Below are 71,454 nucleotides of genomic sequence, written 5' to 3' on the forward strand. Positions count from 1 at the left end.
AGACATAAGAACTAATAAACAAAAGAGAAAATGATTGAGAAATTTGAGAGGAAGAGAAGTGGTTTGCCCAAAAAAAAAGAAAGGAAGAGAAGTGAAGATAAGAAATGAAGACAAAATAAAACAATTATGCGGTTGGAGCGAGGGTTTTGGGTTTGTGGAGCTAAAACAGAGTCACAGATAATCTACAGACAACTTTCGTGGCTATAAGAGGTCACGAATAGTCACGTTTTTAAGACCGTGACTAGTTTTCAAATATATTCTCTGCTCCACTACGAAGTCTAAGACTGAGTAGACGATTCTTTTGGTGGAAATGTCACGGAAAGTGCTACAAAATATTTGTGGCTGAGATTTCTAATTATGTGATTTGACCATCCTTATAGTCACGAATATTATGTGGCTATATCGTGGCTCGTTAGTCACGGTTTATCCACGGTGTTTGTTCGCGATAAATCAGTCACGTATATGTCGTCAAAAAAATGTGGCAATTATTGTTACGTTTTAACTGTGGCAGAATAAGCCACGATTATTCCACGAAAATGTCACGTTTTTGAGATTTATTTTTTCTGTGGCATTTGATGATAATATCGTGACTTATTGGAAACTAGCCACGGAATGACTGTGACGGTGCCGTGGCTATAGAATAAATTTCAACTAGTTTAACTGAAATATTTGGAAGTATGTATCAGACAATTATTTTGTATATTTAGATATTCGTAGTTGCAAAATCGGTAATCAGAACGCTACAAATTTAGTCGTTTGTATAAATTAGATTTGGATCCGAAATACACCGAGAGATAAATTTTTATTTATATATATGCTAATGTTACATTTTTTTACAGTTTTTAGTTTAGTGTTAAAATTATATGATTTAATGTTTTTTGGTGTTTTTTAGATTTAACATGTGGTACATGTTTAATTTAGTAATTTAGTATTAGAATTACATATTTATTGGTGTCAAAAAGATTAACAATTCTATATAACTCATACTACATAAGACTATTGCCAATTCTAACTATTAATAATATTTTAAACTTTGTATAAAATTTTAAACTCATTACTATTTTAAACATATAAAGTTTAAAGATTTATAATATTTGAAACCTTGTAAAAGTTTATATATTTAAAATTGAAATTTAAACTATTTTGTATATTCGGTAAAATTATTCGTTCAAATAAAAAATCTAGATTTTTCCAAAACTATATACTTTCTATCAAATATGAGAATGATTCAATTTATAGGGGAAATAGGGATATTGGAGCTCACGCGGAACAGTTTTTCACTAATGTTTACAAAATATCTGGTCAACCTATCTCTATCATTGATTTTGCTGACTTTGTCCCTAAGGTAACTCATACTGTCAACAAGGACTTAACTCAAGACTTTACAAGCAAGGAAATCTATGATGCGGTCTGTCTAATTGGTGATGATAAAGCCCTATGACCTGATGGTTTAACGGCACGTTTCTATAAACAATGCTGGGATGTGGTTGGTGAAGACGTGATTCGGGAAGTCAAATCTTTTTTTGAGACATCTTTTATGAAAGCTGACATTAACCACACTAACATTTGTATGATTCCAAAAATTACTAATCCTACAACCCTTTCGGATTATAGATAATTGCATTATGCAATGTTCTTTATAAAATCATTTCCAAATGTTTGGTGATGCGGTTAAAGAGGCATTTAAACACAATTGTCTCTGATTCACAAGCGGCTTTCATTCATGGAAGATTAATAACATATAATGTTATGATCGCCCACAGGATTATATATGCACTCATTAAAAGCCAGAAACGAGTCTCGTAATCTTATATGACAGTGAAGACGGACGTTAGCAAAGCATATGACTGTATCGTATGGAACTTCTTAGAAACTACAATGCGGCTGTTTGGTTTTTCTGAAAAAGGGATTAGTTGGATTATGGCCATTGTTCGTACGGTCCATTATTCGGTACTCATTAATGGTTCTCCGTTTGGCTCAATCACACCAGAACGTGGAATTCGTCAAGGCGACCCCCTCTCACCATATCTCTTTATATTATGTACGGATATTTTGAGAAACTTAATAAGATGAAAGGCTACTTCCGGTGAACTAAAGGGTGTTCGTATTGGAAATGGTGTGCCTGCTATCACACATCTCCAGTTTGCCGACGACTCTTTATTTTTTTGCTTAGCAAACAAAAGGAACTACATTGCTTTGAAAGAGGCATTTGAAGTCTATAAGTACTACTCCGATAAAAAAATCAACACTTCGAAATCTATAATCACCTTTGGGTCGAGAGTTTATGGATATAAACAAGATTTCCTGAAAAGCATACTCGCAATTCCAAACCACGGAGGAGGAGGTAAGTACCTAGGTCTCCGGAGTAATTTGAGCGTAAAAAAAAAAGAAAAGAAATGTTTGAGTACATAATCGAGCGAGTGAAAAAAAGAACTGCTAGATGGAGTGCAAAATTTCTTTCTCTTGCGGGAAAAGAGATTATGATCAAGTCTGTGGCGTTAGCCATGGTGGTCTACGCGATGTCTTGTTTTAAAATACCACTAGGCGTGGTTTCGGAAATTGAATCACATCTAATGAGATTTTGGTGGGAGAAGAGCTCACAAAATAAAGGGATTTCTTGGATAGCTTACGAAAAATTACAGCATTCGAAGAAAGAGGGAGGTTTGGTTTTCGTAACCTTGCCAAATTCAATGATGCTTTGCTTGCAAAACAAGCTTGGCGAATCATTCAAAATCCGGACACACTTTTTGCTTGAATCATGAAAGTTCGTTATTTTAAAGATGTATCAATGCTGGAGGCGAAACCAAGAAGTAAACAATCTTATGGATGGTCTTCGATTTACATAGGACTAGAAATCATTAAAAGTGGAACACGTTTTCTAGTGGGAGATGGTAAATCAATAAATATTGTGAACGACAACATTGTTCCTACACATCCACCACGTTCTTTAAACTTAGTTTCCGCCCACCCAGCCACATCACTACATGATTATATTTCTGCTTCCGGAAACTATCGATTTTGGAATGTAAGAATGCTTCAACATATTGATCATGCAGATCGTGCTTTTTTATCAAAGATAAATCTTCCTGTACAGATTACTTATTTGGCATTACAATAAATTTGGAGAGTATACTGTCAGATCGGGATATTGGTTATCCACACATGACCCAACTCAACAAGGTTTTCAACCCACAATTCCTCATGGATTGATTGTCTTGAAAAACATCATATGTAAATTACCAACTATACCAAAAATAAAACATTTCCTATGGAGAGTTTTATCAAGAGCTTTGGGTACAATAATCAAGTTAAATACCAGAGGTATGAACTTTGATCCTACATGTCAACGTTGTTGTATGTGGGAGGAAACTATTAACCACTGCTTACTCACTTGTCCTTTCGCTACCATGATTTGGAGACTTTTAAATATTCCAGCCCTTCCCCTACAAACTCTATCGGAAAATGTTGAAGACAACATATCAAGTATTTTAAATCTTCAACAAACTCCAAATATCAATAGAGAACTAAAGCTTCTGCCCATTTGGTTAGTTTGACACATTTGGAAAGCAAGAAATAACCTAATATTCAATAAATTCAGAAGTAGCTCTACGAGAATCATGCTACAAGCAAAGGCTGACGTACGAAAATGGATTGAGGCAACACAAAATCAAATACGGAGTCCTTCGAGAGAGACTACTTCACAGAACCCAACGTTGGCATGGTCACGTCCTCCGATTTCATATATCAAATGTAATTTTGATGCAAAATTCGATATGCAAACAAACCAAACTCTTGGCGGATGGGTTATCCGAGATCACACTGGAACCACGAAAGCTTAGGGATCATCCGATTTATATACCAGCGGATCACCATTAGAAGCATAAGAAAAAGCGCCACTCTCATCAATGCAACAAACTTGGAGCCGGGGTTTCACGCAAGCTTACTTCGAAGGGGATTGCGAAATTTTGATTAACAATATCAATAACAGACTATCAGATGTATCTAGTGTAGGCCTCCTTCTTGACATCAAGTTCTGGGCAACAAAGTTTCATGGAATACGTTTCGATTGTATCAACCGCAGTTGTAATCAAGTAGCTCATAATTTAGCTCAATTTGGTAGTATAAGATCCAGTTTTTATTTTGATGGTACTAATCCTCCTTCTTGGATTGTTAATGAATTGTACAATGATCTTTTCAATTAATATAATTACTTTGACGAAAAAAAAAAGTCATATTATTTTGTATATTTGGACGCTTGATAAGTCATGCTTTATGTTCATTCGGATCTTGAATCATTTTGATCTTTTTTATAATAGACTCTCAACAATTGCCCTAAAGTTTGAACCGATGTGTGACTTTGGACACATTGTGTTTTTTTTTCATAGATTGAGTAATATATTTTCGATGTCAAAAAGTCAAATCGCAACATATACAAAACAAAATCTACATCTTTATTAATTATATGTATCTATATGATTTGAAAATGATATCAAACAAAGATGATAGAAGAATTATAAATTTAAATCTTAGCAAAATCTTCCAAATATGATAACTAAAAATTAATTTTTTTTTTGGAAATCACATTTATGGATTAAAAGGAATTTAGTTAATTTTCCGTTTTTGATTTAAATTCAAATATATTCTGGAAGATTTTCTGTTAAATTAAAAATAAGGTTTATATCATTTTCTAAAAATCAGAAATATTTTTTAAGACTTTTGGTTTTTGGTTGTTAAGTGAAAGTTTTAAGCTGGAATTGTCAATGTCTCGGAAATAAGTTAGAATTTTGGTTTTTTTTGTCAACAACTTCATTTGATTGACTCATAAAAGCCAATGCGGCGGGATATTGTTTACATAGGTGATAATTTGTGGTTGGGTACGAACATTTCGTGCCAAGTTATCTGCTTTTATATTCGCACTTCGAAGAACCAACGATAGAGATAAATAATCAAACTCATCTTTGTCGCTCTGAATCGGTTTCAGGCATATAGAGAAAGCTTGCCACTCTGTCAGAGAAGTCACCACCTTCACCAGGTCGGAGCAGTCTGTGATGATGGCTACTTCTCACTTGTTTTGGCCGATCATACATCTTAGTGCCAAAATGAGGGCTTCCGCTTTTGTGTGTAGTCATGTGAGACTTTTTCCGAAGGTTGAACTGGAATCCAGAGGTCATTCCATACTGAAATTGACTCTCCAGAACCAGCTTTTTTAATAAGCTCTTTGTTAACCAGATGTCCAGCAGATAAAATACTCCTCCATCCATAGGAGGGCATGTATGGTCTAATTGGATCCATGGGATCTAATTTCCGAAAATATGTTCCTTTGAAGACCTTAGCAAATAATGAATCTGGGACCGTAATTAAACGCCATAGTTGTTTTGCTATTAACACGGTATTAATGTCTTCTACATTCCCGAAACCTATTCCTCTTTCCGACATTATGCCATGCCATCCAATGAATACCTTTTGACTGTCCATTTGAACTCCACCAAAATTTCGCTAATGCGCTGGAAAGTTTTGATGTGACCGACTTTGGTAGTCTAAAACAAGACATCACATAAGTAGGTAGCGCAGCAGCTACCGATTTAATCGTCACCCATTTTCCACCTTTAGATAATAGTTTTGACGATCCATTAATTATGTCATTTAAACGCTCTATAACAAAGGAGAAAATCTTTGTCTTAAAGCCCCCTAAACTTTCCAGTAGACCCAGATAGGAACCCATGCCACCTTTATTTGCGATTCCCAAAATTGCCACAAGTTCATCTTTCATAGATTCTTCTACTTTATGTCATTGATGATTTTGAAAAATTAATTCGTTGACCAAATGCCGCTTCTTAGTTCTTTAAAATTTCCAATACAATGCCACATTTCTCTTTACTCGCTTTACCAAAAAATTAACTGTCATCCACATACAAAAGATGAGAGATCGATAGGCTTTCTTGTGCCAATATCATTCCCGTAAGTACCTTATCATGTTTTGCTTTCCGAATATTGGCGATTAATAATTTATAAAATAAAAAGATAGGGTGATAAAGGATCTCCCTGTCTTTGACCCCTTTGGGGATTATCAAACCTCTGGATTATCCATTAATTAGAACCTTATATCAAACTAATGGGACACACCACATCATCCATGAAACCCATTTCTCACAAATACCCATTTTTAGAAGTAACTGTTCAATAAAAGGCCGTTCTACTCGATCATAAGCTTTACTCATGTCCGTTTTAATAACCATAAATTTTCTTTTATTTGAAATCATTCTCAGCATAAAATTCATGACAAATAATAAAAACCTCATAACTAAAGACATATATGTTAGATATACACAACTGTTAGTAAAATACACAACCATTTAAATAAAGAGTTGTGATAGAAAAATGCAAACATAATTAATAAAAAATAATGGTCAAGAGACGTGATCTTCTTTAAAAAAAACGCAAAATCATACTAAGTAGATGCGACAATGTTCACCAAAAAAAAGCTTGTAGATATGTTACACAAAAAAAGATAGAGAGGATTGGCGCAGAGGTAGAATTGAAACAAATAATTAAGGGAGAGACAAAAATTTTTTATGTTGATAGAAGCCCAAATAAATGTTCATCAATGGCACTTGGACTTCGATAATATTACGAAAAATGTATGTTGCGCCTGAGTTGTTGTGTTGACTTACACAAAAATACATTAAACTTTGTGTCTTTAATGCAAGCGAGTTAACGTGTATTAAATTCAAGCAACTATCTATTTCATGTTTCTCAAATTTGAACCGTTGTTTATTAACGTTGTCTATATGTAACACATTTGTATATGCTACATACATGTATTACAGATATATAAGATATTATTAACATTTATATATATTGTAAATACATATACAATGTTATAAACATTTGTATATATGTAAATAAAAATATAAAGCTCTATTAACATATATATACATAAATAAATATATATATATATATAATGCGTTATTAGCATATGTATACTTGTAAATATATATAGAGCGTTATTAACACTTTTATACATACAAATACAAATGTATACACGATACAAACATATATTACAACCAAATTAGTGACATAGACATCCAATTATAGAATACATATCTATGTTACCACATTTTAACCAAAGATCGATATATAGAACCCATCATAATAAGCGGATTACCGCCATTAAACCACCACTCCAGATCCACCATTGAATCACCGCCGATTGTCACTAAAGTTTCGCAACAACACCCCTGCAAGCAAGTTTCCCTTGTTGAACCTCCACTCTACATCCATTGTTCATCCATCGCGGATTATCACCGGATTCTTTCAGATTCAGATCTTACATAAACATGCTTTTGACGAAAAAAACAAATGAAGAAAAAGAATCAACAACGATGAAGCTATCAACATAAAAAATAGACGAAGAAAGAGAGATGTGAATGGAGTTGAAAGAGAGAGATAGATGTGACTTATGGGGTGGAAGAGACAAAGTGGAGATATTTTTAGAAGAATCATGGGCAAATTATTTATGTTGTTTGGGTTCGAAAATTAATTTGGATTAAAAACTCTATTTTACACCCAATTCTCTCAAAAAGATACCAGATATAAAATATTTTTTTTAAAAAAGGTAATTCAACTAGTGTAGGTGATTTAATCTGGGGTGAATTGGCGCAGAGACAAAAACAGAACGTCAAATTGGGTAATCGACAAAAGGCATGCGCGTGTGAAGGCGCTTTAACTTTTAGAAGGGAGAAAGAACGAACTGACAGACATTAGATGCTCAGCACGTGAATTGACGCTTACCAAACTAACACTAATTGTTGTTTTTTCGAATTCGAGCAACTTTAACACGCTAAAAACATATATTCCACGATTTTAACATCTGTACACATGTAACTACATAAATAGAGCGTTAAAAGTAATTATAGTGTTAAATTATTAGATCTATGTATTCATGCAAATATGTACATATATATATATATAGCGTTATTAATATTTTTATACATATAAACATGTAGACATCTAAATACGTAGATAGAACGTCGTTAACATTTGTATACATCTATGCACGCTAGAAAACCTAAGCCGTCGAACCTACCAAGTGAGCAGTGCATCCCAATTGAAAACCGAAATATCATAAGTTTCGTCGGATTTTTGATTGATTTTCACCGGTTTTCGTTGAGTTGCCACCGGATCTATACCAAATTTTGTCGAATTGTTACTGACTTTCACCAGATTTCATCGAATTATCATTGGATCTTCATCACATTTTGTCAAATTGTCACCAAAACTTATATAGATTTACCATATTAAGTTTAAAGTATTGATTATCTCTATCCTTAACAGGTTTTTCTCTGTCCAAAAATAATCGAGAAGACAGCTTCAAATTACCCATGGCTTTACAAAATAAATATATTTTAATCGGATATTATAACAGAGGAGACAAATATATACATAAATCTACATAGTTTTTTGGATATCCAAAATCTATTGATGTGTTTGTTTTGATATTGAGACGTAAGTCGTTTGTCTGACGTAATGGACCATCTCTTGCAAAACACTTTAAGCACGTAGGGTTAGTTTTGGGTGAAAAATGGGCTAATGTTGTTTTTGTTATGGACTCCGATAAGAAAATATGAAAAACTAATTAGATCCAAAATCTTTGTCTCCCGGCTAATTATCTCTTTAATCTGTGATACTTATTTTGCTTTCTTGCGAGTACATCAAAAAACTGAGTTGACATTGTACCCTCTTTTATAGTAAATTTTTAACCTTTTGAATCAAATTCAAAATATTCTAAAACTAAAATTCATGAATACCAACAAAAAGTTGGTAGTTATCGATCAAGAGAAGTAAATAAATAGAGTTAAAAGAAATATCAATGTTAGACCGAAGCAATTGTTAGTAAAATATACAATTATTTACACATATTGTTATGATGAAAAAAATACGAACGCAATTAAAAGAAAAACAAATTATGGTGAACTAGAGGTGACCTTAAGTGAAAAGTTACGAACCAAAGGATTATAATGAATATACATGATCTTACAAAAAAATTTTATAATAAAAAAAAAAAATTTCACTCATAGAAAAACATTACTTATAAAAACATCACTACATAAGATACTTTTAGTATTTGGGCCCTTAGAATTTTTTTTTTTAGTATTTTTTTGCTAAAACTTTTTTTGTATGATAATTCTGTTAAAAATTAATTATTAAAACCAAAAACAATACATAAAAAAATATTTATGGGCCCTTCTAAATTTTATTTTTATGTTGTAATCTAATTTATTAATACTTTTAAATAATATTTTTAAAAATGAGCTCCTTAATTATTAGAATACGAGCTTGGGCCTCGGGCCGTCGTTCCGTCCGCCCTTATATGAGCCGACATTGCGTAAGATAATATAAATTCATAATTACTCACCGCACGAAAAATTCACCGTTGGTTCCAGAAAGTATCACAATACGTAGCTCAATATTAATATCCAGAATCGAGCCAATTCAACATGATATGTTTCCTATTACAAAGATAGAAAATACAAAGATGATATTAACATAACAAACAAAGATAAATTAAAATAGAAAATTAATTCACCTTGCTTGCACTTAAGAAAAGTACATATGTTTCACCAGATGTGTTTCCTATACTATTTTTGTGATTTGTTTTTGTTAAGAGGTTGACTATAATATTCTTTCCTTCTTTTGTATTTTTTGAGTCTTTTATAGATTTCTAGGCAATATGCTGGAAATGGACGTATTTGAATGTGTCAGTGTCGAAAAATATCAAGTTACACATCGTCAAATGCCTAAACACACAAAGGTCCAAAATATTATGAAACAAAGAAAAACAAATTTGTATCTACTGATCATTATTACACCGGTCATGAACACCGGGCTGACGAGCCTTCACTCACCTATTCTCAAATCCGGAAATATGAACCATGGTAAACCTTAAAGCCATTTACTCAATCAGTTCTTTTATTCGTATAGATGGATCTAGCAGGAAGATCGGACTAACGAGCCTTTCATGATATCTAATTTTATAAATTTACAATATCAAATTTTCTTTTATGTAATGTAATTAAGCTTTTTAATAATATTATTGAAAAAAACTAAAATATATTAAAATAATAATATTATATTGATAAGAGATATAATGGAGATAAAATTTATGGGTTAAGGTTTTCAAAATTATATTTAACTAAAATTATTAATATTATATAAATGATATACCGATAACTGGTTTAGAGTATCCCACCAACGAAAATGCTCTCATATCCTATCAAATGTCACAACTCGAAGGCAAATTAACACAAGTATAATCATTCAATAATTATGACTTATAAATGATAAATGATACATGGAGAATGTAGTTCAAACCTGCAACAAAAATGAAAAACCTTAGTGCTATGTGTTCCCAATTCTGACTACTAATTAACAAAACATAGTAATTACATAACCAATAATGTTAAAGTGAAATAAAATGCACTATATCGTATTCGTCGAAATTGAATGTAGTATACCGTATTATCAAAATTCCAACAAGACGCAATTAATAAAAAGTATAATACAAGAAAGAAGTTTCCAATATATATTTACGAAGAATTATGATAAGCGACTCTTGAAAGCATTATTAAGATTGTCATTATTTGTAGATTTCAAGAAACAAAATGTATTGACCATACTACAGTTCTTACCACTTTCCAAGTTTTTAATGCTTTATTTTCTGACTATCTATTTTTATACAATTTTTAGGATTGGTGAACACAATTAGTTCATGTTTAATCACCTTCCAATTTTGAAAGCAATCAAAGCTATAGACATTGCTATTTTCTATGATATGAAAATGTCCTAATACACTTGGTCCTTTTCATTGAATTAATATGTCCTTCCGAAACCCAATTCCGATTTGAAAACAAATTCTTGTAATATAAGCCACACATGCATTCAAAAGTAATATATAGTAAAACCTCTATAAACTGTACTCGATAAATTAATAACCTCAATAAATTAATAAAAAAATTTAATTCTGAATTGGGACCAGTGTAAGAAATGACACAAATCGATAAAATAATAAAATAATTACTTTTCTGAAAATCTTATGTACGCATATGGTCCCATCAATATCATAAATTAATAGTTGCATAAACTTATCAATATATATATATATATATATATGTATATATTATATGTAAAAAATTAGTGAAATATGATTTTAATATTGTTTGTTGTTCTTAAATTGTATTAATTCTTGGTTGAGGTCATTTCTAATATTTTTACTACATTGAAAATTTTTTGTGTTGTTTTCTAAACTTAATAATTGTTTTTCTACTTTTAACTGGTTTTAGAAAGATATTGATTATAAAGAAAAAAACTGCTTTTCAGATAGAAATTTTTTTAAAAAATTACAAAATTAGTAAAATCTCTCTATTAATTAATAATTATTAATTTATTAATGGCCAACTAAAAATTAATAGAATTAATACTTCTATAAATTAATAGAATTTTTCGGTCCCAACATTATTAATATATAGAGGTTTTGCCGTATGATATATGATCTTTTAACTCTCATATTTTTCAATAAAATGAGAGCCTTTTAAAATAATTACAATAATTTGTTTAACTAGCATTAGATGTTTTTGAAGTTTTTCCTAGCCAACTAAAAAAGAAGGGGTAAACATGCCAGCCATAGAGACATGAGGTCGAAGAAGCTTTTCATATGTATTTGAGAGAGGATCATGTCACGGATGGGGCGGTTGATTCTCCTAAAAACAACGTCTAGTCGTGTCAAAATCTAGTGATGAATCGGATATACTGCAGCCGCCAGTGGCGGATGCAAGGCATTGATAGGGGGTCAATTGACCCCATAAATTTTTAAAAATCTATTATATGTAATTAGCAATAATTCTAATGACCCCAACTTATAATAAATTTTGAGCCCAATACAAAATTAATGATGCAATATGAAAGAAAAAATAGTCCAATTACTTAAAAGTTGGATTCTCACTAAAATTTTAGACCCATAATTTACCTTAAATAAAATAAATATTCACCTAATATTATTTCAGTTTTTACAAAACACAAAATAAAAAAATATCAAATTTTTTAGTGTACTATTTAGTTCCGCCACTGGCAGCCGCTCCATCCGAATGGAATAGATTATCGCATATGCCACGAGCTTTTGAACTATTGTCGGCGCCACAATTAAGTATGTAGAGGCCTATGAAGTCATCAATGGCTAGGTCTAGAAAATTGATGGTGTGAATCCTAAGCTTGTTTGAACTTTGATCCATATCTCTTTGCTGATACTGAAGATAAGCGAAGTGGTTTCGCATTCACAGATATAAATAGCTAAATTAAGTTGACTCTAACAATTTATAAACAGACAAACAATCATTACACAACTGACTTGAGATCAAATAATGGAGGAAGTTCTAATACTTGGCCTCTTCTGGGTTTCTTTCAAATCTCTCATCCTTTACTAAGAAGTCTACCAATGGTGATAATGCATATTCAGGTCTTTGCAGTGCTTTTACAGATTCCGTGGACAAAACTCGCCCAGATAAGCAGCAAAGACGAAGATGAAGCTTGTACATTAGATGATGCTACTAGTTGCTCCAAATTAGAGCCTCCAACTATTTACATTTTGCTTCAGGCAAACTCGATCCAGCTCATTCCAGATTCTTTGGCCCCTAACTTCTTAGCGGCTTCTCTCACTTCACTTAACTGATCCCACATGCCCAACGTAGCATAAGCATTGGAAAGAGATGTATACAACGATGGATCTTCCGGAAATGCCTTGAGCAATTTCTCAGCAATTACAGTAATCAGTCCCGCATTCTTGTGAGTTCCGCAAGCAGTGAGCAGAGACATCCATATTGTTTTATCGGGTTCTAAAGGCATTTTCTTTATCAATTCTTCTGCCTCTTGGAACCGCCCAGCTTGACCAAGAAGATCAACTACGCAATAATAATGCTCTAGATACGGTTCAAGACCATATTCACATTTCATCGTTTCGAGGATTGATCTTGCTTCTTCAAGCAGTCCAGAATGTCGGCAAGCAGAAAGAAGCCCCAAAAAAGTTACCTCATTTGGTTCAATCTCAGAATTGATCATCTTGTGGAAATACTGAAACGCTTCTTCGACTCGTCCGTTTTGTCCAAATCCCACAATTATCCCCGTCCAAGAGACAACATCTCTTTCCAACATACCATCAAACAACACTACACTATTGTCTATCTCACCACATTTTACATACATATCTCCTAGTGCTGTCGCTGTAACAGGTTCTGATTGGTAACCTTTCTTTATACACAACCCATGAATTTGCTTACCACATCCAAGAGACGCTAAACTTGAACAGACTTTGAGAATACTTGAGACGATAAACTGGTCGGCATCGAGTCCCAACTTGATTAATTCCCTGAACAGATAAAATGCTAAAGAATTGAACCCTGATTTCACACAGCCTCTTATCAAGCCAGAGAAAGCGATGATATCTTTATTTGGAAGCCTATGAAACAGCTTATGTGCTTCTTGTATATTCCCAACGTTTGCGTGTAGATCAACAAGAATGCTTCCTACAATGTAATCCAACTCATAACCACTGACTACAACTAAACTATGTACCTGAAGCCCGAGTCTTAAGTTGACTAAGTTGATGCATATCTTTAAGGCACCACTTAGAGTGTAGGAATCAAAACACAAATCTGACTTGTACAGCAGCAAAAGCAGCCCTAATGCCGCTTCATTCTCTTCGTTAATCAAAAATCCAGAGAGCATAGAATTCCAAACCGCAACAGTATTACAGAGGGCCGGCTTTTCCTGATGAAAAACATCAGCTGCATCACTTAGAGAGCCACAGTTCGAGTACATATCAATAAGAGCAGAGAGTGCGAACGGGCTAGACTCCAGACCCGACTTTACGACACAGCCATGCAGTTGTTTACCCATTGTTAATAAACCACCAAAACTGCAAGCTTTAAGACCACATGGTAAAGCAAAACCGTCTAACACAAGTCCTTCTCTCTGCATCCTAACCAGAAACTCCAACGCACGAGGACTACCCTTATCGACAAATCCCGAGATCAAACAGTTCCAAGACACAATATTTGGCTGCGGAATTCGATTAAACAAACTAACCGCCTCCTCAACCATACCTGCTTTACAATAACCAGAAATAAGAGTGTTCCACGAAGTCGAATTAGGCCGTAAAATCTCCTTAAAAGAGCTATTAGCTTCACTAAGTCTCCCATTCTTAACAAACATATCTACAACACTATTCATCAAAACAACATCACCTTTAAGATTCTCTTTACCAATCCTTTCATAAACAAAACTCCCCAACTGAATATCACCCACTAACCCACACGCTTTCAAAACCGCAGAATAGATAAACTCGTTAGCCGCTTCTTCTTGAGATTCCACCATTCTTCTGTATAACTCAATAGCCTTACTGGGTTTTCCATCACAAGTATACCCAGAAACCATCGTAGTCCAAGTGACAATATTTCTCTCAGTCATTTCATCGAACACTTTATGTGCATCACTCAACAACCTAAAATCAACATACATTGAGATCACGTTATTCGCAAGAAACACATTTTGAGAGATCCCTTGTTTGACTATATGAGCTTGAATTGATTCTCCACGCTTAAAAGCTTGTATTTTCCCACAATGACGTAATCCTGCTGCTATAAGCTTCAAGTCCATAGCCATTTTCCAATACAAATCTCAACAATTCATTACAATTGCAAAAATAGTCTTAACGTTAAACGGAAGGTAGTTTATTTCGAAGAACAAAAAACGTCACGCTGTTTAATACGTGAAATGAAGACAACGGTAGGTAGTTTATCTGGGAAAAACAAACACGGCACGCTGTTTAATACGGTAGACCGTAAAACGGTAGGTAGTTTATTTGGAAAAAACAAAAACGGCTGTTTAATAAGGGAAATGAAGACAGTAAAACGGCAGGTAGTTTGTTTGGAAAAGCAAAAACGGGATGCTGTGTCAGTGGCTGATATATTAATAACCATAATTGTTAGAAAAAAAAAAAATCAGATCTGAAAATTTCGCCGTCGTCTTCCTCCTCCTCCTCCTCCACGAGCTCCTCTTTCACGAATCTTCAATCTCCAGGTGGGTTTTTTTCCTGGTTCTTTTGTTCTGGTATTATTGTGTTTGCAATGGCTTCTAGTTCTGTTTCCAATTTGGAGATTTCAATTGTAGATTTTCTTTTTGTATATAAACTGATCCTTGAATAATCGAAGAATATATTCACTGAAAAACTTATTTTCTTAGTCTAATAAGACTTTACATTGATAATCTATGGATTCTAGATGTTAAATTGTTCTAAATCCTAGGTATATAGCTGTTGCTTGTACATACTAATGTTGTTCTTTGTTATTTGTCAGATGAAAATGAAAGATAGTCGTTGCACAATCATACGTTTTGATTACGGAGGATGTTATTCGAAGAACGGAGATGACGTACGATGGAATCCGAAAGAAGATCAAATTTATACTTTAGTGATGAAAGGATCTTTCGAAGAGTTTACTTATTCTGTGTTGGTTGATAGGATATGCAAGAAAATTAGGGTAGATGAAGCGACGACGACGATGTTGAAGTTAAGTTACGTTCCGTTGCTAGAGGATCCTAAGAGGCAAACTTATCTTTTGGATGATGAAGATGTTTTAGGATATTTAATGGAAGGAGATAATAATCAGCGGAGAAATGTTTTGCATGTGGAACTCATTGAAGGTGTCGATCAAAACCAGAGTTGGGAGCGAGAGGATGGAAGAAGTGGAATTGATGTAAGGAATGAGGAGATTGCGAATGATGAGTTGTTGGCAAATGGTGAAGAAGTTGCGTACATGGATAATTATGGGATGTCTGTTGATGATGTACAAGTAGATGAGGTTGTGAATCTTGAATGGGAAGATGGTATTGGTTTGACTTTAGGTCAAGAGTTTGAGAGTAAGCAGGAAGTTCAGGATTTAGTTGAGAAAGCTGAACTTCAGAATTGTTTTGAGGTTGCTATATTCAAGTCATCACCTGGGCTATACGTGTTAAGATGTCGTGGTAGTGGTTGTAAATGGTATCTACGAGTTGCAAGGGTTAAGAATTCGGATCGTTTATCTGTTAGAACTTACAACAAGATGCATACATGCTCTCCGGTAACTACAACTAGAAGAAGAGATAAAAGAATAGCCACACCACAATTAGTTGCATCTCTCTTGCTAGAGGATTATCGAGATGTATTCGACACTCTAACTCCAAAAAACCTCATACATTTGGTTCAAGAAAAACATGGTGTTACGGTTTCATACGCTACTGCTTTGAGAGGAAAAAAACAAGCTGCAAGGGATGTGCGGGGTCATTCACATACTCCATGAGATGGAAGAAAAAGTTATGCGTTTGCATTTGTTCCTGATCATGCATCTGTTTTTTTTTTTTTTCTGATCACATCATCCAACCAAATGATATGTTACTTTTGGTCAATAACCAAACGTTGAGGATTTAGTTGAAAATGTCGGGTTTAGGAGTAGTTGAATGTATATTCATCGCAAACTGCGTACTCTTGCAAAGTTCAAGAGTCTAAAAATGTCTACTGCTTGGGAAAATCAATCTTTTGCTGGCATCATTAACGTTGGATCCTTACAAATTCCAAGTAATCAAATTGTGCACTGATGCAGTGTTTAAGAGCCAAGCCACACCCACGGCATTGCAAAGCTAATACAACAATGTATGCCTTATCCGCGGGTTTCAAATTCGAATTGACACATCTACCTTACAGTGACAACAATGCTTCACTTGTAAAATATTAATAATGAGCTACTAGAGGTGAATTTTTAGACTTCAAACATTCTATGTCTACATACAAAAAGCTTTGATTAGACCCAAATACAAATACACCAGAGTCTTCCTTCGTTGCTTCCTCAAATTACAAAGCATCGTTTCAACACTAAATAATATGTATATATGATATATCCCTTCGTTTATTCTTGGACGCTCCAAACGAATCAAGGCTTAGCCACAGCACGAGCCACATGCCGGTAGGGAATCTGAAAAACCACCAATAAAATTTTCCGTTATTCAGAATCAAGTCAAAATCAAACTAAGAATCATTCACAAGGTCTAGATGTGCTTTCTATCATCAAAAGGATCAAATATCAAACTCATCGCGGGTTACTTACTGTGGTCAGCTCCACGGATATCATTCAAGCCACGCACATTGTCGAGGCCCCCACGAGGAGGTCCACCACCGCTACCACCACCACCACCACCACCACCACCGCCACCGCCCCCACCCCCCATGCCACCCCACTTCTTGTTAGCCTTAGAGCCTTTCCTGTATGCATCTGATTTCTCCATCTGCCCAATAACTCGCAGGTAAGTCAACGCTTGTGACAGGTTATGGAACCTAACTCCAAGAAATGGAAGAAGAATCTTACCGAGAACATGGTTACAAAGAAGACTTGTATCAGATTAATGATGGACAAGAAGAAATCTTTGATCGTCCTTAATCTCCATATTGGCCGCTTCGCTTTAACCACACCTGGTACATGTTCCAAAGTTAGTCAATGTCAAATACACTTAATATTTGCTATATATTTATGTTTTCACAAACGCTAACTATCAAAACCCCAAAAACAGATATACAGATTTAGGGAATTTTTCTCTTCTCTTCTCTCCCCAAAAAGTGTGTTAATGGAAGCTCCTAAATTACCTATGAGAACCCAAAAACCCGTCCCAAACTCCGACAACTAATCTCTACAATGGCAGAAGAATGTAATCATGAACATAGCATTATATCTACTATGGCACAAATCGCATTTACCAAAACGTCATTGCTTGCCTACATTCATAACTCTCATATCAAATTCTCTCTAGCTTTAGGAGACATAACCCCTATGATTCACAAACTATTGAACATGAACTCGCTTAGGCTAATGTTAGTTTTAACAATCACTCAGCCAGAATATGCCCATTCACTAACTTCTCCCAATATACATTGCTCAAAAGTTTACACTTGTTTGAAGTTTAGACCTGAATAGCACATCTTAGATATTAAAAGTCTAGAAATGTCTCCTGCAACGGAATCTTCATCGAGCTTTCTATTCGAATTAGTTCTCTGAGAATCGTATAATAACTGAATGATTATAGACCTAATCCAATTTCCATATTCCATAAACCTATAAACTTTCTAATAATAGAAACATATAATCCCGTTTGCCCAAAAAAAAAAAACAAAAAAGAAACATATAATCCCAAATCAAAAATCGAAACCCCTTTAAACATTCATATGATCAATCCAAATTCAGCTATATAAAACCTAATTTCCATATTACATCAAAATCACAAATTCTGTAACAATCAACGCTCAATAGTTATAAATTTGAAACAAATAGCAGGATTGATGAAAACTTGAGACAAATCAATTTAAGGATTGAAAAACGAATAATCAGATCGAATTTAACTAAATCGATGACACACAAAAAAAATAAAAAACGAAAACGAAAAGAAACAGAGAGATCTAAGAGACTCTCATACCTCCTTCGACGTATGCCATTGAAGTAAAATTCTGGGTTCTTCTTCTTCGTCAACAACAAAATCTCCAGAGACCTAATTGATTAACACCAAAATAAGCGATTAAGCTAGATTTTATATCGTCCTTTGACTCTATTCACGCGTTTGTGTTTCGAAGTTTCGCGACGTCTACGTGGATTTGGCACGTGTCATATTCTCATTGGAAACTGTAATGCTTGTAATTTTTTTTTAACTTTTTTTTTTTCCACTTTTGACTTGTGTTGTACGAGAAGAATTTATATTGATCAGAAGAGACTCATTCGATTGAAGTATGAAAGAAACCCTGAAATGGCATAAATAACTTTTTCTTTTCAGTCTAATGAGCAACATGCATCATATTATGATTTAGTATGAAATCTAACACTGTGCAATAACACTGTAAGAAGTCGGCCTAAAACAAAAGAAATACATTACTTAACATTGATACCCAAAAAAAAAAAACATCAAACGCACGATTAGCAAGGTTTGTTCGTAGGTCAGCTTGTTCGTTTGTCGTATTAGTTTGCCACCTTCAAAATCTCCAGGAATGTTTTATCTTTTGTTACTTGTCATTCATTTACGAATAACGCAAAAGTTAATAAGATTTTGTATTTTGAGTATGTGTGGATGCAAGATCCCACAACTAGCTAGAGATTTGTGATTAGATTAGAAAGGGAAGATTTAGGGCTAAGTTCTCTGACGGATCAAACAAGATCAAGACTTTAGAAATCGAATGTAGACTTTTATATATCAAAGTGAAATTACAAAAGGTCGCGCATGTTTTTAGAGCTAGATGTAAATAGAAGTGTTTTCTCTTAAAGTGATGATGTGTTATTAATATGGTGAAAGTTGGCCAACTTTCATATATATGATTAGTACTAAAAGTTTAAGAGTTTAACACATAAATTAATAATAAAAAAAGTTCTGTTTTAAAATATGATTAGTTTTCTATTAAAAAAAATAATTCAACATATAAGAAAACAAATTGCATGATTTTAAAAGGCCAAAAGCATAAATTTTTGAAAACATCAAACAAATGATTTTTTCTTTAAACATCACTTACTATGAACAGAGAGAGTATTAGATACTATAGTCAATCGAAAGTAGACAAATTAGAAAATTTTAGGTCAAATTTAAAGGAAAAATTCCCAAAAAAAACCACAATTATTTTTTATTTGAACGTTTAAATACCCAATAGTTTTCGATTGGAAGAAAACTACACATGTTAGATCAATCATTTTCAATAATAGTTGGTATAAAATTTAGAAAATATCTCAATTTTTTATTTGCGAATTAACATTAACTATTTGAATTAAAGATTACACGTTTAACAAACTTGCCAAAATTTGCTTCTCCTTCACGTTTTCTGCCGGAAACCATGGGGTCTTCCCCGGCGGCCGCTGTCTCACCGACGGATAGATCTGATCCGGTGTCTCCTAAGTCTGCTTGGGTCTCTCCGCTCCCGGAGGCCTCTGTTCCACGTTTAAAACCAGTTGTGAATCTAGTCGACGGTGTCGCTAGAGTCTCTGTCCCTGCTGAGATTGTTGAGGAGAGTTCCCCTCTCTGGAAGTGTTTTGTTGTTGGTTATTTCATGGGTGATGCACCACATCTAGGCACGATTCATGCCACTGTGAACCGTATTTGGAACTCTGTGGGAAAGGCCTCACGTATTGATGTGCAATTTTTGAGTCCGAAGACTGTCCTATTTCGTATTGAAAATGAACAAACTCGGGCTAGGGTCTTGAGGAGAAAGTATTGGCATATTGCGGATGTGCCCTTAGTGTTGAATGACTGGAGCCCTGAAACAGTTCATGAGAAGCCAAGCTTAACGGCCATGCCATTGTGGGTGGATTTTAGAGGTGTTCCTGGATTTCTTTTCTCTCAAAAAGGCTTGCGGTTTCTAGCTGACATAACTGGAGAATTTGTTCGCTTGCATCCAAACACTGAGCGCTGTACCAGGTTGGATATGGCGAGAATTTTGGTAGAGGTCAATTTGGAGAAGGTGTTGACGGAAACCATTTGTGTGGAAGACAGTGAAGGTTCAGAATTTACAGTCTCTGTAAGCTACCCTTGGCTTCCTCCCCGCTGTAACCAGTGTTTTCAGTGGGGTCATAAGGAAGCTGATTGCTCGAAGAAGAACACTGCAGTTGGTGCTGGGTCTCCTAATTCATCACGGTCCCCTGTTTCTCAAGATGAAATCACAGTCTCTGATCCTCTTGCGGTCGTGGCAGCTTTGGTTAATGATCTTGAGAATGTGTCTGCTATTGTCGTGGAGGGAAGACATGTAGGATCTGAATTGTTGGCGGTAAACAATGGATCCACTGTAGTATCTGATGGTGTAGGTATAAAATCCGGATGCGAGACAAATGAATCACACTCTGTTTTAGTAGTCACTGAGAATGTGGCTGAGGCTAGTGGAGAGCAAGAGAAGACTGAGCAGGGCTGGTCTATAGTTCCTTATGGTCGTAAATCAAGCCCTCTCCGTAAGCCAGTAGACAGAACTGACTTACCATTGGGCTTGGCCTCAGGATTTCTTGTCCTAGAGGATTCCCCTGAAGATGGCGAAATCGTTGAAACAGAGACGGAGCAGACGGAGCAGTCTAAATTGGTTGAAAATAAAAGCTCAGGGGTATCGGAAAATGCAGCAGCCAGTGCCAAGTCTGGGACTAAGAAAAGTGGGAAGCAAAAACACAAGCAGAGACCTATACTAAATAAGAAAGACATGTTGCAAATGAGGCCTCAAGCAAATTCTCAAAAAACTTCCTCTAGGAAGTTCTGATGACGTCAATCTTCTCTTGGAACATGCGTGGGTTCAATCAGCCATGCAAACAAAATGCTGTTCGTAGATGGGTGCAGTCACAGAAATTCACGGTCGGTTGTCTACTTGAAACACGTATTCAAGAAGAAAATTATCGGTCTATTTTTGAGTCTACGTTCCCTGGATGGCAATGTCTTAATAATTATACGTATGGTAGGTTGGGGAGAATTTGGGTTTGTTGGTCAGCAGAGGTTGATTTACATCTAATTCATATGAGTGCTCAACAAATTACTTGTTGGATTAGATTTCAAGCGACAGGAGAGATCTTTATTTGTTCATTTGTGTATGCTTCAAATTTTGCCATTGACAGGAGAGCTCTGTGGAAGGAGCTCACAGACATTCAAGTGGGTTGTGTGCAAACGATTAACCCGTGGATTGTTGTTGGTGATTTCAACGTCACTCTTGCTGCTACGGAACACTCACGGTATCTTGACTATCTCCAAGACCAGTCAGCCATGCGAGAATTCCAGAATATGGTGCAAAATTGTGGACTCGAGGATTTATCATATGTTGGTCCAGTTTTTACTTGGTCAAACAGTCAAGATGGCAACCCGATTAGCAAAAAGTTGGATCGTGCTCTAGTAAATGGTAATTGGCTGGGGACTTTCTCTAGTGCGTATGCAAATTTTGAAATGGGAGGAGTCTCGGATCATGCTCGTCTTTGGGTTCAAATCAGAACGTTAGCGCCTACAAATCGGCGACCATTTCAGTTCTTCAATCATCTCGCTTCTCACCCGCAGTTTTTGGAAATTGTTGCACAGACTTGGTCATCATCTCAACCGTTATTTCACTCCCGTTCTGCTCTAACTCTGCTGCACAAGAAATTGAAGTCATTGAAAGAACATTTAAGGCGGTTAAACAGAGAGAGATATGGGGATCTCCCTTCTCGTGTTAAGGCAGCCTATGACGAGCTTTGTGTAAAGCAGAATGAAGCTCTTCAAAATCCTCAAGAGCAGACGTACGAGGCAGTAACAGAGGCATCTGAACGATGGAATCACTTAGCTAGTATTGAGGAACAATTTTATCATCAGAAATCAAGGGTCCAATGGATGCAGTTTGGTGATCAGAACACTAGTTATTTTCATAAGACCGCAGAGAGCCGCGCTGCTAGAAATGCAATCAAACACCTAAAGACGAGCAATGGAGAGGTTTTGACAGAATTAAGTGACATAAAGGCTAAAGCGGTTAGACATTATAAGTCTTTTCTTCAAGACCAGCAAGTAGATATTGAGGTGCCTTCAGTAAATTATATCTCGCAGCTTGTCTCTTTTAGGTGTACTAGCGATGATGCTGCTCGGCTAGTTCAGCCTGTTAGTGTGGAGGAGATAAGGAAAGCAGTGTTCTCCATGCCCCTAAATAAAGCGCCGGGTCCGGATGGCTTCACAGTTGAATTCTTCAAAGCAGCATGGCCAATAGTGGGTCGGGATTTTGTTATTGCCGTGCAATCCTTCTTTCTGTTTGGATTTATGCCGAAGGGGATTAATAGCACAATCCTCACTTTGGTTCCCAAGACCACAAGCCCTGATACTATGAAGGACTATAGGCCGATAGCTTGCTGTAATCTTATTTATAAGGTTATATCGAAGATCTTGGCTTCTCGTCTCAAACAGAAACTGCCGGAAGCTATTGATTTGAGTCAAAGTGCATTTGTAAAAGGCCGTCTCCTCCTTGAAAATGTTCTGTTAGCTACCGAATTGGTGAAAGATTATCACCGCCCATCGGTTACTACTCGGTCTGCGATTAAGCTGGATATAGCTAAGGCATTTGACACGGTCCACTGGTCTTTTATTGCATCAACTCTTCGTGCAATGAACTATCCGGAACAGTTCATTTTTTGGATCTCTCAATGTGTTTCTACCGCTTCCTTTTCAGTTTCTATCAATGGTGAGCTTGAGGGTTTTTTTACAAGTTCCCGGGGACTGCGACAAGGTTGTTCACTCTCGCCCTATCTCTATGTCATTGTGAGTAATGTTCTTTCCGGTTTGCTCACCAAGGCAGTGAGGGAGCGGCATATTGGCATCCACCCTAAATGTCAAGATTTTCATCTATCTCATCTAAGTTTTGCTGATGACATATTGGTATTCACTGACGGTACTCCTCAGTTGCTTCATGGTACTCTAGCGGTATTTATTGATTTTGCGCATATGTCAGGGCTGAATATAAACATCTCCAAATCCTCTATTTTTGCTGCAGGTAGAGGCAAACTGAGTCTTGAACAAGCAGCGGCGAGTTCTGGTTTAGAGGTGTGTGAGTTACCAATTCGTTATCTTGGCCTACCACTTACCACGAAAGCTATGACTAGGGTGGATTATGAACCGCTAATCGATAAGATCCGGAACAGATTAGCGAGCTGGACCACAAGATATCTTTCCTATGCAGGACGGGCTCAACTAATAAAGTCGGTCATAGCTAGTATCACAAATTTTTGGTGCTCAGTTTTAACGGGTGGATTCGCTACTCTCCCAAAGAAGTGTTTCAAAGAAATTGAAAGTATGTGCTCTGCCTTTCTTTGGAGTGGTTCTCCAAACACAAATGGTAAAGCAAAGGTTGCTTGGGAGGATGTTTGTGTGCCTCGAGAAGAGGGAGGGCTGGGAATTCGACGGATGCATGAGGTTTTTCGGGTTTTTGGTCTTAGTTTGATTTGGAAGATCATTTCTGGTTCGGGCTCACTATGGGTTGCTTGGGTCCATCGGTATTTGATAAGACAAGGCACTTTCTGGGACGTAAAGGAGACTACACTGGGCTCTTGGCAATGGCGTAAATTACTAAAGCTAAGGCCACTTGCTGCTGAGTTTACGAGCACGGAGATTGGTGATGGTAGAAATACTTATTTTTGGCTTGATAGATGGTTACCTATAGGCCGGCTGGTGGATATCCTGGGGACTGCGGGGTCTTATCAACTTGGTGTCCCTAAATTTGCAAAGGTTTCCGAGGTGGTAAATGATGCGGGGTGGAGTTTTCGGCGGTGTCGGAACAGAAATGTAATGGAAGTGATCCGGGGCATTCGGGGGCTTAAGGTCCCAAGTAGTGAAGCAGGTATGGATAAGGTATTGTGGAGACACAATTCGGACGATTTTCGACCAGTATATAATGCGGCTAGTACATGGGAACAGCTGCGAACTCATGCTGCTACAAAGGAGTGGAATAAGGTTATTTGGTTCCTGCAAACAGTTCCTCGGTTTGCATTCATCACTTGGCTGGCGATCAAGGATAGGCTTACCACTGGCTCAAGGACGCGAGCATGGGGAGACATCCAATCTTGTCTCTTCTGTGGAGAGCCTGATGAAACCCGGGATCATTTATTTTTCGCCTGCCCTTATTCGTTCATGGTGTGGATTGGAGTGGTAGGTGACTTGTTGAGTACTGAACCGGATTCCGATTGGGCTGATACACTTCAGCGGCTCATCACTCACCCATATGCGAGGTATGACTACATTCTCCTCCGCTTGTGTTTCCAAGCAACCATATATTATCTATGGCGGGAAAGAAATGAGAGAAGGCACAACAGCTTACATCGTACGCACTCCCAACTAGTCCGTACGATTGAGAGAGTTATACGTTCAAGAATCGTGTCTCTACGATACTATGAGAATAAGAAGCTACGAGGGTTGATCCAACGGTGGTTTAGCTCAAGGCAAACTCACTAGCTGATTCTGCGACTATGTTCTATTTTCCAATGTTTATACTCTGTTTCTTATTGCTCTATTACTTCATTTGTTGTAAATAACTCTATTTTCATCAATTAATTTCACATTTCATCAAAAAAAAAACTACACATGTTAATTAAACTGTGCGATTTAATACACAAACATTTAAATGTTGTTATTTTCGTACTCACGATCTCGCAATAAAAATAAAATTCTAATTTTACATTTATCATCTTAATTAATTATTAATTTTAATATGATGTAGCATTAATTTAATTTAATTTAAATAAAAATTAATTTTATTAATATTTTGTTTCTATGTTGGTCTATTTTGTACGATATTTTTTAAGTTTTTCTTACGTATATTGAATTTAGCCATGTAATTCTCAAAGGAAATCATGTGAGTCCATGTTATTTGTTTCTTTACTGAAGTACTTGTAGATGTATGAAGTGGTTTAAACAAAGAAACTTACAAATTTATCCTGTAATCATAAAAACTTATACATATATGTAATTTTAGCAATCAAATATCTGTAGTTTCATCTCTTAATCATTCATGACAACTAAATTATACAGCTAAACTTGACAAAAATGGTATGATTATTATCTAGAAATTTTTTAAAAGTATATTTTGATTGACAAATTTTTTTTCCGCTTAGGGCACTCAAAATGTTTGGACCGGCACTGCATTCAATGCAGAAAATCAAAATACTTTCTTCCTCTACCATTGAATGATTCTTGATTTTGCATAAGATGACTAGATGGGTCGGATCGGAGATTTAGTTGCAGTTATACAATGTCTCTAATCTAAAGCAACTACTACAAACGTAGATTTTTTTTTTTTTTTTTTGGATTAAGCCTTGGTTATGTGTGTTAGTTTAGTTTGATTGGGTTCAGTGACTATGAAGCTCTTTAAGTAATTACATAGTATACAAACTAAGATAAAGCACATGAATCTTTATAAGCTTGCAAGTAGAGAGTATTGTAGAATTCTTTTTGGTTAGAGAACAATGGTTGTTGTAGAAATTACTTAGATATATAAATTATCATGCTACTTTGAAGATGTAAAAGATGACAATGGATCTCTAACTGATATGGATGGACTTATGTTCCATAAGTTGTCACAAGCTTAATTTGACTGATATGAGAGCAAAACATTGGGCAGATGGAAAAATCATATGCATACTTGAAAGGCTCTTAGGCTAAGAGGGAAAAGGGAATTGATTGACAATGATGACCTTTTGGAGGATGAGTTGAGAAATGCAAGTACTTTGGAGACAAAATAGATGGAAGATGGCGAAGAGACTGATAATGAGGAGCAAATTGACGCCATCTCCCAACTCTATCCCATCTCGACGATCAAAATGTCCTAGAAAAAAACATAAGGTGAAAAAGACTATAAGGAGTAAGGTTTTAGACTCGCTACCCGCTGATGCAGAATCATCAAAGGCCGAGTAGGAAGACGGCTTAACAAAGGAACCTAAAGCTGAGGCCACCAAGGAAAAGGCTCGTAAGAATACATATATCAAGGGTGTAGGCTCAAAAAAACTTAATGCACTTTGAATTCGACCTTCGCCCATAAAAAGTACCAATGTTGGGCGTTCAAGAATTTCTAATGTCCCTCGCAATGAGGTGTTTCCTTCTGCCATATAAAAAATTCTATGGTATGTTCAGGTTTGGTAGGTCCCAAAATCAACCTAATAAAATTAAATGAATGCAATAGCATAAAATTGTCAGGGGCATGCTTCTATCCGGCAATGTAGCACAAGCGGGAGCTCCAACATTGTTTTTTTTTTTATCAGCTTTTCTTTTTTTCAGAAACAAAAATAAATAAAAAAATTCTTTTATGCAACAATTTTAATGTCTTTTCGTTATGATAATCTATTCACAGTGGAACCCTCGGGTCGAAGTGGTGGTCTTGCTTTGTATTATATGGATTCGTCTGTTGTTACTTTTATTTTTTCTAACAAGCATGTGAAAGATATTGAAGTGTCTATTGAAGGAAGTAAAGTCTACATGACTTTCAATTATGGAGATCTGATAGTTTCGTGCCACAGAGACGTATAGGAGAGGATAACGAGGATGAGCCTAGATTGGAAAGGTGTTTGGTTTATTATTGGGGATTTCAATGAGATTATATGGGTCATCATGAAAAGGAAGGAGGCAGAAAAGGACATGTTTCATCTTTCCTCCCATTTGGCACCATCCTTGCAAACTGTGGTATGATCGAATTCCCATAGAAAGGTAATCAATTCTCTTAGGTGTGAAGAAGAAGAAACATGCACATCTGATGTCGGCTAGATAGGGCGGTTGGCAACGAAGATTGACATCACTTATTTTTTCCATACTAATGTGGAATATTTAAAACTGTGTAACTCAGATCAATAGAGACCTATTGTATTGTACTTGAAAATGGAAAACATGAATGATGGGAATAAGAACAGGGAAGACGGTGGAATCGAGGGATTTGCCGTGAAACCTAGACGATTTGAGAATTGGAAAATTCTTAGCGAAAGAAGTCTCTCAGAAATTTGCCGTAACATGGTCTCTCGCTATCGTCTCAACCTCAGTCTCAGCCTCACCGCAACGAGAGAGCAGGCTCGTCTTAATTAATTAATGGTCCCTGAGCAAAACCAAAAGAAAAAGAGAAACTCTTAGTAAAAAAAAAAATTTGTAAAAAATGGGGCATTTTTATCTAAAGAAAAATTTGAAATTGGGTTTGGACACATAACAAAAGCGCATTTCGTGATTCCCAAAAAGATCACGCCCCACTCATCAATTTTTTTGTAGTCCGGTGTATTTTAATTTTCATTAATATATAATTCTATTAGCTTTAATTCTAGTTTATCGTAATCCCAAGAACCAAAAAACCAAACAGTTTTATAGTTTACTTGATTTGAATTAGATAACAACTGTTATAAACCATATGGATGGACTCCATAACCGGCCCATGGCCCATTAGGGTTTTACCTTATTCTCTGTATCCTGCTATTATCCTTGTATATATATCCCTTATACTATTAATAAAAGACACAGTTCACAACACATTATCAGCACGATAGCCCCTCACCCTAAAAGCTAAAAATCCCGAAACCTAAATCTCTCTCACAAAAACCAAAACCCTAGCCGACTAAGCAAACCAAATCTTAGCCACTTTTACTACGAGAAATATCTTTTGAAACACTAGTCGATCGTGCTCTCTATTCTAACGTTTACGTTCTCCGATCACATATCACACGGTTTATTCTAGAGATAAGTAACATCATCCTTTTATTATTGTTCGTATTATGCTATATAAGAGATCGCGTCACACTTGATTATAGAGATCGTTATTCCTTATGATGACTATTGTTTTAATTACCCAGATCCATTAGAGTATTTACTTAGTCTCTTCTCATGCTTTATGATTTGCTATATTATATTGTTATGCTTTATGACTAGATCATATTCCACTACGTATAATCTCCGTTAACTTACAAACTGATTTAGGGATTTGATAAAACTAACCGTATGAGATCTTTATTGTTTATTGTTTGGTTTAATGTTATATTGATTATCAAATTGATAAGCACCAATCCATCACGATTTAGTATGTGTGCTTAATAAATTTAATATATACAATAAAGATATTGTTAGTGGAATTTTTAATTGATATTGTACTTGGTATAGTTGCTTGATAATTGAGTAACACATGTTTTATTCTATGATTCAAAAATCACCAATGAATAATGAAAATTAACAAATCGTTGGTTTTTGTGGTTCGGTATTCCCTGGTTTAATTTCATGAGGATATGTGCTTGTTAATTAAGATTTGTTTGAACTTGCATATGCGTGCTTTATTATCGGTCTGATCGAATATGACTAACGAAATCATAGATTGACGCATGTGTAAAGTAACATGTATTTCTAATTGTTTGATTTGATGATCATAATAACATGTATTTCTAATTCACTAAATATAATAGCCATGTTTCCATGAGCAAAATTTTGAGTTTCTCAGGAATCAGGATTATATATATTGAGATTTTGTAGAAGGTTTCAACCAGCTAAGAGACATAACTGTTTCCAATCTCCGTATCAGATCTCGGGTCTCTGTTATCTTCTCCAATTAAGATAAGTGCTATTTATTTATTATGCTTTATATACATGATCCAATTAAAGTTTGATAAGATAAAATTTGCATGAAAATTGGCACATGTGATTTGATTTATGATTGGAGAATTAATTGAGAAGTTAGTGAATGGAAAGATGTTTAATGCATGACATGATAGATTGAATGTTTTAATATAAACCCTAGGTTAAACCGAAAGTAAACCGAAACCCTAAATCCTAGGTTAAACCGGTTTAATAAACCCTAAGTCACGGTTTAAGATCAAGTTTCCCATGAATGGAAAGTTTCCATAAATAGAAAGTTCCATATAAGGAAAATTTCCAGAAATAGAAAGTTCCATATAAGGAAAATTTCCACAAATAGAAAGTTTCATACATAAAACTGAAATCCTAGCAAAAACCCTAGTACTATAAATCGCGGATGCTAAAACCCTAAAATTTAACCGCGAAATCCTAATATCCTAATCTAGTATGATCCGATTGTTTGGTTGTTTTTTGTTGCATACTAGATCAATCTTCTAGGGTTGATTTCATCCATATATATATATAACATGATTTTTTTAGAAAACACTTGCTGAAGACAAGCATGGCTCGGTCTTATATACCGCATGACTTGATCTAACCGATTACATGAGTTCTCATTTAACTTTATATATTGTAGATGTCAGAAATCAACTATTATGAATACACGCACTCAATGCCTCTAGTGACAATTATTTACAATGGGCTTTGGACATTGAGATTGTCCTAAAGGAAAAAGGGCTTGGTGAATCTATTGTGGAAGGAAACAATGTCACCAGAAGAGAGAGATATAAAGCGATTACTAACATACGCCATCACCTCAATGAGAGTCTCAAAATCAGTACCTCACTATTAAGAATCCTCTGAACCTCAGGACAGAGTTGAAAAAAAAAATCAATATAACCACCAAAGAACGGTGCTATTACCCAAAAGCCCGATTCGATCGGAAGAATCTCAGATTCCAGGAATTCAAATCCATGAATGAGTATAACTCAGCACTATTTAAAATAGTGTCAATACTGAGATTCCGTGGTGAGGAAGTTACTGAGAATGACTTGCTAGAGAAAGCATTCTCGACCTTTCACACAAACAATATATTGCCTCAGCAACAATATCGTGAAAAAGGTTTTTAGCACATATGCGAGTCTAAACTCTTGTTTTGCTACTTGCTGAGCAAAACAATGAGTTATAAATAGTGAAATGAGACCTCCTGGTCCTACCCCATTATCAGAAGCCCATTGGGCTGAAGAGCCTACAGAGCCTAAAGAGACTAAAGAGTCTAACCACGTCCAAAGAGATAAGTATCATGGCCACAGTCATGGTAAATGGAATGAACATGGTAGAAGTGGCAATTATAATTTATATGATCAAGGAAACCATTCATATGGTTAAGGCCGCCGACCCGACTTTGGTCGTAATCGAGGTAGAGGCCACGATATACCCAAACCACAAGACTCAAATAAACTTGTTTGCCACTGATGAGGAATGGGGAAACCATTGGACTAAGACGTGCAGGACACCTAAGCATCTCGTTGATCTCTATCAAGAGAGTTTGAAAAAAAATCTAGAACCTCATTTAGTTCATCACGATGGTGAAGAAGATTTCGACCTGAGATAGATGACTATGAGAATTTAATAAACGAAATATCTAAAGACATGGTTCATTAGCCAAATTGCGGATATAGCTAAATTTAGTGAAGGCTAAGGGCAGGCCCATGGCAGGCCCATATTCCCAAGGGCACACATCCTCAGATGCTTCATATTCACCCAGCCCAAAGGGGCTTGTTGAGTTTCAAAGAAATGTGTTTGAATGGTTTCCACATTGAAACTAAGGGTGAAGGGAACAAAGGATTCCCATATATTACTAAGAGCACCCAAGACCATGAGAAGGTCTTAGAGACTATACCCGCGTCATAGACTTTTACTATGCCAAGGTCAATATGATAAAGACTAATACAGTAAACAAAAGGGTTTACTAAGAAATTCACTAATGGCATGACTGGCCTGGCCAGCCTGGTTCTAACATGATGCGTAAAGCTGATATTAAAATCAAAAGGGCACACCTCTTAAGGACCTCACGTGTGTAGCATGTACACAAGGGAAACTCATACTAAGGCCATCACCAGTCAAAGCAACTAGAAACTTGGTGTTTCCTAGATTGCTGGCCCAGACCATAAGTCTGTGAGCCCACATACTTAAGACTATATGTCTAGATAATGCTGGTAAATTATGTCTCAAGCCTTTTATGGCACATGTCCATACTTGAACTCATAGTAGCTGCTTGGGGACACGCAATATTACATGCAACAAGAGCATATACGCATCAGGCCATTCTAGTGAGCATAGATATTCACCATCCCAACTACTCACAGGTCAGGAGCCAGATATGTCCCATCTAAAGATATTTGGGTGTGTCACCTATTTACCCATAGCACCACCACAGAGAGCAAATAATGGGACCTCAAAAGGGGATGGGAATATACGTTAAAAATGATTCTCCCACCATCATTAAGTATCTCGAGCCAAAGGCCAGATACAAGGATTGTCATCTCAATGAATCGTTTTCCCAACACTAGGTGGAGAGACTAACAAGCTGGTCAAAGAACTTACATGGAATCAAACATCCTTCACATGGCAAGATCCTCGGACTCCATCAGAGATCCAAAAGACTATATATCTGCAAAAGCTAGCTAAAACAGTTGCCAAGATTCCTATAATGACCCAAAGAGAGTAACAAAATCGTACATACCAGCTTGTAATGCACCAGTACATATTGATGTTCACAAGGAACATAATCAAGTTGCTACAGAGGCTACAACACGTAAGAAACGTGGTAGACCCAAAAGGTTCCAAAGACAAGAACCCTCGGAAATCAAATAAAGGTGCAAGGGAAACCGAGAAGGTTCAAGAAACCATAGACATGGCCGGCTAATAGACATAACCCTAAGGTACCAATCAATGAGGTTTGGGACGCCAAACCTCAAGGTCCTGAAGGTGTAAAGAGATCTCTATAAACTATATCATGTCTAGAATACAATGGAACCGAAAAGATGTCGACATCAATGATAAAATATTTGCGCATAAGGTAGCAACTGCAATGAATGAGGATCAGGAGCCCACGTCTATACTAGAGTGCACTCAAAGACCTGATTGATTAAAATGGTACAAGACCATAAAACGTGGAGCTAAGAATCATTAAGAAGAAGAATGTGTTTGGTCCAATACAAAGGACACCATTCAATGTAAAGCCAGTGGGACAAATGAGTTTTTGTGATTGTGTGAAATAAACATAGTGAAAGCGTAATATATCAGACACGGCTTGTCGCACAAGGATTCACACAAAGACCAGAAATAGAGGAGATATACTCCCCTGTGATGGATGCTAAGACATTTAAATCTGTGCTAAGTCTGGCTATATAAAAAAGAAAGATTTGCGGCTAATGGATGTAATGCTTGCATATTTATATAAGTCCACTGGATAATATATGAGATTACCAGAGGGTATTGAGCTCAAAGATAAGAAAAATTCTGGAGAACAGCACTGCATAAGGCTGGACAAATCCTTATATGGACTGAAACAAAGCGGACGTATGTGGTATAACCGGTTAAGCGAATATCTCATCAGAGAAGTTTATAAATGATCCCATCAGTCCATGTATTTTTATCAAGAAGTTTGCAAACAAAGGATTTGTAATCATAGCAGTGTATATGAATGATTTAAACCTCTGGGTAATCGACCAAACAGTTGAAAGACCTAGGCAATAATTAAGTTCTGTTTGGGATTACAACCTGAGTACGTGAATAATGGAATCCTTGTGCATCAAATGGCATACACTGAAAGAGTACTCAAGGAGATTTAATAAGGACCAGGCCCGCCCATTGACCAGACCCAATGGTGGTGAGAAGCCTCAGATTGGATAGTGATCCATTCAGTCCGGAAATGCCATACCTCAGTGCCATAGAAGTTCTAATGAATTTGGCTAGACACACTAGACCAAACATTTGTTTTGCCGTGAGTCTCCTGTCTAAATTTAGTTCATGATCAACCCAAAGGCACTGGAAAGGTTTAAAGGAAGGTTTGATTAAGTTTTAAAGTCTATTCTTCCTGCGTTGTTTACTTGGGTTTATTTTATACTGATCTAACCAAAGAAGGTCCAGTTTGCTTTGGTTTAGTTTGATTTACTAATGCAGGATATTCATAAGATCAGATTATGGTATGGTCAATGAATAGGAACTATGTGTGGCTTGATCCTTTCCAAGGGTACGTAGGCAGCCTTCCTTAAGGCGCATCTACTACTACATCAAAGACCATCATATTTGAAGACAACGCATCCTGTATTGCTCAACTCAAGGATGGCTACACGAAGAGGGATCGAACGAAGCATATTCTGCCCAAGTTCTTCTTCACTCATGAATTACAGAAGGACGGTCAGGTCAAAGTTCAACCGATCCAGTCAAGTGAGAATTCAGCCGACCTATTCACCAAATCATTGCCGACTTCAACGTTCCGGAAGCTCATTCATCAGATCGGGATGCGCGGACTTAAGGATCTACAGTGATACTCAAATCAGGGGGAGTAATGCGTGTTGACTCTTTTTCCTTCACCATGGTTTTGTCCCACTGAGTTTTCCTGGTAAGGTTTTAATGAGGCAACATTCCCCAGCGCATTATAGAGATCCCGGTTTAGTATCGGGCACGGTTATGTCTTCCAAGGGGGAGTGTTATAAACTATATGGATGGACTCCATAACCGGCCCATGGCCCATTAGGGTTTTACATTATTCTCTGTATCCTGCTATTATCCTTGTATATATATCTCTTATACTATTAATGAAAGACACAGTTCACAACAACAACTTTATTATAAACTAATGAGCCGGCTAACACAAAATTCCAAACCATATTTTCTTCTAAATTGGTCCGACCATGAGGGTTCGGTTGGGCGATTGGTCTGACCAGACAAAAAATGATTGACTTCTTTTGGGAGTCTCCTAAAATAATTATAGAACATACCATGAACTTTGATCTTTTTGAGTTTTGAAAACACCTCAACAAATTCTGACATGGCATAGCTTCTCTTCCCACACTAATGTGGAGCATTTACAATTTGGAGATCAGATCAATAACTTCTTTTCCCACACTTCAATATTGTTTCCTTCACATTCTCTCCATCTCTCTTCCTCATCTGTTTGTGTCTCGTCTTCTCCATCTCTCTTCTTCTCCCATATATTTCAATCTTTCTCGTCTTCTTCTTTGATATTTTACAGAAATGGTTTATCCAGCAGCTGGAATTCTGGGACAAATGACATGTTTGATGAAAATCTAAACCAAATTCAGCTAAATAAATATTTTTAAGAAAAGTACAAGTTCTTAAAACCATAAATGAAAGATAAACTTGTCATTATACATTCAACATATAGAAGTGTAACATATCGACTCAGTTGAAGAAGAACAATAAATCTCAACAGTCTCAATTTTCATTAAACAATTAGAGATTTTTTTTTTCACAGTTTTTTTTTTAATTTTATTTTTATATTTCTACTTTTACAAACTTAAAAGTAGATTACATGACTTAGCCAAAAATAAAGGAAATTTTTTCTATTTTCTTTCTTTCTATAACAATGATCTTCTCAAATCCATGTTCTCGATTCAAACATTTATAATCATTTCATTAAAAACGTGTAAATGTGTTTGGAGAAACTGACACTCATTATCGCTAAGGAAATTAACCAAAATATTACACTAATTTTATCATAAATTAATCTAACCAAACAAAAAACTTAATTGATTTAGAAAATGTCTAATACCTAAAAATGCAGTGATGTACGTGAAAACAAATTTTCCGAACAACTTAAGTATTTTAGCAGAATGAATAATATCTATTTCTTGAATTTTTAAGAGGTAGTTTCTTTTGTTCATGAGAACATAGATGACGATAGATTATGCACTTCTACACACACACACACACACACACATACTTGTTTATATATATTATATAAACAAGTTTTCTGCTAAACAAAACCTTCTAAGTCTCCAATTTTTGTAACTTTATCATCTATCTTCAAAAAAATGAAAATTAATTCTATGATAAAAAAATTTATATATAATATAACTGTCACACCTATCTTTTGAATGTTTTTATAGTCATATACATTATATTTTCAAAACATTTAAGATGGATTTGAATTCGTCGTCGCAAGGGTTTCGATTTAATATATTATTTAGAAAATTTTTACAAACTTAACAGTGATGTCAAAAATTGGGTAAGGTTGACATGTATTTATTTAGAAATAATGGATTGACATCTATTTTTTAGAAATAGTGGGTAAGGTTGCAAAAGATAGCGACTTGGAATGTTGTTTGGAGATATAAGCTATATATATAATATAATAATAATAAAAAAACTTTTTCTTCAAAGACATTTAATTTAAAATAATTTATATACAAATGCCATTAGAAAATATGGTAAATATTATTGTTTTAATTAATTTGATGGAGGTTAGTTTTATAAAATTATATTTATAATGAAATTTAAAACAGAAAAATAAATCAATATTAATAAAATATATCTCAATAGCTTTCTTAACTAGAAACGGATCCACGCATTGCATGGTTTTAATGTTGTATATTAACTTTTATAATTTTGTAAATTATATTAATTTGAAATATAAGTGTTTATTACAATATTTTATATTCAAATGGTAATAAGATATATTAAACTTAGTTGGTAAATCTACCGTTATATAAAAATAATAGAAAGAGTACAATTAACAAAATATGGTGATAATATAAGGGACAAATGATTTTAAAGAATTAGTTTTTTACATCAAAACGGTTTGAATATTAACATATCCAAATATATGTTAAAACATAAAATAATAATGAAAAAACCTAAAATTATTAACAATACGTAAATTTAAAACAAAAATAAATATAAAATATTTAGAGCATCTTCATTTTCTGAAGTATTTCCATTTTCTCAAACCTTACTCTATTTTTGAGCTGAAAATGGAGATATCTATTTTTGAGTTGAAAATGGATATGGTTAGAAAACGTTTTACTTCCAAAGTCTATTTTGGAGATGAATTTGAGATGGTCTTATCTTTTCATTGGTTTAGGTCAAGCATACTATTTAATTTTCTAGTTGATTCTCGCTTTTTTTTTGTCGAAACTATTTTGTAAACCTTTTTGGGTGTAAATAATTTTGATATAGAGAAAGCGACAATCAATAACAAAATAAAACAATATGCTTGACCTAAACTAATGCCATAAACATAAGACCATCTCTAATCCATTTCCAAAATAGAGTTTGGAAGTAAGACTTTTTCTCCAACTAATATTCATTTTTAATAGCTATATGGTTTAGGTTTATATAATCAACTTTTTTTATTAATTTCATTATATGTTATAATCATTTTAATAACAACATTTTCACAATATTATCTAAGAGATTTGAAAGGCTTTAAGCACAATTTACGCACTTTTGCAGATCATTGAAGCAAATACATCATCCATTTTGTCAGCAACACGAAACCTATTTGATTTGTGCATGCTATCCAAAGATGGGAATCATGAAGTAATAATACTTGTCAATGGATCTGACATGGCATGCCTTGATGATGTATCTCTTGATAGTTGGTGTAAAACTACGAGTGCTTTGGTCCACGTATCAAAGATGATATCTAAAGACGCACACATATCGAAAGAATTTTGATTTGCTTACATATTTGAGCGACGAGATATTTTCTAACATGGATTTTGGAAAAATTCCCGCTTTAAGCATGAAAGATATGCTTGACAATAACATCTATGCAATGAGTCGTTGTATGTCTTGTTCAACTGAACCAGTCAACAACTTTACCAACATTACGTATCTAGACTTGAGTAAGAAAGTTGTCAATTTAATGCCAACTAGATTATTAACTAATGCGGTTGAGATTAAGTACATTAATGTTCGTCTCGCTGTCTTTTCGGATTTTGAATGTTGTTTGAATGCTGTGAGCTACCTGATTGGTTCGATGCCTCTAAACTTAATACAAACATTAAAACCACCATAAAAACAATGAAATATGTAGGTGTTGTGGAAATGTTCGGATTTGGGAAGAAACGATCTTTGAACAAAGATAAAGTAACATCCAAACAAATCTTGGCTTCTTTTGAAGAAAGAAAAAACAGGCTATCAATTTCATAAGAAACACAACAAAGGGACTATCGATATCGTGCAAACCAAAAAAATTGATGAAATATCTATTGTTACCGCTCAGAAAACGTATTATCACACACATTATGGAGTGGAAGGACGCTCATTTGATGCAGTACCACGAAAGAGGATTCCTTGTAGTAATCACTGTAAATGTTGACCTCCGTGGCACGATTACTATGCGAATAAGAAAAACTTCAGAACTGTGCTAGCATATAAAGATGAGACAATAGATAAGAAACTTAGAAACGAACCTAGTAGAGCATTGCCTTGGTTAATATTTGTGCAAAAAAATATCATATAGATCAATCCGTTGGAACATTTGTACTAGGAAATATCAGATAGAGCAATCCATTGGAACATTTGTGTATTTTTTTTTCATTTTTTTGAAATTCAAATACTCCATCTGTTTCATTATATTAGATGTTTTAAGGATTTTATTTTGTTTCATATTATAAAATGTTTTACAAGTTTCAATGTAAATTTAAATGCATTTGATAGTTTGTGACTATTTATATTTTTCAGTATTTATTATGATTGGTTGATTTTTTTTAACTAAATATAAATAATGTTTTTAAAGAAAAAAAATAATGACTTAAATATGTGTGCACTTAGCTTAAGCCTCTTATATTTTAAAACAGAGAGTATAGTTCTTAATTTAATTTGCGATTTTTAAGTTTGCTCATAGCTATACAAAAAAAAGAAGAAAAAAATCATAAAAATATGTTGAAAATAAACTTTACAAAAGAAGAAGAAAAAATAACATTAATATAATATCACACAAAACTTCACCATTTGTCGAAAAAAAAAAACATTACCATTTTTAACTTAGCTGGAGCAAGTGGCCTTTAACTTGGGGTGTCAAAATGAGTTGAAATTGATAGATTAATCCAAACCAATCTAATATGTGGATCTAATGAGTGGGAAATTGGATCTTCATGGATTAATGGATTAGTGAGTTTAATGAATTAGATTGAAATGGTTTGGATTAGAATAGATTAGCAGGTTACTCATAACCAAACTAGAAATTAAATATTTATATCAAATGTGTAAACCAAATATAACCGAATCAAATGTCTAAACCGATTTTAGTAAACTAAAGCAAACATAGTTTTCTCAAATCTCTTAACCATTGATCTCTCTCTTTTCCTCGATCTCTCTCAATCTCACGGTTTCACCAGTAAATCCATCGACGACGTTCAACGACGAAGCCATCAACGCTATTCACTGGCAAAGTCACCTGCGCTCGAATCCCTCATCGCTGCTCGTGGAGTCCTTGTTCATCGTTTTGGGACAACGTGTCGATTGCGTTGGTGTAACCTTGTCGCAAGCGTAAACCTTTCTCTTTGATCAATTTAGGAACGAAGAAGCATAGAGAAAAGTATGTCAATGGCATTGACAATCTCGAATACACTCCATGACTGAACTCCACCATGGTGAATGATTATCAAATTGGGTGATGATGATTAATTGATGATGTGCAGTGATGGTGATGATGATGATGATGATGATGATGATGATGATGATGATGATGATGATGATGATGATGATGATGATGATGATGATGATGATGATGATGATGATGGTGGTGGTGGTGATGATGATGATAGTTATCTATACTATTAATTACAGTAGAACCTCTATAAATTAATACTCGATAAATTAATAAATACGATAAATTAATAAATTTGGCCGGTCCCGAGTCGGGCCAATGTAAAAATTAACCAAATTCGATAAGATAATAAGATAATATTTTTTTTGAAATCCCTATGTAAAAATATAGTGCCAATAATATCATAAATTAATAATCATGTAATTTGCACACACACACACACACACACACATATATATATATATATATATATATATATAGTTTTAGTGTTTTTCATAAAATAGCCAAAAGTTTTTGTAAGTTTTCAAATTTTGAATATGCATAATTTTTGTTTTAATAGTAGTATATATTTTTAAAATACAATAATGGATGTCTTTGTGAATTTTAATTTATGTATATCGTTTGTATATGTGAATTCTATAATCGTTGTTATTCATTGTCAAAATAAATTATTTTTTTGAAATATTAAGTGTTTAAAGCTAAAACTATAAAATTTATAACATCCAAAACATTAATCTTAGTTAGATCACAATTCTTTAGCTCATATTTTTTTTAAAAAGTTTTCACAATTGAAACAAAACTTTCTATAAATTAATAAATATTAATTTACGGTATAAATTAATAATTATTAATTTATAGATAAATTAATATCACTATAAATTAATAAAATATCATGGTCCCAACATTATTAATTTATAGAGGTTTTACTGTAATTAGGATAATTATTTACGTTATAAGAAATGTTATTGATCAACTCATTAAACCCATTAATCCATAAATTTAAATGAGTTATAAGTTTGATCCAAACCATTTGCTAAATGAATTTAGTTGATTCAATATCAATTAAACACTAATACTAAATGAATATGGATATAAGTTGGTTTGGTTTGGTTTAATCAACTTGATACCCTTACCTTTAACCCAACATTTTGTAAAAGCCCATCTCTACAATAATTATTTGAGAAGTAGAAACGCACCATATTGAAAGTTAGGGCATTGGAGGCCTGTGGTTAAAAGTTAGAATGATTTGTCCTAAACACCCTTAATGAATTGTTCTTCTCGAAATTTCTCCTTCTTCGTAATTAGGGGTATATAAGTCTAATCGTGTGTTGATCTCTATTATAATGTCCTAAACACCCTTAATTCAAAAATTTTTGTTCTTAGTTGTTAAGGGTATATAAGTCTAATCGTGTTTTGTGATGATTAGTCTTAATCACCCTTAATTTTTTTTATTTTGTAGTATGATCGTTGGGGATATGGAGGTCATAATATCTCGACTTTAATGATTATGGAATCTTAGCTTAAATTTATTTGTTAATTTTTTGGATAATTCTATAATTTAGCATTTAAAATTCGTTTTTGTTAGTTTTCTGATTTTGTTTCTAATTAAAAAGTAAAATTTCTTAAGATAATGATTGGTGTTTGCCCTAATCTTAAAGCTATATATATTGTTGATCGGCCAGAGGATTAGGTATTATTTTTCTGTGGCCATTAGATAGTTTTCACCGTTATGGTTTTTTTATATAGCTACTACGATTCTGATGAATCGCGTTGTTTGTCATGCAAATATTGTTTTTATGGACCTTTAAAGGTCGTGTGCATATTGTTTGTGTTGTTTGTTTTATTTTTTTGCATTATTCGATGATTTATTGTTTTGCTAATTTGGTGTTTTTGGTGTGTGTTTCAGTTTTGTATAACGTGGGAGGTTCCATCGACAAAGCTCTCTGACGAAGGTGGTGTTGACGAGCAAAGAGCGAGGTTTGGGGAGGTACTTCTATAGTTTTAATTTGTATATTTTTATATTTATTTACCCATATACATTTATGTGTTTCTTCCTGTTATCGTATATACTTTTATATGCGATTTTATTGCGTTTTATTTTTTAGTATTGATTTATAATTAAATTGTCAAATAGTTTTGAGTTTATGTGCAAGGTTTGACATCTTATTGTTTGATTTTCATCTTACCGTGATTTTGAAGGTACTCGATGAACTCATATCTCGGTTTGTGTCGGTTTATTGGAAACAGGTATTTCTCTTATTTGTATCTAATATGTTGGTTATTGTGGATCGGTTTTAGTTTGGTATTAATTTTCTAACTTTTAAATGATGATTTGGCTTTTGTTTTTTGTATATATATTTCGCGATAATCAAATGTTACGGGTTATTCTTATTTCGTACCGTTGGCTTAGGTAACCGCTGGTGTTTCCTTCTCCCGAAGATGCACGAATGATATGTTTTATTTTAATAAGGTATTTTGTCGAATCTTGTGTATTTATTATGTAACGTAATAATCGTTTTATGTTTAATTTATATATTTGTTTCTCTGATGTTTTAGACCACACGGGATTGGCGTAGAAGAGTTGTTGCTCCGTCGTGTTTTACGGATCGCGTGGGCTTTTGTAAGCATGTATGTTTGTTCTCTTATTGTCTTATGTGTCATGACTTGTATATATAGACATCAGAATATCTTACCATTCTATAAGGTATGATTTTAATTGTTTTGTTTGTTTGTAAAGGTTTTGAGTTGGCTGAAGTATTCATTACGACCGAATATTTTGAAAGAGGTATGTTGTGTGTAGTTTACGTATTTGTTAGATCCTATGTCCTATTATTATAGATGTCTTCGTGTTTTCTAAATTATTTGTTTGTTTTCTATTGTCTACTTATTTTTTGGGTTTTTTTTTTTTTTTTTTTTTTTTGATGTAGAGGACTGAGATTGGAAGCAAAGCTAGGAGTTACAGCAGTATCTATTTGTTGTTTAGTTATATTGCTAAGGGTAGTGATGTATCTATTGATAAATACGGATCATATCCTTTGGTGTTTGGTATTGATCAAATCGTACCAAATTTTGGATCGGGGCCTATATTTGAAGACTCTGATGATGAGTAATTATTTTATTTGAATTTGTTGCTATTTATTTGGCTTCTATATATTTTATTTAGTTAATGATTAATATTCTGTTTTAAAAATTTATGTCGATCTAACTCATTATATCATATTAGCGATGGTTCTAATTATTCTTATTGGCGTTATCTATCTTAATATGGTGTGAGTTTTGTTTTGTGTATAATCTAGAGATTCACATAGTTATTAATATTATTTTGTTGCTATTCTTATGTTTTAAATAGTTATTAGGAAAAAGATATTTTTTAAATTTAAAAATTTGTGGCTATGACTGCTTATTTCAATTTCCACCGTGTATGTGCACTGTAAACAATTGTTTCATTTATTTCGAGATTTTCTATCTCTCTCTGATTCCTAAAAGAAAACTGAAGGGTCTTGGGCGGTGGTTTCGTTCAAAGATGTCCGAGCAAATCTACCTTTCTAATCTTTCTCGAGGTAGGACGCTTAAGTACGTTCGGGTGAAGATTCTGAGTCTTTGGAGGGTTCGCATCTATGGATTTAGGTGTAAAACAGAAATGCTTCTTGCCGACGAGCAGGTGCGTGTGTCTTTGTCGTTTTTTCTTTTGATCGGTTAGTTTGTTGATTTTGGGTGGATCTGCTAGATTATTTTTATAGTTTTGCTTATTTTATTATAAATCTTTAAGGATTATTTGTCTTTGGTTTGTGATTTGTTGTTTAGTTGTGTTAAGAAATATTTGATTTTTGTTGTTTTGCATGTACCTAGGGGACAAAAATTGAGGGTACAATCGGTTGTGGTCCTTTCCATAACGTTGATATGAGGGAGTTAAGGGAAGATGCGTGGTATACTATTTCTGACTTTGTTGTTTCTGTTCCGATCCGGAGGACCCCGAACACACTTCACCCTTTCCATATCAAGTTCCACAGTGATACAAAGATGACATTGATTTATGATCTCTACTCGCCCAATTTTTTTGAGTTTGCAAAATATTCTGTCATTAAGAGGAGGCTTTTGGAGGCAAATCGTCCCTTTGGTGTGTCACATTCTTTTTATTAGCTAATCTCATTTTTGGTTTCTATTATTGTTTGAAGTATCTTTAGTTTTTTATTTGTTAGATGTTCTGTGTTGTTAGAAACCTCTTATGTCTCTATTGGTATGATTTGTAGTGATATGTGTTCTTTTTGTGAGTTTGCTAGATTTATGTGGAGTTGTGGTCTATGTGTCTGAAATTAAAAGGATGACTTATGTTCCCGGAGAGTATGATGCAAGTACTGCATGCAATTATCTATATTTCCGTCTCATGGATCAGAAGTAAGTCTATGAATTTGATTTTGTTTTGGTGCTATATTTAGTCCATGGTTATTCTTGGTTTTTTTTGTGATTATGTAGAGTTTATTTAAAGACTGTCACTGATCTTAAGTGTTTTTGAAACGGTGATTAATAAAACAGAGGTAGGGAGCTGCCATGTTTTGCGCTTGGTCATTATGCTGCTGATTTTATGAATGTGTGGACAAGCCGAGGCTACCAGGCTTCATTCCGTTATCAACCTGTTTTCTGTGTGTTGCGTTTCTGGAAAGTCGATGAGTTCATGGGTATGCATTTGGTGTATTGATGTCGAATCTATTATGGATAATATATATAAAGGGCTTATTCAAATTGTGTTGATGTGGCTATAGGTGAACCTTCTATCTCCACCAGAATTGGTTGTTCTAAGATATATCTTGAGCCCACATTACCGGAGATCAAGGACTTGAGGATGATGTAAATGATTATTGTGATTTTTTAGTGTTTATATATGTAGTTTGATTTTGTTATGGATTCAAATTTATTATTTTGTTTAATGTATTAAATTTAATTCTCAGGTCTGTTTTCATAGCTAGGGTAACATGGGCTATTAAAGAAGGTGAGGATTGTGATGACGTCGGTGAAGTTGTTGATCAGAATTCTTAATGTTCTTGGTGTAAATCAAGAATTGTATCCCTATTTCCGTAGTGTGCATAAACATGGATACCCTCTTCTGTTGGTTTAATTTCTTTTTGTAAAAATCTCTTCTTCTTGTGTTATGTTATTATGTCATGTTGAGATATTTATTTGGGTTTTGTAACAATTATCTTTTGTGTTCGAGTTTTGAATATGTCTTTATCTTTAGATTCGTTGAAGTTATCTAAACTACTTTATAGATTTTCTAATTATTTTATATTGTAGATTAGCTTGTGGTAGAGATTATGTCAGATTTTTGATGTATGACTTGTGTTGTCATATCTTGCATGGTTTGTAATAATTACACAGCCGAAATATGGATAGTTGCTGTTTCCAATCATCAAATCTTCTGAACGGATAAAAACCTTTTTATTTAATTATTGATTATTCAGTAATCGATGTTACGTTAGATTGATTTCTATATTAGTTGTAATATACTTCCAATTCCACTTATTAATTCACGCTGCTACTTCTAAAAAAAAAACAGAGAAAAAAAAAAACTCTTCGGTTTCTTGCTTCGTCTTTTCGGATTATCGATATTTCTTATTGAAGTATCTATAACCAGTTATCAATTTTAGTTGTTTCCTTCACCATGGCTTACTTCCATGATGTTTCGATTTTGCGCCCTTGTATTACGGGTTGGCACATAAGAGTGAAGGTTCTGCGCATGATTACTGTTTGCATAAATCCTCGGAATGCTCTCCGTTTGGTTCTGGTGGATGATAAGGTACTTTGGTTTTGTTCTGTATAGATTTGATTTTAAAATGCTAATTCGTGTTAGTTACTAAACAGACTATGTCGTGTGTCTAGGGTTTTAAGATCGATTGTTGGATTAATAGTGAATATGCGAAACATTATGCTGAGTTTTTGAAGGAAGATCGATGGTTTTCTTTTACGGCGTTTCGTGTTCTTGAGAACTCTGATAGGGTCAGGCTTACCAATCATTATTTCAGAATGTCTGTCTTTGGAACGACTGTCGTTCTTCCCGCCGATCCACCGTCGACTGAACCCCGTGACTCCTTTACTCCGTTCAGTTCGATAATTGACGGAACGGTTGACGAGAGTGTCTTGATTGGTAAGTTATATATAATGCTCATTTTGTTTGTTGTGTTTGGAAATACCTGTCTGAATTATAGTTGTGTCTGTTTCTTAACTAGATTTGATCGGGGTTTTGTCTGATGTTGGTGAATTGGTGAATGTCGGGACAAATCCATCAGATCTCACTGGCTTTAGACTGAGCTTTCGGATTCGTGGGCCTTGGTTAGTAAATAGATATTTTCTCCCTTTGTGAATTTTGTCTGGGTATTGTCCTGTTTGGTGTTAAATGTTAATTATATCATTTTTATTTTTGTTGTTTTGTTTGTGTTTTCTTGAATAAATATAAAGCGGGAATGCTATCGATGGTTTGGTGTCGGGACGCTCAGCGATGGAGTTCCGAAAGCACTATGACTTGTGTGTTTCGAAGCCTTTGGTCTGTATTATGCGTCTGTGGAAGGTAGACAGATATTTCGATGGACCAAAGAATGTTAGGATTGTTAACCAGGGGCTGATTTCTAAGGTTTTGCCATATCCTGATGTTCCTGAGGCTGCTGAATTTTGCACTATGTCGGTAGTCATTTCCTATGTTCATTATTATTTTATTTTTTATTTTTTTGTTTTTATATCTGATTTTTTGTTTGGCTGCTTTGTCTTAGGTCTTAATGTGTTGGTGAGACAAGTGATTCGAACTAGGACATTAACGGTGGATGTGTAGTGCGATTCGTCTGGACGTTGCCCGTGTGACTCTTTTGTGAATATCGGAAATGTTAACTGTTTGTTTTTGGTTTTGTACTCGGATCATCTTGGTTTGTATGAATATCAACTTAGAATAATATTCTCCTTTATGCGGTATTGATATATTATCGTATTGACATATGATAATCTTCTGTTTTTATGAATGATGGTATGTTTTGTAATTAGTTTCAACCATGGTCGCTAGATTTAAACGGTCATATATATAGATAGATTACATATATATATATATATATATATATATATATATATATTTTTTAAAAATATATATAGATAAAAGGTTGAATTTATTTTCGATAATATTTGATAGTTTTCTGTTTTAGTGAAGATTTTATTTATGATAGATTCTGTTTTAGTGGAGATTTATCTTATCATAAGTAAATTTTTTTGATAAAAAAAAAGTAAATTGTTTTATTTAGTATGTTGATATTGTTCAATTTCTATATTTTATATTTGTGAATCTTCCTAAACTAAATACTCGCGTATATATATTTTACTTGATATATATATATATATATATGTATAATAAATAATATTCTCGCACTTTTCTTTATTCCGCAAAATTTGTTTCTATTATGGCTCATCTTCTCTCTAATGCCATCAGGAACTCGATTCGTAAAAGAGAATGTTTTTTTAGTGTTTCTGATTTGAATCCCTTTGTTCATGAGTGGAAGATTAAAGTTAAAATACTAAGAAAGTTTTATTTGTATGAGACGTTGGAACTAATATTGGTGGATGAAAAGGTAAACTAATGTATATTGGGCTTTGTCTTGATCTGTATCCAATCTAATGTTTCTTCGTAATTCTCTGGTAATCTATTATTTATCCATTGACATGCCTTTTTCATTTTTTCGTATTAGGGTCAAAAGATTCATGCTGTAATAAACAAGGAGTATGAGGATCGGCGCACTTCGAAAATTGTTGAGGGCAATTGGATAAGTATAACTAATTTTGATTTGGTTCCTGTTACAGGAGCTTTTAGACCGGTTCCCCATCGTTTTAAGATTGTATGGAACTCAGGCACAACGATTAAGGACATTCGACCGTTGTGTTCCGCTGAGTTCTTTTCGTTTGTCGCTTTCGAGGATATCAAAAGTGGTTCTTTGGACCCTACTTTATGTGTTGGTAATATCAAATTTTCTTATTGTTAATGTGTTTAGTGTAATTAATAATATTTTATCATGTGTTGATGTAGGAGATTGTTTTGCTTTTCGTTTTAATATTATCGTGTGCAATTTGATATGTAGATCTAATTGGACGTGTCGTGAGGGTTGGTAATGGAAGAGAGTCCGGCCCACCTGCTTCTGATTGGAACGAGTTATTTTTGGAACTGGAAAACGAAGAGTAAGTTTCTTTGTTGTTAAATGTTTTTTTTTACTGTTATTGTGTGTTTTGTTGTGGATATATTTATTTATATATATTAATATATAAATATTTATAACACTCTGGTCTCAAGGGGAGAGCGTTTGCAGTGTCGTTTACCAAATGAATACTCGAATGCGTTCTTTAACGAATGGAGGAATTGTCTTGATAACATCATCATATGTGTATTGAGGTTCGCGAGGCTAGAAGTTACTCGAGGTAATTCGATTGACATTTCCTGCATGTGATTTTTATTTTTCTGTCGTGTGTTGGATTTAAATATATTATTTATTTGTGTTCAATTTATTTAATGCGTTATTGTTTTTTTGTTTATTCTTTGTTTGGTTATTAGATTTCTGGAGAGCTACCACTGTATACACATGTACCAGGATTTTGCTAAATTATCGATGTGTTGAAGTTACAAGAATGAGGGATGTGTTTTACGCTAGACGGGAAGCGGACGATTAGTTTTCAAAATGGATTTTGTATGCTTTTGGCTTCACATTTATTACTAATGATTTCTTATTCTGGCTTTGGCATTTTATTCGAACGATTTGGTTTAAGTTCTTAATGTTAGTAGTTGGTGTATTCTTTTATGCAAACGCATTAATCGTCATACTTTATCATACAGTTAGTTAGTAAATTGATTTCTCTCTCTCTCTCTTTTCGGCCCGTTGTCACGCATGTGGTCCTAATAAAGTGGATTTGGAAGATGGAAATATATATGACTAATTCAAAATTTATATAGTGTTCGTGGTAAGATTTGTATATATATATTTTTTTTGGGTTAGTAATTGTGTACCATCTACTTTTTATTTGCTTACCTTCTTTTGTTCTTTTTATAGATGTTGTTGGTAAGGTCGAGAACGTGAGTGAATTATATTTTGTTCCTTTAGTCGGCTCCTCCGGAGGATGTTTTGAAATCTTATTTGATTGGCGTAATCCAGAGTATGGTGTATTGTTTCTATTCGCATTTTTTAAAAAATGGGATAGTAACAAATCAACGATTTCGATAAACCTTAACTTTATACGATTGACATTATAGTACAGCAGCAATATTGCCCAGTGATGATATTGGTTTGGAATCTAGCATTCCTACAGTAAGCAATATATTCTGATAACAGAAAAAGATAGAATATCGAATCTATTATATTCTGATTAACCCAATAAAGTAAGATTTCTATATTCTAAGATACTGTTATGAGATTTTTAAAATAAAATATAAGATTGTTTAGGCCGATGAAAATATAAGATTAGGGATATTAACAATATCAATTTATGCGGAAAAATAAGTTGCCTTTTTTAAAATGTGATAGTAACAAATCAACTGTTTCGATAAACCTTAACTTTATACGATTTACATAAGGGTAAAAATAGCAGTTTTGTCTAGCGACAATATCGTGTGGCTATCTAGCGTTTCCATGGTGAGCAATATATTCTGATAGCATAAAAGGATATTATATCGAATTTATTGTATTCGTTTGAATCTAATTAGGTAAAATTCCAACGTTATAAGATACTGTTATGGCATTTTTAAAATATAATGTTAATTTCCGTAGACCGTGAGACCAATGAATATCCCTGACATTATTTATTAATTATTAACCTCCTTATTTGGGTATAAATAAAGGTGCGCGTGTCCCCTAAACGATCACCTCTTGATCGATTAGATAGCATTCTCTCTGTTTCTTCAGTCGTAAAATGTCTCAAAATTCCTCACACGATATCACAAGTGACGTAGACCAACCGGATGTTTGTGTTGATTTTGCTGACTTAGGCCCCGGCATGGTTACTATGAGGGTTAAGGTGAGAATTATTAGGAGGTTCGTGTGTCCTGCGTATGGCGCTAGGTTCGTGGAATTCGTACTGGAAGATCCAAAGGTACATAATTATATACTATCATCAAAACGTTTATACTGTATGTATACTAATTAGTCCTTTATTTGTTTCATTAGGGTCAAAAGATACATGCTGTACTTGGTGGGGACGTCGCGCAACGGTTCTCATCTATCCTCATAGAAGGCAATTGCATAATTTTATCCGACTTTGTTGTACGAATGGCTCTCGGAAGGTTTAGACCGTCTTCGCATAGATTTCGACTTGGTTCAAACGCTCTCACTTTGGTCAATTTAATAAGGCCTTTCTCTCAAAGTGATAATTTCCATTTCGCGAAGTTTAGTGATATCAAAGAAGGACACCTAAATCCTTGCTTCTGCGTTGGTAAGTGTTGTGCGTTACATCGTTTAAAGTATTTTTAATTTGGATTGTTTATCACCCTCTGTATATTGAAACGCACAGATTTGATTGGGCGCCTTCTGGTTACTTTTGATTTCCGACGATCGGAGTCGAATCGTGTTAACCATCGCTTTTTTTTCCAGATGAAAGACCGAAGGTATGAATTAAATTCTTTATAATAATATTAAAACGGAACGGATGTGACTCATTTTCTTTTTTCGTGCTTAAGTGGTGTACGTCTAATTTTTCGATTGCCGGATGTCTTTGTTGATTCGTTTATGAATGAACGGAAGAAATGGATTGGTGATTTCCAAATTCTCATCGTCAGATTCGCTAAATTGGAAGTCGTCGAAGGTCCTACCATTGCATTGTTACAAATAATATTTATATAGATTTCCCTGTTTGTGTTAAACTTGAGTTATTTTATTTTATAGGCAACGTCACTGCTACTACAGCTTGCACGTGCACTCAATTCTTCTTCGATCATGAATGTCCTGAGTTTTTGGTGATGCGGAGGTTCTTTACCCGTAAGTGAGAACCGCTGATAGTATTGGTTACGGAGCTAATGTGCTGGTTTTATTTTTTATGCATTGATACTTGCATGTGTTTTAATTTTTACTTGGTTTTTTATTATTATACAAGTTTTGTAGGCAGAAATGCCAAGATTTTAAATATTCAAGTGACGCAATTTATATATTTTATGTTGCCATGTTATATCTAAACGTAAGTGATTTATTTTAGTCAACCGTCCCGATGTGGGATTATATCGTACTATCGTTAGATATTTGAACGTCAACCTCACCTATCGTCGTTTTTGTTCACTCATGACAGACATAAATTATACATGATATTGATAAATATATGTGCATGCTTACAAGTATATGCATTAAAAATATTGATATATATACATATCGTAGTTAATATAATGTTACTACTGTATACGTATTAAAACGTACATACACTTGATAAATGAAAGTTATAACCATATACTGACGTCCTTAATATGATATTTATGATCAATATTATTGTTATAAATCTATTTTCAATATAAGTTTGGTATGATTATAGAGATATATGTAATATTTTCCTTTTTAATTAAAATTTCGTTAAAATATGTTAAAAGTTGAATATATCTAAAAAGTAAGCTTACTTTGTTTTGATCTTTCCAAAAAAGAGATTACCATTATAAAGTAGCCCTAATTACTATTTGCTTTCGAACTCAAAATAGTATAAATTGTTGCGTCGATAGAAATTACGCTTCACGGTGTCTATACTATGGGGAGGATAAACTTATTTCATGCCATGAAGCGTTAAATTCTTGCAAGTATGACTGGATTCTCCGCATATAAACAAATACCAAAAAAGAAGTCCATAATTCATATAAAATGTTTTATATATTATAATAATAAACTTTATATAGAGATACATAGATTCGTAATAATAATTGTTTCTTCACTCTTCTAATATCCCATGTGCCCGACAAGCTTCTTCGTATGTTGGGTAAACAATACCTCCGTGAGTCCTGACTTCTTCGTCACATGTAGGTCCTCTTAACATTCCTGCGAGCCTTTTCAAGTGACGATTGTTGTTAATCTTACGCGAAACATACATTACTCCTCCTCTGGGGGGTCCTCTTTTCCTTGGCCTAAATTGTTTTTTGGTCCTATCCCACGTGAAATGATTTGGTATTTCGTTGAATGTTAATTGTCTAGCCATCGAGTTGATTTTATTTAGATTCAACCATGCCTTGAACACTTGATCTTCGTCGTGATTATCACCCATGATTCGGTGCCTTATGATTTGATGTATAGGTTTTGTTATATATATAAATATGCTATAGGTTTAGGTTAGATGTCACGCCGACGTGGTGTTATATATAGGGCTCCTTAAAATATAAAATCGATAATATTTAAATATAAAATATTTTAGATAATATTAAACTTTATATATATATGGTTTCCATTGTGAATATAAATTTTATATTTTTCCATTTGGCAATTATCTATAAAATTAGTTGATCGGAATATATATATATTCCTTTATGGTATTTTTTGATTAAATAGTTATATGTTAACATGCCTTCATTTTGATAAGTTTATATCTTATTGTATCTTTCCGATTGGCAACTACAAAAAATATAAAATATTCTTAAGGTAAGTTTAAATTTTGATCAAATATAATGTCGTTCTATTGTGGATGTAAATTTTCTGTTTTTCGTTTGGCAATGTTATAGAAAAGTTAATGGAAATATCTATTTTGTTTAATAAAAAAATGTTTTATTCTATTGTTAAATGTTAATATTCCTTTGCTGTGATAAGTTCATATCTTATTGTATCTTTCCGAACAATATCTACCAAATTTAACGATGGGGATTCGTTTTGTTTTTTTTTATATATATATATATATATATATATAGTTTTGCGGTTGGTTCTGTTATACTAAAGTGTTTCCTTGCCTTCAGATGGCTCGTCCCCGAAGTTCCATCTGTGTATCTGATCTAATTCCTTCTATGAATGAAAGAATGATGGGAAGATTCATAATAATTAGAAGATTTCGTTGCTCTTCACGTTTGGACACGTTGGAGCTAATACTAGCCGATGAAAAGGTACCACGAGGCTATATATTAAAAGCATGCAAAATCTATAAACGTTTATGATTCGTTACTACATGTTCTATCTGAGTTTTGATTTTTTAACCGTTCATTCGGTTGTTTCTAGGGTGACAGGATACAAGCCTCAATTGGTTTGGATTGTTTGGCTTATGATTCGAGTAGACTTGTCGAAGGAACGTGGATATTTATAAAAGATTTTGGCTTGGTCGACGCTGTTGGGTCTGTTAGGCCAACTAGGCATGCCTATAAAATTCTTTGGAATCTGTCGACTTCTTTTCAGAGAACTGTGGTTACTGCTTCTGTTGACTATTTTAAGTTTGTACGTTTTGAAGATGTTCTTGCTGGTTTAGTCGATCCAAGTGTTTGTGTTGGTAAGTTTAACTCTTTTGTTTGGTATGTTCAGTAAATATTGCATGTGAACGTGATATTGTCGTCGTTTGTTTTGTGTAGATTTGATTGGTCGTCTCATGTGTGTTGGAAATTATGACGAGGATGAGGGAATGAATAGTACGTGGGAGCAGATATATTTGGAGTTAGAGAATGTTAGGTGAGTTCTAAACTTGGTTTATATATCTTGGCTGTGAGGGGATTTTGTGTAGTTGATTATAATGCTTTAAATATACCAGGGGTATTCGTATTCGCTGTCGCTTGCCGAAGGGGTATGCCACGAAATTTTTTTCTGGTCTGAAGACTTGTGCTGATAATATCATCCTGTGTGTGATGCGATTTGCTAGACTAGAGCTTTCTCGAGGTACTTATTTAAACACTAATACATTGTGTACGTGTTTATTCGTTTAGTCATGATTTGTCTATTGATATATTAGGTGATATGAGGGCTACTACTCTGTGTACCTGCACAGAACTTTTATTCAATCCTTCGTGTGATGAAGCTTCGAGGATGCGTCTTGCTTTTGCTTCTGTGGAGAGAAAACTATTTTGAACCCTTGATTTCTTATAATACTTAGTTGGTGTTTTGTTTTTTTTTTTTTTTTTTTTTCTTGATTCAAAAATATCTGTTATTCGACAATTGTGTTTTTTTAAAATATCACGGTTTGCATCTTATTCCTTGACTATTTAATCGATTTTATATATATGTGCTTATTGTCTAAATATCCAGTTAGCGTCAAATATACATACCAATTAATTGTTTTAATGTCGTGTCTTCGGAAAAATTTTGACATTCAAAATTACATCCGAATATTATCTTTTAGATAACTACAATATATATAAGATGCAATATCCGTGAAACGCGCATAATTTAAAAAATAGTATATTTTTGTTTTGATCGGATTATACGGAATATATATTGACATATTTTTTTACTCATTACTTTGATATGAAATATTAATCTTCAAATCTATGGGATATTGCTATATCTTATTTTATATTATCTCCAATTTCCGACATTATTACACAAGGGAGAATATTATGGTCTAAATTATTCAAGCGAACAAAACAAAGTGCCCCGTAGTGGTGGAATTGGTCAATGGGAAATTATTGTCTGATTCTTTACAGGCTAAAAGATGCCCTGTTGGTTTGGATTGATGGTACTCGATCGGTCTTGTATTTCTATGCATGGTCAAAATCTATGCGTGTCTCGATAATGTTTTTATCAGTTTTTGTGGTTTTTCCGATGCAATGCATTGTAACGATAAATAAACAATGTAATTGTGCTTGCGTTTTAATTTGAAAATATGTATTTAAAAAAAAAACGTTCTTGTCTTTATATGATTGGGAATTTTTTGGTTCATATTTGCAGCACATGAAAAAAATCTCAGTCACAAAAAAAAAAATGGATGAGCATGTCGACGATTTAAAACCGATTAAGCTTTGTTGGTCTATCCAAGTTAAGGTTCTTAACAAATGGCGTGAGAGATCTGAAGCCGGTTATCGAACTTTACGCATGATTTTGTGTGATAAAAGGGTAATAGCATTTGTTTAAGATTATCGATGTTTATCGTATGTTGATGTTATGTTCTTATATACATTTGGCGTTCTGTTTTTATCATAGGGTTCTATGATTGAGGCTAAAATCAATTCCGAACTCATTACTGAGTATGATTCCGAGTTCAAAGATGGTGACTGGATATCTCTTCACCATTTTGAATTAGATTTGGTAACTGGGGATATGAGAACTACACGTCATGCTTATCGGATCAATTTTCTTCCTTCGACAATTTTGAATCTGATACCTGACAAAGACGATCTTCACTATACACTATATCCATCCTCTTTCCTTGACGTTTTGGATGATAAACTCATAAGAACTTACCTGATAAGTAAGTATATATAATATTCTTTGATTTTGTTCATGTATTCTGCTTTTTAATTTTTATGTTTCTTCTCTCTTTTTACCACTAGATTTGATTGGATATGTGGTTGATATCGAAGACATAAAATACTCTGACCCAAGTAAACGAAGCGCTGGTTATGCGATGACGTCTTTCAAAATTAAGGACGCAAAGTGAGACTTATTAATTCCACCTATATTCGTATCATTGCTACGTGTATAGGGGGGCTAATGTTTACATTTGTTTGTTGTAGCAATTATGTACTGCCGTGTGTTGCTATCGGAGATCTTGCTGAGCATTTTCACGATGAGTGGAAAAGGACTAGGAGTTCGCGGGTTGTTTGTGTTTTGCGTTGGTGGGGAGTCTATAAAGTTTCCGGTTTGTATCTAATTTATGTTTTGTTTATTTATAACGGCCGTTTGTCTGTATAGCTCCCGTAAAATGTTTTAAGCTGTGCAATTCTGATAATTTAATAAGCTCGATGTAACGTGTTAATTCAGGACATATGGTTATCCAATCGGTTGGTAGATGCAGTCGTTTGGATCTTGATCCTGATATGCCTGAGGTTGCTGATTTCCGAGTAAAGTAAGAAATTTGATGTTAATTTTAGGTAATTCAGCATTTGGAGTTGTTTAGGTATGGTAATTGATTTATTATTTCCGTTGTAGGTCGTCTGCTTCGACAGGCTCTTCGCGGTATAGAGCCTGAGAGGAAGTTCATGTGTTCTGGAGAAGTGCTTGAAGGGGATGAGTTTTGGATCTCCTGTTTAACTTAAATGTTTGTTGTTTTTAATTTCTATCTTTGTTGTTTCCAATTTGCTAAAAATGATCGGATTTGCATAATGTAAATCTTGTATGAAAATTAGGCTTTATCACTATAGCGTCATTATTGACTCTGACTCTCTTGCTGTTCTGTTGTGTGTAGTGCAAAATTCACAAGCCAGTTTTATAAAAAAAAAGGCTGGTTCGGAGAGTGAATATGAGATTGACTGGGGGATACCAATTCAGCGTAATTGGTAGATGTTTATCAAAACAGCGTGTCATCCATCTGTGCTATTACTTGCGCTAATATAATTGTAATACTCTATGGAACTGCGAACTGGAAGGAAACTATGTGGTTTTTTCTGTCTGATTTACGATTTGAAATCGTACTGTTATCTTTTATATTTTGTTCTTGCTCTTTGTTGGATGTCGATCAGATAACTTTCCTCTTTGTTTTTTTTTTTGGTGGGAGGTTTATTATTTTTCCTTTTTCTATTCGGTTTATTTTGCCACCAAATACGTTCGGATTGTTTAGACAAATCACAAACTGTTATTCCGTAGTTGGGCTTTGGCCCATGAACGTAAGATTCAGTAAAATGTTAATTTTTCACATGTATAAAATCTATACATTATAATGCTGAGATATCAATTTCACAAATAAACCGGATATTTATCAACAATAAGTACATTAATATGTAGTAATATGGTCGTATTCTTATAGTAAACTAGCTCACATGTTGATTTCTGTACGCACATCCTGATTTCCCTTTTTAGTAACTATAAAATGGTAACTACCTTAACAGGTTTTGTATATTTTCTATAATACTTTCGATTTGTCGTCGACGATATGGCAAATTATCATTTCGTTATTGGGCTCCGGCCCATGCATTTAGGGTTCTGTAAAATGTCAACTAATCACATATGTAAAAACAGATCTATATAACACCGTAGAGTTAGATTTCATCTTTCGGGATATTAGTTTATAAAATATTTAATAATCTGTAGCGATAAAGTCGTATTCCTTATTTCGTAAAAATACGAATGTTAATTCCCTTTTTTTTAGAACCATAAAATGATAACTACCTTTAACTTATTATATAGAGATAAAATCGAATAAGTTTTTAATAATATTTGTTAACATTTATTCACGGTTTGTGATATATATATGCATGTATTTCCGGGTGGAGATATCACGGAAAAAGTATATAAATACTGGCATCGTTTTCTTTTCTTTTATCATCCAAGTTATAATATATCTTCGCTCTGCTTCGAATTAGGGATTTTGTATTTTTACGGATGGAGCCGTATCCTCTTTCGAAGCTGAATCCTGATACCAGCGAGTGGCGTATTCGCGCAAAGGTTCTTGCTATTTGGCAAGAGTACTACGATCATTATTCGACGGTTGACGTCGTGTTGGTCGATGATAAGGTATAACTCATGTTCTGTGGATTGTTGTTTTTAGTATAGTTTGCATGTATAAGTCGTAGTGTAATCATGTGTTGTGTATATCGTATCTCAGGGTGGGAAAATCCATGGTATCATACCTATGGAGCTTATGCCACAGTTTTCATCGAGAATCGTTGAGAACCGATGGATAGTGATAACAGATTTTATTTTGAGACCTGTCGTGGATGCGTTGAAGCCTGTTGCTCATAGATTTGAGCTGGTATTTCATAAAAAAACATTATGCGATACTCTGCAGGAGAGATCGGGTGATGGTTTCTATGATTTCGTGGATTTTGGGAGAATCCTAAATGGGGCGCATGATACGTCCATTTGTGTTGGTATGGTTTTTATCAGTTGATTCCTTTTTTTTTTATAAATTAGTGTTACGCTTTTGTATTTCGACCGACGCTTTTATTCATGCAGATATCATCGGAAAGGCCATTAACGTTAGTAAAATAACCTCTTTTGGTTGTCACGTGTATGAGGATCAGGTGGAACATATAGTCTTTGATCTCCAGGATACAAGGTACATTATGCCACTTTGATACACAGAAGAAGTTGATCATTTATCGATCTGATTTATTTAAACTATATAACGCAGTGAAAGAGTTTTGAGATGTGTTTTAAGCATTACGGATGCTTTACCTCTTTATCGTTTGTGGATGACTGATCCGTCCGATGTTATCATATGTGTACTGCGATTTGTCCGTGTCGAGTTTAGGGAAGGTACGTAGCATAGAAGAAATAATTTATAAACATTGATTAATCATGGTTAACGTGTGGTTTCAATTTAATATGTAGGCATGTGGATATGCTCAGGGGTGCGCTGTTCGAAACTGCTGTTGAATCCTTCGATACCGGATGTAAAAAAAATGAAATCAGTGTAAGTTATATATTTGTTTGAGGTTTACTCATTTGCTTAAGATGCTGATGGGCATCGCTTTTTTCCTGCTGATACATGTTTTATTCGATTGTTTGTTTGCTTTTTGTAGCTTCTCGATCAAGCACGGTCCGGTTGCGAAGAAACAGAAGATTAAAGACTGAACGTGACAATAGATCTATATTTTAGTTTATCTCCTTATAGCTGTTGTTACGTTATGTTATCGTCTCGGTCTATCGGTCATACAAATTATTTTATTTTGGATATTTATCTTATACGTTATTAAAATAAAACAGATTTAATTTATATATTGGATTACTCACGAGCGAAAACTACATCCTATTAAAAAAAAAATGTATAGTGTCGCTAAAATTATACTGTGTCTGGTGTTTATTCTTGGGATATTGAGATTAGAATTGCTTTTGCAATGAACAATCTTAATGAGGTATATATATATATATAATCATTAAATTAATAACGATATGCGTTGTTAGCAATATTTATTTAGTTAAATTTATACCTAAATAGAAAATCCCCGGAAACCTTATCGAGTTATTTATAAAATTCATATATAAGTATATATTCGAGTTATTCGTGGATTAGGTATTTTTGGTTTCATTCATAGCATATAAATATATAGTCCCTTACGCGTCTATTCGTGTTATAATCGTCGTCATGTTTACCTCCAAAACATATGATAGTGTTTGGCGATTGAATCCTTCCAAGTACGAGTGGGTTGTCGAAACCAAGGTTCTTTGTTCGTGGACACGGCGTCTAGAAAACAGTGGCAGGCGTTTAGAGTTTGTTCTCGCGGATCGTGAGGTTTGTTTATATTATACTGTTTTATTTTTTTATAAGATAATGCTCTTGGATCTTATTTTTATGGATTTGTTCGTTGTAGGGTAACAAGATACAGTGTTCTCTATGGGGAGAGGTTTACGATAAATTTGTGTCTGTAATAGTTAGCGGTAGTTGGTTTCGGATTAAGGACTTTAAAGTTGTTCATCAGACTGGGGATTGCAGAGCAACCTTGCACCGCTATAAGATGATTCTTTTGAAAAACACTACGATTGTCAAGATACCTGGTATCGATAACAATCAGTTTTTTGATTTTGTTGATTTTGGAAGTATCTTGGACCGAAGATATTCTGACGACTTTTTGGTTGGTAAGATTTGTGGTTCTAATTGTATCTAAACATGTTATCTGTTATAATTGAAACCAATGGAACGAAATTACGTGAGGGTTCCGTTGTTTTTAATGATAAGGGCGTCCCTTTATCTGATGAAGTTATACCAGACTATGATTATTTACTAGATAGGTCGAAGAGATACAACGAGGGTAGATTAGTCGTAGAAAATAAGGAACCTACTCGCTCCTTGAAGCATAGTAACGAGGATGTTAGATAGGTCGAAGAGATACAACGAGGGTAGATTAGTCGTGGAAAACAAGGAACCTACTCGCTCCTTGAAGCATAGTAACGAGGATGTGTATGGATTTTCATCCACAAAACGTTTTCGTCCTCTTACTGGTGGTTATAAAGAATTACTTGAAGAAGTAGGAGGAATAAACGATCAAGGCCATGGAAGACTAGGATCCGAATTTGGTGAAGATGACGAAGAGGACGATGATGAAGAAGAAGAAGAAGACACCGAAGGAGACGAAGAAGTTGAAGAAGATGTAGATGCCGATGAAGGAGAAGGAGAATACGAAGAGGAAGAGACGTATGGGGAATTTGATTATGATGGGGATGATAGCATATATCGCACAGTTTCTTTCTATCTACGTGACAGACGGTACATTCATTATGTTTATAATAGTTAGAGGATAAATACTAATTAATATCCTTACACATGTACTTTTTTACGTGTGAAGGAATGCTATGTTGAGATGTCGCCTGTTTGGTAAAGTCGCTTTGACTTTCTACGACACATTTAAAGAGCAAGCTGATGGTGCTGTTATTTGTGTTATAAGATGGGGACTTATTCGTTGTTATGGAGGTTTGTTTTGCCTGCTTAGTATATAAGCTGGTCGGGTTTGTTATAGATGTATGCATGTTAAATAGTTAGTTTGATCGAGTGCAGGTGATGTGGCCATACATGCTACAGATTGCACGCGTATTGAGATTAATCCAGATATCCGTGGAGTGGAATGCTTTGATGAATTGTAAGTTTAGTTTTCCGTATAATTAGATTTATGATGTTTGGTGTCTGGACTATAATATTGTTAATTCCTACGCTTCGGTGTTATTGTGAAGGGTCAAGGAAAACATGTAGTTGGGTATCTTGAAGAAGAAGGAAGGATTTATAGTCTCCGGTGGTGGATGTTAAAGTTATTATGTTTCAATTTCCGTTACGTTTTAACAGAGTTGTTTCAGCGATACCTCTATTATGCGGATCACTATTATCCCTTAGTTTTGTTTATTTTTTATTCTATAGTTACGTTCTTATTATGGATCATATATTTACGGTGATACGTTCGTCAGCGAGAGCATTTAAATTTACATCGAATTTGTTATTGCGTTGGGGCTTAAAATAATATTTTATATATATGTTAAATTGACCATTTCGTTGAGGCTGCGAACAATATTGAAGGATTCTTTTCTTTAGTCATAGGCTTCAAAGTGTATGCGTTATATAAAACTGGAAAGTGAAGGAGGACTTACACCTTCGTTAGTTTAAATTAATAACATAATACATAAATATTTTTGTAATTGGATTCCATTGAAAGTTTACTCTTATCGACTTTGTTTACAGAAAATAAAAATATAGATTTGTCACAAAAATGTAAACATGCTTAATCTATGATTTAGCGAGACGATAAAAGTAAATATTGCGGTTTTTATCTACGCATTTGATTCGAAAATATCTATAATAACTATTTGGTAAAGCTATAATATTTCCAGAAAATTTTATATGCTAATATCGAAGATTTACATTTATCTCTTAATTCGATTTTGTTAATATCCATAATTATTAAATTTTATTCTATATTAGTCGAAAAGGTCGGTTAAATCCTAAACATTTTATGGCTATATATAGGATCTACTACTCGCTTTCAACTTTAACGAAATCTATTAAGATATTATACTTTTGTGCGTTAAAAAATGTCGTCAAGCAGAAAAAGCAAAAATTCACTAACTTTCATCGATGATATCAATCCTATTCACGATCAGAATAAGATTAAGGTGTTAATCCTGAGACTGTGGAAGGCGTATCAGAGAGATGCGGGCAATACAATCGAGATGGTTTTGGTGGATGAAAAGGTTATGATTTGATTATTATTTGAGATTATGTCTTCTATATCATGTGTTTGCTTTGTTTTTGTATTGTATAAGTATGCTAAGCATATTCTCTTTTTGGTTTTAAGTAGGGTTCAAGAATCCATGCAACTGTTGAAGACAAAAATATCAAAAAGTTCGACAGTGTCCTGAAAGAAGGTGATGTCGTTACCTTAAATCCTTTCAAGCTCATCAAGTACTCTGGCGATTATAAGAGCAACAGTCTTTCTTTCAAGATTTTGTTTTACCGAACAACCCAGGTCAAACCATGTGATGATTTTCCAAAGGAAGTCCCTGAGAAGTATTTTGTGGAATTTGGTGATGTTTTAAATGGTTCACGAGACACGCGTGTTTTCGTTGGTAGGTCTGGTTTAAACAAAATATCTTAATTAGTTTGATATTTGTTTATCTTTATCGCTGTCAAACTAAATAACGATACGTATTGTTGTAGATGTTATTGGTCAGATTGTCAACGTTGGACCGATAGAGGATATAAAAATCAGAGGAAAGAGTACTCCAAAGCTCGACGTCGAGTTGCGTGATCGTGGGTATGTTAATTATGATTAGTCATTATAAGAGTTTGGTTTTCTGTATGCTTCGTTTTTTTGACGTGTTTATCACGTAAATAGGAACGTACGGTTGATATGTACTCTATGGGCGGATTTTGCTAAGCAAGTTAAGGTTTATACTGAAGCAAATCCAGCGGCTGTTGTTTGTGTGATTAGGTGTGCTCAGGTTAAGGAGTGGAAAGGTATATATGTTGGTCGAATAAACTTCAAATATTCCGATGACTGTTCTAATTTTAATTGTTAACTTATTTAGGTAATTGGACTATATCTAATGCTATGGGCGCAACACGTGTATTACTCGATCCTCCAGGCGTTTTTGTTGATGAGTTCAGATCAGGGTAATAGACATAATATTGTTTATTTATTATGTTTTGTGTTATTGTATATGTCTGTATAGATATTAATATAGAATTTTTTTTGTAGGCTACCAACCGATGGCGTGGTCTTGACTAATCATGATAATAGTGAATTGTTTGCTGGATCAACTGTATCGATACGTGATCAATTCTTGGTGAAGAATCATAAACGAACTGTCCGAGATATAGTCGAGGCGTTAGAGGTAGACACCATAAATTTATGCGTTGTTCTTTATATTCATGCGTTTTAAAGGGTAAAAAAAAAATTTGTTTGTTAATTAGAACTGGTTGGTATTTTAAGTCTGACCTCTGAAATCTATAGGAGGGTATGTGTGTGACCATGGTCACTGTTGGATCCGTCGAGCGAACGTCGAAATGGTATTACGTTTCGTGTAAGATGTGTAATAAGAGTGTCGAGCCTTATCCAGAAAATTCTGGTGATGATGGAAACCCACCTCTTTACTATTGCGGCATTTGTGACAAGGATGTATCTGCGGTAGTGTTCAGGTGATCGTGTCTTTTGAATGCATTGTTTATGTCGTCTTGTGCATGTTAATACCGTCATACTATGTTGGTGTGTGTAGTTTTAGAGCTCGGTTGTTCATTATTTGTCCTGGAATAACTGTTTGTTTTAGGTACCGATTGGTTCTGGAGGTTTCTGATGCAACTAACTACAAGGCAAGGTTTTTGTTGTTTGATGCAATGGGTAGTACCCTCCTTCGTAGAACTGCACAGGAGCTCTATAATGCAGTTTCTGAGGTAATGGATTCGCTTTTGCTATTGTTTGTTATGTTGTTTTTACTATTTTTAATGATTATTTGTTCGTATGTTTAATCTATTTGCATGGTTTAATGATAGAATGACCCCTCTATACTTCCCTCGGAGATTGGGGCATTGGTCGGGAGGCGGTTTCTTTTTAAAGTGAGTATAGGTGGAGATAATCTGAAATCGGATCGGTCGCATTACGTGGTACAGTTATTTTCTGATGATGATGAGCTGATTAAAGACTATTCTGATGGTCTAGACTCCGAGGTTCGTGTTTTGTAGCTTGGGTTGTTCTGTTTATATGAAACTGTATATATGTGTTAAGTTTACTAAATATTCGGTGTTTTGCTTTATATATACTTAATATTGGTGTTTCTAAGGTTTTGGTGCCTTTGCCCGTAACGCCTATTACAAAGGAGGCCAGTGTTCGCCGTGGCGGTGTATCCGTCGAAAATCCGAAACCTCCTGCGAAGAAAATCAAAATCGAGGGCAAGAAAGAAGAGAGTTTTGCCACAACTTAAAGAAGAATTTGGTTTTTTTATATATCTAGATTTAGCGGTTTTATTTATATTTAAATATCATAGCAGACTTTACAATACATTGTGCGACTTTATGTTCGATTTTTGTTGTGACTGAGTCTGGATGTTATTTGGTGTTTTCGTTATTTGTTTTTTTTGTTTTTTTATACCTTCCCGAGTGTCATATTTAGATATTGTTCGTTTTTTGTTTTCTATGATCGGTCTGATGTTGTTTGGCAAACGACAAACGCGACGTTTCTGCTTATACACGTGCAAGTGTTTTCGCTAGGGCTGAATAAATTCTATACGCAACTAATACATGCATTTTTTGTTATACTAATGATATGTGTTAGGTGTTATTGTTTGACGCCAATGTATTCACTTAGAAATATTGTTATAGATTAAGAGTCGCATGTAGGTAACATGTGTTTAACAAGACGTGGATATTATTATATATGTATTATTATAAAATATTGGATTTCGTTTTATGTCGTATATAACAGTTTCACGTTATTTGTGATATATTTGGTATCTGATTTAGCATGCTGATTTATAATTAGTTAGGGTTATGTGAGCATTCACGAGCTCTATATATTTGCACGTTTCATATTATGCTTATATGGTCTACTAACGTAGGTTGATATCCCGGCCGTTTCTCTGAGCAACGCATAAATTGGTAGGTCTGTTGTATTGAGATATGTAACATTGACAATTCTAAAATATTAAATATTCGACGGAATTAGAATGTTTCTTTTTAAGTTTACTGTTTGTGTAACAATATGTTAGAGTTAACATTTTAGGTATTGATAGATTTGATCATATCTCCTATTAATATAGTGGTATGTTTGTTATTATCCATAATAGAAAATATTATTTTCCTTGGTTTTAAGTCGCTCAATATTTTACGTAAAAATAAAGGTCTTATTGGGTACCCTAATACCTAGCTTATATATACGTCTATAAATAATACATGCATTCTTGTGTTAATCATTGCGAACGCTCGTGTTGAAAAGATGGAGGTAGTCGTTAGTATTTTTACTTGATGTTGGTCTGATATAGTTTATTGGTTTTGCGTTAAATTGGCTTTCTCTTTCCGAAAATAACAATCATGTTGATTGATTATTAATATGTGAATGTTTTGATCGGACAGGTTAACAAGCAAAACACTAACTCAACCCATATTAGCCAGACGGATGAATGTATCGTAGCTATCCAACAAGCGGCTTCGTGGGTGTTGTCGGTCGATAGATTGCGTGGTTTATTTGTTATGCTGATGGATGTTTTCTGCGAGGCAGATCCGTTGTCGGTCTGGGATGCTACCTGGGATGTATTGTTTAAAGATGTGTTGTTTCCACAACAAATTATTTTTAACGATCATGGTAAATGTACACCGTTAGTTTTTGCCAATATTTACAAATATCGTCAGATGGCTAATGTTTTATTATTTTGTTCTAGAGCCGGAGTATGTCTACAATGAAATCCAAAACTTTGAGACATTTATGCGTAAGGAAAACTCTACGTTCAATGTCTATGCGGAATTACGGAAGAGAGTCGCTTTAGCTGGTGGTCCTACATGTGATCCTTCGTTGGAATATAAGATGCGTGATCAGTTTAACAATCTTAAGATAGATTAGATTGTTTTCATCGTTTTGATTTATTTCTGTTTATTTTAGGGTTTTATAAACTATGTTTCTGCTTGGTTCTCTCTATACTATTATATTTGTTTCGGAAAAATAATAGAATATTTTTTTATAGACGGTGCTTTGAACTATTAACGCTGCAATGAAGATTTTATTTTATTATTCCTGTATTGCGTTCTCTTAACATTTTTTTTTTATTGACGGTGTGTCTTTATAATTACGCAATGAGTTTTAAGCACCATAAAACGCGATAGTTAAAACACATGGTTTCTTCTTCGTTGACCGTCAAACAACTTATGCTAGATGAAACAACGTCCTATAATGTGAGATGCATGATAGCTGCTATATGTTGAGTAGCTTCTTTAATTTGCTATATGGTTTCTTATGATTTTATACAGATCTCACGGTTATGTTATCTATTCATTTTATCTCCAAGTGATATTTCATTTTATCTCCAAGTGATATTTTATGACCATAATTATGAGGTTTAACAAGCCATGGAAAATTAACTTTCTGTCATTATAACTTGTATTTATGAGTTGAGATTAATTTAAAAAGTAAAATTCGTTGTGCTCGAATCACATATATGATTAATACTATATAACATATCATTAAAATATAATATTTCCAGTTTTCAGTTTACCTTTTATATTTATTTCCGTGAGATTTTCATCTTCTCTCAAAGTTATGTATGGGTATTACCAAATGCGTTTGCTGTTAAAGTAAATATTTTATAAAATTCCTTCTTTTTTTTGGATACAATCAGAATAAAAAGTAAAATTTGAATATATCTAGAAAATATATTGATTAGTAATATATATCGCAATATTAAAATATAATATTTCCAGTTGTTCTATTAAAGAATACCATAGTAGATTATTGTTATATATAATTTTCCGTTAGTTTCCTCTGTGTTCACGATCTTCTAGGTTTTGGAGACAATGAAACGTGGTAGAGGTCAGAAATAAGATCGCAAAGCTTGCATACGTTATATATTTTATATTGTCGTATAACCATAATCCTTTTTTATAAAACATTCTTGTCTATCACTCTGATTTGTTTTCATTATGCCCGTCCAAAGGTGATCATCGACGTATACATCGCCGTGTTTATAATAACAACTTCGACTATTTGCTCGATGTACCCAAGGATGGTGCGAAAAAGGCAAGAAATTATCGTATGGAAAAACTCAGAGCACGAAGGACTGCCTTCCGTAATAGATTATCGGGTTAAGTCTATTATCTTTAAAAAATTTATTAATTTAATTAATAAAAACGCCCACACACGCGTAATTAAGTTGTAGTGACATATTATATTTTCCGTTGTGATTAATATATATTCATAATTTCTAGGCATGGAGTCGATTAATCGAACACGTGTTATCGCGGCATATGAAAACATGATATCTGATGAATTACGTGCGTTATTGAATTCACGACCTCCTAAGGATGTTTGTTGTCGTGCGAGAGCGCGCCGTGTAGCAATACTTAAATCAAGATGGATAAAAGCGAGGACAAGACCACCAGAAACCGGTACGATAGCCTTTTATATTAAGTTTTTATTCTCGAAATTGTACGTGTGATTAACAAATAAAAAAATGTTATATATAAGGGTTGGTGTTGCCGATTTACGAAGATGATTACGTGCATTTCCTCGCAACCGATTCGGATTCTGATCATGGTGATAGGGAGGACCAAACAGACGACGATAATGCAATGGATTATGATTTTGTTGAACATCTCGATAACGCCGATGAGTGTATTATGGAACAGGAAGGGTTTGGATCCATACCGATCATAAATGTGAAACCTGGATTAACAGAAAATGGTACTTACTATGGTTGTTTTTTTTATAATCTTTTAAAAAATATAATTGATATTATTGTGTACATGAGTGCTTCTTGTGTCAGGTTATTTTGATGATGGAGATCCGTTTTACACCTGTCAAAATTGCGGTGCTTATATGTGGTTTGGCGAGCGTATTAACAAACGTGGAGCTAAAAATAGGCCTATATTTTCTATGTGTTGCATGAAGGGTAAAGTGGAGCTGCCTAAACTAAAAAATCCTCCACCGGTGCTTATGTCGATGTTGTATGGCAAGGATGAGACAAGCAAAAATTTCCGTGCTTTAATTAGAGCATACAATATGATGTTCTCATTCACGTCGCTTGGTGGTCAAATTGATAATTCCGTGAACCATGGGAATGCACCGTATGTGTTTCGCATGCAGGGTCAAAATTATCATCGCATCGGTGAACTTTTGCCTGGCCCTTCCAAAAGTCCTGCTTTCTCGCAGCTCTATATTCATGATACCGTAAACGAAGTCTCGAATAGGATGGGTGTTATGGGGTGAGTTTTTTATTGTAATATATTTTTTATATTATGTCCACGAATTAATTTCCGTTTTTTGTTGTTTTTAATTGTTTTAGCGAGAAAGGACCGGGTAAGCAAATAAAGAAGAGTATCGTTAAGACTTTGAAGGATATGTTAGATGCTAACAACCCACACGTCATCGCGTTTAGATCAGCTAGAGATAGATTAGCACAATGTGAAGATACCAGCGGCTTTAAGTTGATTTTGAAAAATCATCGAGATAGTGACGGTAGAGTCCAAAATATACCTACGACTGACGAGGTTGCTGGGCTTATCGTGGGAGATATAAACCCTAAACCGCGTGATGTAGTGCTTCAGGCTAATTCTGGAGGGTTTCAGCGTATAAGTGAGCTGCACCCATCCTACCTCCCTCTACAGTATCCTTTGCTTTTTCCTTACGGCGAGGATGGATTTAGGTTAGGTATCGACATTGGATTCATCGATAAAGGCGGTCTAAAAAGAACAAAAGTGACGATGAGAGAATTCTTTGCGTATCGCATTCAATCGAGACGAGGTGAATCTCCTACTATTGTTATGTCCAGGAGATTATATCAGCAGTTCCTGGTTGATGCGTATACGATGATCGAAAGCAACAGGCTTCGTTATTTGTTTTTTAACCAGAAAAATCTCCGCTGTGAAAGCTATTCGCAGATTCTTAAAGTTTCTAAGAAAGGAAATAAAAATCTTTCCAGAGAAGGTAATAAAGTTATGATACCATCTTCTTTCACCGGAGGGCCTAGGTACAAGACGCAGCATTATCTTGATGCGATGGCTACTTGCAAGTATTATGGCTTTCCTGATCTATTTATCACTATAACTTGTAATCCTGCGTGGCCCGAGATTACTAGATATCTGGAAAAATACAACTTAAAACCCGAGGATAGGCCCGACATCTGTTGTAGGCTTTTTAAGATGAAACTCGATAATCTCATTCATGATCTTACCCATAATAAGAAGCTGGGAACTGTCTCTTCTGGTAAGATTGACCAAACTTTTATAGCGATATTTGTGTCTCGCATAAATTATGTGTTATTATTATATATATAGAATTTTAGAATCTTAAATTTTTAACCTCTTATTCTGTAATTTCTTGTATATTTTACAGTTTTATACACGATTGAGTTCCAGAAAAGGGGTCTACCACACGCACATATGGTCCTGTTCCTAGCTCCAGGATCAAAACTTCCAACTACTGATGATATTGATAAACATATTAGTGCAGAAATTCCTGATCCAGAGTTAGAGCCGTTTTTGTATGAAGTTGTAGCAGATATGATGGTGCATGGTCCGTGCGGAGTTGTTAATCCCGGCTGTCCGTGTATGCAAAAAGGCAGATGCACCAAATACTACCCTAGGCCTTACAGTGATCAGACTAAGGTTGATGACGAGGGGTATCCTATTTATAGACGGCGAGCGGATGGCAAATTCATCGTGAAGCAAAAATTTAATGTCGATAATAGGTACATCGTTCCATATAACGCTTATTTATCGAAAAGGTATCGTGCTCATATTAATGTCGAGTGGTGCAATCAATTACGATCTATCAAATATCTCTTCAAGTATATCCACAAAGGACCCGATTATATCAGAGCAAAAATACAAAAGGATGGTCAAGAAGAGGAAGTCCATGACGAAATAAAGCAGTATTATACATGCAGGTGCCAAATGAGACTAATTGTTTATAAAATGTTATGTTATCGTCTTAGACTAAATACTGTTGTTGGGAGTTTTGAAATTATTGCCTCATTCTCATTATTTTTTATGTCGTTTCGTTTATAGGTATATATCTGCATGCGAGGCCACTTGGAGAATATTAGCTTTTGCTACACATTACCGGTCTACACCAGTAGAAAAACTTACATTTCATCTTCTTGGTGAAGAGGTCATTGTTTTCGATCCGAATGATCCTGTTGATGAGGTTATAAGTCGTAAATCTATCGGCCGTACAATGTTCTTGGCTTGGATGGAATGTAACAAAGCGTATCCAGAAGCCAGAGAATTGACATATGCGGATTTTCCATCTAAGTTTGTTTGGAAAAGCAGAGAGCGTGTCTGGAAACCCCGAGTAAAAGGATTCTCGATAGGAAGGATTATGTATGTTTCTCCTTCCCTTGGAGCCAAGTATTATCTAAGGCTCCTGTTAAATTCTGTGACAGGTCCTACATCTTACGATGACATCAAAACGGTAAATGGCATTATATATCCTGAGTTTGTTGATGCTTGCAATGCACTGGGGTTGCTCGCAGACGACCGAATATTTATAGATGCTATAAAAGAAGCGAGTTATTTCGTGAAAGGTTTACCCTTGCGAAAATTATTTGTGATGATGATCGTCGCCGGAGATATAGTAAATCCTTTGCGAGTTTGGGAGGAGACTTGTGATCTACTGTCGGAAGGTATCTTATTCGAACGTAGAAAAGTGTCGAGGAATCCGGGTAGGTGGATCATCTCTATTGTTTATGAAATATATATAGCTGTCTTATTAATTGAATAGTAATAATAGCATGTTTCGTGTGGTTTGCAGCTTTGACGCTTTCTGATAAACAAATAAAAAATTTCACGTTGGCGTCTATTGAACTCTTGCTGCGGGATAACGGGAAGACTCTATCTACTATCGAAGGATTTCCGCAGCCGGATGATATATCTCTTGATACGAGTACAAATCGGCTGTTGTTGGATGAGCTTGGTTATAACCACGAAAAAGAAGCGAAAGAACACGTGAGACTCCTAGCCACGATAACGGATGAACAAAAAATAGTTTACGATGAAGTGATGAAGGCAGTTTTAGATAAAAAAGGCGGTGTCTTTTTTCTATATGGATACGGGGGCACAGGCAAAACGTACGTCTGGAGTATTTTATCGGCTGCTTTAAGGTCTATGGGACTTATTGTTCTTAATGTAGCATCGAGCGGGATAGCCTCTTTGCTGATGCCTGGAGGTAGAACTGCACATTCAAGATTTTCGATACCTCTAACGGCTGATGAATTTAGTATGTGTGCGATGAAACCATCATCCCATCTCGGTGAGTTGGTAAAACAGGCTAGCTTAATTGTATGGGATGAGGCTCCTATGATGAGCAGACATTGTTTTGAGACGTTGGATCGTAGTATTCGGGATGTTATGAGATGTAATACTGATCGGCCGTTCGGCGGTAAAACAATTGTCTTTGGAGGAGATTTTAGACAAATATTGCCAGTAATCAGTGGTGCAGGTAGAGAGGAAACCGTTTTGGCCACTATTAATTCGTCGTATATCTGGGAAAGTTGCAGGCTGTTGAGGCTAACCAAGAACATGAGACTTTTAGATGGTAATTCGGATGATGCTGCACAGGAACTCAGAGATTTTGCAAAATGGATTCTTGACATAGGAGATGGTACGATCAACGTTACAGACGATGGCGATGCTGATGTGGAGATTCCTGATGATTTGCTGATTTCTAAATGTGGTGATCCTATCAAAGCCATCGTACATAATGTTTATGGGTCAACGTTGGTCAAGGATAAGGAACTTTCTTTTTTCCAAGAAAGGGCTATTCTTACTCCGAGAAATAATGACGTGTGCGTGATCAACGACTATGCGCTATCACACATGGAAGGTAGAAAATTAATGTTAAAACTTTTATATATTGATTTAGAGTATGTTTACTATTGTTTATTATTTTAGTTTGATAGTGGATTTAATGTTGTTTATTATTTTAATTTTCATTCATGTTGACGCCCCGGGGTTGTTAGGTGAAGAGAGAGTCTATCTTAGTTGCGATAGTATTGAATTATCGGATGCGGACAAAAGAGATAATATGGTTTATACACCCGAGTTTTTAAACAGCATCAAAGTCTCGGGGTTGCCAAATCACAGGCTGGTATTGAAAGTCGGAGTTCCAATCATGGTTCTACGGAATATTGATCCTAAGAATGGACTTTGTAATGGTACAAGATTACAAGTGACTCAGTTAGCGAATCAGGTTATAGAAGCTAGAATTATTACTGGTACGAGAGTTGGAGACATAGTTGTGATTCCTAAAATGTACTTGAGTCCCACCGAGACGAGGTTCCCATTTAGAATGAAACGTTGTCAGTTCCCGATTGCGGTTGCTTTCGCAATGACGATTAATAAAAGTCAAGGTCAGACTTTGACTAATGTAGGTTTGTATCTACCTAAGCCTGTCTTTTTGCACGGGCAATTGTACGTTGCACTTTCGAGAGTCACATCCAGGAGAGGCCTCAAGATACTGATAACAGATGATAGGGGACAGCCTCAAAAGACTACTAAAAATGTTGTTTATCACGAAGTATTCCAGAACATTCGTTAGTTTGATTCTAGGATTTTTCTCTCCTTTTACTACCTGTTTTGGGCTTTCAGCTTACGACAATTTTTTTGTTTTAATTATATTTTTTATAATACATTTTGGGTTTTAAATAAAAGGAAATTCCATCGGATATTGCCATCTTTAAATAAAAATGCTAAGAAAATAAAACGGAAAATGTCACGCAAAATGTTATTAAACAAAAAAAGGGTTGCGACGGTACGTGTCTTGACAAAGGAAGGAAAATCGAACATAAAAACAAAAGGGCTGCGACGTTTCATTGTCTAGGTTAGTTCCCTATATATACTTAGTTGTTAAGCGTTCTTGTGGGCAGACCATTATCTTACGCCGCATAACGAATTTTCGCATAGGAGCAGATATGTCTTCTCGGTTCACATCGTCTTCTATTGAACGTTACAACGATTTCTCTCGGTTGAACCCTGCAATTGTTGGATGGCATGTTCACGTT

The 71,454-nt window shown here is 34.6% G+C and overlaps 8 protein-coding genes and 1 long non-coding RNA gene across 10 annotated transcripts; 7 read left to right on the forward strand and 2 right to left on the reverse strand.

Annotated features, from left to right (window-relative positions):
• Positions 1 to 12,306: 12,306 nt before the first annotated feature.
• LOC9310591 (pentatricopeptide repeat-containing protein At4g08210) lies at positions 12,307 to 14,721 on the reverse strand. Its single transcript, XM_002874478.2, has one exon. The coding sequence runs from the start codon at positions 14,707 to 14,709 to the stop codon at positions 12,643 to 12,645; it is 2,067 nt and encodes a 688-aa protein (XP_002874524.1). The 5' UTR covers positions 14,710 to 14,721; the 3' UTR covers positions 12,307 to 12,642.
• A 318-nt stretch (positions 14,722 to 15,039) lies between these two features.
• Positions 15,040 to 16,574, forward strand: LOC110227487. Its single transcript, XM_021021827.1, has 2 exons — positions 15,040 to 15,126; positions 15,402 to 16,574. Exon 2 carries the CDS (start codon positions 15,402 to 15,404, stop codon positions 16,380 to 16,382), a length of 981 nt encoding a protein of 326 aa, XP_020877486.1. The 5' UTR covers positions 15,040 to 15,126; the 3' UTR covers positions 16,383 to 16,574.
• A 152-nt stretch (positions 16,575 to 16,726) lies between these two features.
• Positions 16,727 to 18,768, reverse strand: LOC9310592 (glycine-rich selenoprotein). Its single transcript, XM_021021873.1, has 4 exons — positions 18,541 to 18,768; positions 17,442 to 17,545; positions 17,184 to 17,361; positions 16,727 to 17,051 (listed from the first exon to the last, which is right to left on the reverse strand). The coding sequence occupies exons 1-4, from the start codon at positions 18,557 to 18,559 to the stop codon at positions 17,017 to 17,019; spliced, it is 336 nt and encodes a 111-aa protein (XP_020877532.1). The 5' UTR covers positions 18,560 to 18,768; the 3' UTR covers positions 16,727 to 17,016.
• Positions 18,769 to 40,343: 21,575 nt separating this feature from the next.
• LOC110227511 lies at positions 40,344 to 41,650 on the forward strand. 2 transcript variants are annotated; one of them, XR_002331204.1, is made up of 5 exons: positions 40,344 to 40,730; positions 40,943 to 40,990; positions 41,154 to 41,213; positions 41,300 to 41,371; positions 41,481 to 41,650. It is a non-coding gene; the product is annotated as an uncharacterized LOC110227511 (long non-coding RNA). The 2 variants fall into 2 exon arrangements; XR_002331205.1 differs by lacking the exon at positions 40,943 to 40,990.
• Positions 41,651 to 42,517: 867 nt separating this feature from the next.
• On the forward strand, positions 42,518 to 43,777 carry LOC9308441. The gene is made up of 4 exons (XM_021021486.1): positions 42,518 to 43,138; positions 43,277 to 43,419; positions 43,504 to 43,588; positions 43,690 to 43,777. The coding sequence occupies exons 1-4, from the start codon at positions 43,065 to 43,067 to the stop codon at positions 43,775 to 43,777; spliced, it is 390 nt and encodes a 129-aa protein (XP_020877145.1). The 5' UTR covers positions 42,518 to 43,064.
• Positions 43,778 to 48,661: 4,884 nt separating this feature from the next.
• LOC9308444 lies at positions 48,662 to 49,730 on the forward strand. The gene is made up of 5 exons (XM_002872329.1): positions 48,662 to 48,841; positions 48,916 to 49,180; positions 49,259 to 49,352; positions 49,425 to 49,549; positions 49,630 to 49,730. The coding sequence occupies exons 1-5, from the start codon at positions 48,662 to 48,664 to the stop codon at positions 49,728 to 49,730; spliced, it is 765 nt and encodes a 254-aa protein (XP_002872375.1).
• A 1,926-nt stretch (positions 49,731 to 51,656) lies between these two features.
• LOC9308445 lies at positions 51,657 to 52,746 on the forward strand. The gene is made up of 5 exons (XM_002872330.2): positions 51,657 to 51,800; positions 51,913 to 52,177; positions 52,257 to 52,353; positions 52,433 to 52,557; positions 52,631 to 52,746. Exons 1-5 carry the CDS (start codon positions 51,657 to 51,659, stop codon positions 52,744 to 52,746), a joined length of 747 nt encoding a protein of 248 aa, XP_002872376.1.
• An 852-nt stretch (positions 52,747 to 53,598) lies between these two features.
• LOC9308446 lies at positions 53,599 to 54,805 on the forward strand. Its single transcript, XM_002872331.1, has 6 exons — positions 53,599 to 53,730; positions 53,818 to 54,085; positions 54,168 to 54,270; positions 54,351 to 54,475; positions 54,598 to 54,682; positions 54,766 to 54,805. Exons 1-6 carry the CDS (start codon positions 53,599 to 53,601, stop codon positions 54,803 to 54,805), a joined length of 753 nt encoding a protein of 250 aa, XP_002872377.1.
• A 5,483-nt stretch (positions 54,806 to 60,288) lies between these two features.
• On the forward strand, positions 60,289 to 62,673 carry LOC9308449 (replication factor A protein 1). The gene is made up of 10 exons (XM_002872334.2): positions 60,289 to 60,447; positions 60,555 to 60,822; positions 60,914 to 61,010; positions 61,092 to 61,213; positions 61,285 to 61,369; positions 61,455 to 61,590; positions 61,710 to 61,894; positions 62,023 to 62,146; positions 62,246 to 62,419; positions 62,533 to 62,673. Exons 1-10 carry the CDS (start codon positions 60,289 to 60,291, stop codon positions 62,671 to 62,673), a joined length of 1,491 nt encoding a protein of 496 aa, XP_002872380.1.
• The last annotated feature ends 8,781 nt before the right edge of the window (positions 62,674 to 71,454 follow it).

Source organism: Arabidopsis lyrata (assembly GCF_000004255.2).
Source record: "Arabidopsis lyrata subsp. lyrata unplaced genomic scaffold ARALYscaffold_6, whole genome shotgun sequence".
NCBI classification, from domain to species: domain Eukaryota; kingdom Viridiplantae; phylum Streptophyta; class Magnoliopsida; order Brassicales; family Brassicaceae; genus Arabidopsis; species Arabidopsis lyrata.

Bases quoted from the DNA above. Each gene is read 5' to 3' on its own strand.
- LOC9310591 (XM_002874478.2), bottom strand. From the start codon at position 14,709: ATGGCTATGGACTTGAAGCTTATAGCAGCAGGATTACGTCATTGTGGG.
- LOC110227487 (XM_021021827.1), top strand. From the start codon at position 15,402: ATGAAAATGAAAGATAGTCGTTGCACAATCATACGTTTTGATTACGGA.
- LOC9310592 (XM_021021873.1), bottom strand. The intron at 17,362-17,441 runs GTAAGATTCTTC...GTTATTGGGCAG, and splicing joins TCTTTGTAACCATGTTCTCG to ATGGAGAAATCAGATGCATA. The intron at 17,052-17,183 runs GTAAGTAACCCG...GTGGTTTTTCAG, and splicing joins TATCCGTGGAGCTGACCACA to ATTCCCTACCGGCATGTGGC.
- LOC9308441 (XM_021021486.1), top strand. From the start codon at position 43,065: ATGACTTATGTTCCCGGAGAGTATGATGCAAGTACTGCATGCAATTAT. The intron at 43,139-43,276 runs GTAAGTCTATGA...TTAATAAAACAG, and splicing joins TTCCGTCTCATGGATCAGAA to AGGTAGGGAGCTGCCATGTT. The intron at 43,420-43,503 runs GTATGCATTTGG...ATGTGGCTATAG, and splicing joins GAAAGTCGATGAGTTCATGG to GTGAACCTTCTATCTCCACC.
- LOC9308444 (XM_002872329.1), top strand. From the start codon at position 48,662: ATGTCTCAAAATTCCTCACACGATATCACAAGTGACGTAGACCAACCG. The intron at 48,842-48,915 runs GTACATAATTAT...TTGTTTCATTAG, and splicing joins TCGTACTGGAAGATCCAAAG to GGTCAAAAGATACATGCTGT. The intron at 49,353-49,424 runs GTATGAATTAAA...TTCGTGCTTAAG, and splicing joins TTCCAGATGAAAGACCGAAG to TGGTGTACGTCTAATTTTTC.
- LOC9308445 (XM_002872330.2), top strand. From the start codon at position 51,657: ATGGCTCGTCCCCGAAGTTCCATCTGTGTATCTGATCTAATTCCTTCT. The intron at 52,178-52,256 runs GTAAGTTTAACT...TGTTTTGTGTAG, and splicing joins CGATCCAAGTGTTTGTGTTG to ATTTGATTGGTCGTCTCATG. The intron at 52,558-52,630 runs GTACTTATTTAA...TTGATATATTAG, and splicing joins TAGACTAGAGCTTTCTCGAG to GTGATATGAGGGCTACTACT.
- LOC9308446 (XM_002872331.1), top strand. From the start codon at position 53,599: ATGGATGAGCATGTCGACGATTTAAAACCGATTAAGCTTTGTTGGTCT. The intron at 54,086-54,167 runs GTAAGTATATAT...TTTTACCACTAG, and splicing joins CATAAGAACTTACCTGATAA to ATTTGATTGGATATGTGGTT. The intron at 54,271-54,350 runs GTGAGACTTATT...TGTTTGTTGTAG, and splicing joins TTCAAAATTAAGGACGCAAA to CAATTATGTACTGCCGTGTG.
- LOC9308449 (XM_002872334.2), top strand. From the start codon at position 60,289: ATGTCGTCAAGCAGAAAAAGCAAAAATTCACTAACTTTCATCGATGAT. The intron at 62,147-62,245 runs GTAATGGATTCG...GTTTAATGATAG, and splicing joins TCTATAATGCAGTTTCTGAG to AATGACCCCTCTATACTTCC. The intron at 62,420-62,532 runs GTTCGTGTTTTG...GGTGTTTCTAAG, and splicing joins CTGATGGTCTAGACTCCGAG to GTTTTGGTGCCTTTGCCCGT.